Below are 68,214 nucleotides of genomic sequence, written 5' to 3'. Positions count from 1 at the left end.
GGGGAGGACCCTGGTGCCGGACGGACCAGCTTTGATCACGGTTCCATCACAGAATTGTACTTTGAAGCCTAAGTGAAAGCCAGCTTTTAAAATTTTCAACTCAGCCCTGTGTTCCTTCAAAAGTCAAAGAAGCCAGAAATGGGGCTTCCCTGGTGGCGCAATGGTTAAGAATCTGCCTGCCAATGCAGGGGACACGGGTTCGAGCCCTGGTCCAGGAAGACCCCACATGCCGCTGAGCAACTAAGCCCGTGCACCACAAGTACTGAGCCTGAACTCTAGAGCCCGTGAGCCACAGCTACTGAGCCCGCACGCCTAGAGCCTGTGCTCCGCAACGAGAAGCCACCACAGTGAGAAGCCCGCGCACTGCAACGAAGAGTAGCCCCCGCTCGCTGCAGCTAGAGAAAGCTGGCATGCAGCAACGAAGACCCAACGCACGCAGCCAAAAATTTTAAAAATAAATAAATTTAAAACAAAACAAAACAAAACTAATCTTCCCCAAGCACAAAAGGTGTCCCTGGCCATCCCACGTCCAGGGATAGGATGGGGCGTCCAAGGAGGCCCCAGGGATGGAGGGAAGAAAGCGGAACAGTCCACCTGGCTAGGACGCCAGTCAGAGCCAACCACCAGCAAGGAAACAGCCTGACCCCAGCCCAGCAGGACTCCAGAGGGAGCCTCGACACAATCTGCCCTCCACCTGGCAGCCCCGCTGGCCTCAGTGCTCCTGTTCACAGCCAGGCAGCTTCAAGTGCAGAGCATTAGAAATCGTGGCCTTTAGTTGCAGTTTCACACCATGAAAAAGCAGCCCCAGCATGAGAAGGACAAGCACGACATTAATGAATGGTTTAGGACGACCAGAGTCACCCTCCAGGCAGAGCCTGCAAGTGCCTCTGGGTGCACGCCCTGCACCTTCACTACTCGGCCCAAGCCTTGGGCTCAGGGTGCCCACTGTGGGAGGGGTGGCCCCTGCCTTGCTCCTGGGGAAGGCGAGGGCCAGCAAGGCCACCACCCGCCCAGCTTCCTGTGGCGGGGGGAGGGGGAGCTGGACCCCGGCTGTGGTCCAGTTTGGGTTAAGATATGAGATAAAAGAACGTGGTGATTGGAAATTCCCTGGCAGTCCAATGATTAGGACTCGGGGCTTTCACTGCCTGGGGCCTGAGTTTGATCCCTGGTCGGGGAACTCCCAGAACACGGCCAAAAGAAAAAAATGTATATTTATTTCACCTCATTCCTGTATCTGACTTATAAGGATGCTCCATGGGACAGGCGTTTAAAGAGAAAACAGACTATCTTAAATTCTAAACACAGTTTAAAGTGTTGAGAAATTGTTTATAAATGAGGCGACACATCTGAGAGCTCCAACATTTCACACTTAAATTTCACCTAATGAAGTTTATTTTTTAATTTGAAACTTTAGTAAGTCTGGTATTAATGTTAAAAACCCAAGTAACTGCAAACAGCCTTTTGGCTACTGCAGCACAACGCCCAGCCGGCCTCGAGGGGTCTGGGGGCCCTAAAGCCGCCACTCCAGCTCGTTCCACAGATGTCCCCCCAAAACCCACTGCCTGCCCACACTTCCTGCCCACCCAGAAGTGCCCAGCGGGAAGGGGGCGGGGCCAACCTGCACAGCGTGAAGCGCACGGTGTCTTCATTGTGCGAGGCCACCATCACTGCAGCCCTGGCGTTGTGCTTCAGCTCCTCCAGGACGTAGTTGAGGCACCTGGGGAGGGTGACGTGTGAGGCAGGCCTGCACAGCCCCTGCAGGGGCAGAGGCAGAAGCAGGTGCAAAACAGTGGACGATCCTGGTGTGGAATTAAAAAGCAAACAGGCCTCGTTCCATTTGGGGAGGGCTGCCAGGGTACAGCTCTCATCTTTGTCAACATAGGCAGTTCAGTAGACGTTTATATTAAAAAAAAAAAAACCTTAATGGTTTTGGAAAAAGTAAAACAAAGGCAGAGGAGGTATTGGTTCTGACCCCAGGGTTGCTCCCATGTTGGACAGGGTCACGTCGGGTCAGCTCCAGCCCCTTCCCGGTTTCTCCCCCCCCCACCCCACCCCCAGGAAGCTCTGAGGCTCCGGAAGCCAAAGAGGGCAGCGCACCTGTGGTACATGGCGTTGGTGGCCTCGTACGTGGGGTTGATAGGGTCCTCATACCCAATCTCCAGGGCGCGGGCACGTTCCTGGGCCATGTATGCGCCACGCACCAGCTTGGCCCCGAAGCACCAGCCCTCTCGGCGAGCCAGCTCCACATCCAGGGTGACATTGTCGTAGGCGTCCTGTGGGCCGGAGCCGAAAGTTGAGGATGACCAGGATGGGGCCCCCTCCAGCCTGTGTCCCAGAGGGCCTTCCTGGGGCCCGGGCACCCCCCAGTGTGTAGTCAGCAGGGACACCGGGGCCAGCAGCTGTGGTGACGGGGGCTGTCAGCGCCTGCCTGGACCCACACCCACCCACTTCCCCTTGTCCCCGCAGCGCCTACACCCACCCCACCCTGAGTCCTCCAAACACCTGGCTGGTCCCCGAGCGGCCGCCAGAGTTTGTGCTCAAGGGTCCCCGAGGCACACGCACGAGTTTGGGGAGTGGCCCAGAGCCTTCATCATACCCTTAGAGGGAACCAAGCTAAAAAGGGCGGGAGGAAACAGTCACTCGAAATCTGGCGATTAAGGCACATTACGTGGACTCCAAAAGCTCCTTCATCGTCCTCCTGCCCCTTCAACACCCTGTCTGGGGTCTGAGGCCCAGGGGACGGGTCCGCTGGCAGCTGGTCCTGGGGGCCTGTCTCCCCGCGGCAGACGCTGGGCGCACCTTGAGGTAGCACTGGTACGTGTTGAAGATGAGTGGCCTCTCCACGTTGAACCTGCGCTGCATCTCCAGCGTCAGGCGGCTGATGGCCGGCTGGAAGTAGGTCTGCTCGGCGTCCACCATCAGCCGCACGCCCACCTCACTGGCTTTCTGAGGGGCACAGCGGGGAGAGAGGGTCTGTCTGGGGCTCAGGTGACACAGGTGCCCCCCCACCCCGGCACATCCCAGGGTCCTCGACCTTGGCCAGGACGTCCATCCTCTGCAGCATCCTCGTCATCTGCCGTTCCTCCTCCTCAGTGAACCGCGACAGCAGAGGCTCCAGCTGTCCTGTCTGAGGGGGCAGTGCAGTCAGGCCACGGCAGGGCTCCAGACCTGGGCTCTCGAGGCCAGCGCTCCCCCCTCCTGTGGGCACCCTCTCACCCCTGGTGCAGGGCCTACCGATACCCAGTGCCTGGTGCCCAGGACCAGTGGGCCTCATCCCCGCGCCCCCTTCTCCACCCGCCACCCTGTTTGTGCATTAAGGTCAGTGTCCTGTCCAGGGTCCCGCCGGCCACACAGCGTCCCGTAACCGCGCTACCCGCCAGCACACCCTTCCTCACGGGGCTGGCTGCCCCAGGTCAGGCCTGCACCCAAGGAGTCGGCTCCCACGGCCTCCAGAGGATCCTCACGATGGGTCCCCTTTCTGTTCCTGCGCAAAGTTCAGGAAGTGACCCTTGACCCACCCAATCACCTGGAAAGACTCAGCCCCTAGCAGGCAGAGGACATGGAGGAAGAACTGTGCCTACAGGCAGACTTGGCTGGCCACACAGCACAGACTGACATGCAACAGGGGGACGGAGGCATCAGCCCCAGATGGTGGCACTCAGGGAGCTGGGCAGGTCAGCAGTGGGCACCCACCCTGCAGGCCCGTGAAGCACAGGGGGCCCTCTGCTTGCCCTGCTTGTTCACTAACACTACCCAAGGCACTCCCGGCGAGGCCTCGAGCACACCCCTCCTGGGCCCTCTGTCGCCAGGCTGGAGCTTGTGAAAGGCAGCGTCTTGGGTGTTTCCCAAGGCACCTCTGCTGCTTCCTCCCATCCCAGCTCAGGGGTGCGCTCAAGCACGGCCACAAATGCCCGGTCACCCTCCCAGGGGCAGGTGGAGTCTCATTCTTCTCCCTCGAACACAGGCCAGTCTAGCAACTCCCTTTTAACAAACAGCACTGGGCAGAAGGGACGGCATGGGTCTCCTGAGGCTCGACTAGAATAGGTGACAGCTTCCGCCTGGCTTGTGGGGAGACTCATGCTGGGGACCCAGCGCCACTCTGAGGAAGCCCTGGCAGTGTGAGCGGGGACCCTCCATGACGACCCTGTGAGAACCGTGAGGTGGGGGGCACAGACGCGCACAGCGTCACCTGCATGTTGGGGACCACCAGGTGCTTGGAGAGCTCGGTCCTGCTGTCAATGAGGCTGCCCCAGTCCAGCAGGTCCAGGGTGCTGTGGAAGAAGGCGCGTCAGCATGCGGACACGCAGCCTCACCACGGCCCCAAACCAGCCCCCTCCCTGCAGGAGCACCCCCAGACCCAACCCCACAGAACCTGCTTCAGTGTTCAGTTTTGAAAGACTGGTAAAATGTAAACACGGTCCTCTGTTTAAAAAACAGAAACCAAAACATGAATATTCTTACATCAGGGCCGAGACCACTCAGGCCACATCAGGCTCGGGTAAGAGCTGAACATGGGAGACCAGGCAGGAGGGGACGGCACACTGCTGCCAGCCCCCAGCTCCTCACAATGAGGCTTGGGACCCTCCAGGATGTCAGCTGCCCTCACCCTTCACCCATCTGCCAGATGGGTCCTGGGACTGCTGGGTGTGGCACCCTCACTCCACGACCCAAATAATTCTGTAAGAAGCCCTAGGGTTCGAGGGGGCCCATGCCCTGGAAGAGGGCGACCAGGATTGGGAGACGCCATTGGGGCTCAGCCAGAACCTTGGCTGAACCAGGGCGGCCCGAAATCTCAGCCCAGGGGCTACTCTTACCCAGACACGCCAAGGGTCTCCACAGTGAACCAGTTCTCAATCTCCATCCGGGACGCGATGCCCATCTTCACCACGCTTTCCTTCAGAAGCGAGAGGGTGTTGGTCCCACTGCCATCTCCCAGCCCTGCTCACAAACATCTCCTGCCCCTGCCCACTGGCCTGTGATGCTAGGCTGACTTTCTTAATGTCAGTACTGAGACTGGCTACACTTCTGCCTTGGGTTTCTGCTCCAGAGATGGTCTCTCCCCGCTGCCCACCCCTCCACATCTCCCCATCCCTGCGGGTCCACAGAGCTCGGCTACTGGCAGGGCCAGCCCCCCTCCAACCCTCCCACCCAACACATCCTCCATCTCTGCTCAGATTCCCTCCCCACTGACCCAGCAGCTGGGGGCTGGGCAGCAGGCCCTGGGAACCCACCTCAGACACCGCCTGGCCAATTCCTCCTGGGCAGGGCTCCTCCCCGGCCCACCTTCTCACACCCACCAGGGAGGGGCGGCCCCACCTGCAGTGCAGCCACCTCCAGCTTCGTGTCCATGGCAGCCAGCCCGGCCTTGCCCTGCTCTGCGGCCATTTGGTGGAAGAACCGTCTCCACTTGGTCAGCACATCTGAGAACTGCAGCTGCGGACGTGGGCCTGAGCTGCCATCCCAGGCGCACACCCAGCCCCCTCCCAGGACCCCCGTGTAGCCTGAGCCACCCCATCCCGCCCGTGTGCCTGGCTCCCAGGGCCAAGGCACCAGCGCACGAGCTTTCACTTAACGCTCACGGCAGCCCCAAGTTCTTACAAACTCCCTGTGGGTGGAAGGTTTTGACACTTACCAGAAACTGGGGTCTCCCCAGTGCGGTGAGCTTAATGGCTGAGAAGCCATCCTCGCTGGCGCCACCTGTGAGAAGCCACAGGAAGAGCCATCAGTGCTGGGGGTGTGTGGGGGGGGGGACCCTGAGCCTGTGCCCGGAATCTGTGCCACTCAAGAGTTAGGACACTTCTTGGGACGTCCCTGGTGGCGCAGTGGTTAAGAATCTGCCTGCCAGTGCGAGGGATGCGGGTTCAAGCCCTGGTCTGGGAAGATCCCACATGCTGCGGAGCAACTAAGCCCACATGCCACAACTACTGAGCCTGCACTCTAGAGCCCGCGAGCCACAACTACTGAGCCCACGTGCTGCAACTACTGAAGCCTGCGCACCTAGAGCCCGTGCTCCGCAACAAAAGAAGCCACCGCAATGAGAAGCCTGCGCACAGCAACGACGAGCAGCCCCCGCTCGCTGCAACTAGAGAAAGCCCGCACGCAGCCAAAAAGAAAAAAAGAAAAAAAGAGTTAGGACACTTCTCATAGACATATAACAGACTTCAGGAGGCTGGCGGTGGCCATTCTTCCTATTAGTTACCTACAACACATGGTACTGGGTCTACCTTGCACCTGGGCCCTGAGACCCCCAGAGCATGAACAATCCAGCCACCCAGTGAGACGGTGCAGTGGCACCAGCGCATCTTTCCTCCCTCGCCCACCAGGCCCGAGCAGGCCCACGGTGGCCATGCTTCCCGGGCAGGCTGCCTGGCCCTCAGAAGCAGCTCTGGTGGCTGCCTGGCAATCTCAGGCCAAGTGGGGTGGCAACAGGAGGGGAGAGCCCACCGAGGACCCAGACGCCTGGGCCGGCTGACCACCCATGGCAGAAGGACAACGACCCTACGCAGCCCACAAACACCCTGCACTTGGCTGCTCCGGATGCCTGACCATGCAGTGGGAACCGGTGACTCAGCAGGGTTTGAGTTTGCCACGTGGGTCCAGGAATGCAGTGGGCAAAGGTGCTGGTGAGACCTGCCCACTCAATCCCTGCCCGTTTCCTCTCCAATGCCCTCGGCACCCGGGGCTGCCCCTGGGGGTTCACCGAACACAGAAACGCCCAGCAGAGCACAAACTGGAGGCAGAAGGCACTCAACCACCTCCCCCATTCTCTCCTCTGGCTTCTGGAAGCCCACGACACACATCTTTGCTTCTGTGGAGCCCTCCCCATCTGTCTGCCCCCAGGCAGAGTGGGCAGGGAACCAAGAAGACGCCCCTGGCACTGGACACTGGGCAGCCGGGTGTCTGCCTGACCACCCGGGGTGCCCAGCGCTGCTCCTAGGAGGTTGCCTCTGGGCGTTGCTCACTCCCACTCCTTAAAGTGTTCAGAAGGTGTGGGACCCACTAACAGGAGGGCTGCTGGGGACCTGATGGACGCTGAGGCCTCTGTGACCTCCCGGCTTAACTCACCTCCCTAGCAGGTGTTCCCACCCAGAGGCCATACGGGGAAGAATTCTCTGTTAAAGAGGACGTGGCACCAGCTCCCGGAATGGTGTGGCCCTCGGCAGAGCCAGGGGTCATGTGACAAGAGTCAAGCCCCTGCCTGGGACTGGGGGCCACTTGGCCCACTGACAGGTCTACATCTGGACACCTGGTACCCGGGAGGGGGGAGGTGCCCTCCTGCGGGCAGCCAGGCTCCTCAGGAAGGAGCTGGACTCAGGTGTGAGCCCACGTCAACCTCACGACCAAGGCCACAGAGATGGGGATGGAGCCCTGAGCAAACACTCCGGGCCCAGCCTTGTGTTCCCACACCAGCATCTCCTCGACCGGAGGTCAGCCCAGGCAGAGCCTGGCGGGCGGCAGGCCAGCGACAAGCAGGGCCCCACCTGAAGCCTCGATGCAGCGCAGGAATGTCTCCATGTGGCTGTCACACTTGGCCTCGCTGGCGTAGAAGTAGGTGCGGGCGCTGATGACGCCATCCCTGCGGTCTCCGAATGCCCGGTGGGCCTGGAACTGCTTCTCCCTCTTACTGGTGCCTGGAGAGGTGGGTGTCCGGCCTGAGCCACCTCCCCACCCCCCAAGCCCCCATCCCGCCACCAGCGCCGCACTCCAGCTCCAGCCCCACCCCACCCCGAGCACCCGGCCCCCTGCCTGTGCTGCTCCCCAAACCCGCCCGCCCTGGTGCCCACTCTTCCTTCTCCTTGGGTCACCCTAGTTACGTGGCAAACCCAGGGCAGGGAGGCAAAGCCCAGACCCACCGAGGGCCGAGTGCACCGGCCCCCAAGGCCGGCCGTAAGGATGTGTCAGCCACTCAGAACGATGGCCTGGGTGCCCAGGGACACGGGGAGGAGCCGGGGGTGTGTGCGGGTGGGGAGCGGGCTCGTTCCTGAATGGTTGCCTCCCACTCACCATGGCCGTCCCTCTCTGATGCTGAGGTACAGGACCTGCAGGAGGGAAGAAGAAGAGGGTTGCGGTCACGCCACCTCAGGTACAAGTGACAAACGCGTCCCATTGAGGAGGCACAGGTGGGAGGAAGTAGAGGCTGAGCCCTGACCCTGGCCCAGGAGGGCTGAAGAGGAAGGCAGGGTCACCTGGCCAGGTAAGCGTGACTCACCCCACCCCACCCGCCCCTGGCCTCCGGGGTCACCTTCTCTGAGCCTGGCAGACAGGACCCAGCCTACAAGCCCTGCTCCGGAGGAACCTGGGTCTCCCCCTGGGTGAGGCCCCCTCCCTACACTGGGTGAGGAGGAAGTAAAGCGATACACAGCCCAGGGCATGGGTAGGTCCTTGAGGCCCGCTAGCCATGGGGTATTCCTTCCTGTGAGGAAAAGGAGGGGCGCAGGCCACTCAGGGCTGAGGATGGCGGAGAGAGGGAAACCACCAGCTTCCTGATCCCCAGAGTCAAGGAGCAGGGCCCCTTGCTCTGCCCTCTGCCCACAGCCAGCCTCACCTCCACCCGCGCTCCTCAGGATTATTTTCAAACCAGCAACCACAATTTATTTTTTTAATGCAAACCCTCCCCTGGCCTCCCCTGGCCATCATACCTGAATATACCCAGTCCTCATGAGGACAGGACAGAGAGGGCACCTGTAAGGCCAGACCCAGGCTGCCCCGCAGCTGTGGCCCACTGAGGTGGAGGCACGATATGGCACCCGCCATCTGCACCAAGGCAGGGGCCTCATCCCAAGGTTGGCAGCTGCGGGAGGCTCGGGCCTGCTCTGTCACCACACAGCCCATAACCCGCAGATATCCACCTTCTAGGCAGACTGCCCTCCACTGAGGGGACACCACTACCCAGAGGCCCCCAGGGGCCCGGGGCTGTGTGACGGTCCCAATTAGCATTTCCACAGCTGGCCTTCTACCCTCCAAGCCCCAGCCCGGCTCCAAAGGCACAGGGGAGCCAGCCGGCCACACAGCCACGTGGTCAGGGGGCAGCGGCCTATCCCAGAGCAGACAGTACTTAGCATGGGCAGGGCTGCACTCTTGACCAGGCCCGGCGAGTGGATCACGAGGAGACAAAGATGGCAGTTACCAGGCTGGGGGGAAGGGGAGTGTCGTGTCACCATGAAGAGAAGGAAGAGCATGCTCTGTACACACACACACATGTGCAGACACATGTGCACACATGCACACACGTGCAGACACATGCGTGCACATATAAGTGCACGGCCCAAGATGTGGAGGAGGGAATGGAGTGCCCCCGGGGGCAGGGGGCAGGAGAGGACTGCAGGAGTGACCCAGGGGCTTGCAGGGGTGGCAGGAAGACCCCAACCATCCCCTCAGCCACCTCCAAGCTCAGCTCTGCATCAGGTAATTTGTTGGCTGGACACCTTTTAGAAAAATGTGAAAAGTGAGGGGAGACCACGCCGGCTGCCCTCACACCAGTTCTCCCCTGGTGAAACGCAGGAGGCAAGAGAAGAACGCAGAAAAGCCTGTGGGCCCCCAGGCCCTGGCTCCAGGCAGCACCCAAGACACTGCGCACACCAGTCCCGAGGAGCGGCCTCCACCCTGGGGACCAAGGCCCAGGCCTCGCCCCCGGCCAGCCCTGGGTTTGCACAGCCAGGACACACACACCTGCTGGCTACACTGTCCCCAGCCATCCTCATCACAACCTCATCACAGCCAATCGTCAAGAGGAACCCAGCCCTGCGCCCTCTCCCCAGGGCCCTCAGCCTGCTGGGGGACCCTGTGAGGCTCCTCTTCTAGAGTTAGGTTCCTGGCCTCTGCCTTCTAACAAGTGTTCTGGGAAACGCCATCCCACCCCCTCCCTGAATGGCTATTCTCCCTCCTGCGCCTCCGGCCTCCTACCTCCTGCTTCCTAACCTGGGGAAGACCCCCGGACCCCCTCCTCCCAGGGCCACGTCCTCAGGGCACCTGCTGGGCCTCTTGCATGTTCAGACATCCCCATTTTTACTGTGCCTCTTATGGTTATGCCTGGGGCAGGGCCCCACCACCTGCGCTCGCTCCCCGCCCCAGCCCACTCCACTCCTGTGGCGTTAACTTGGGGCAGTGGCCTCTACATCATTCCCCAGAGCAGGGTCTAAGGGCCTGTGACCCCTCTGTTCCCCACACAGGGGCTCCTGATGGAGAATGCGTGGCATCTCGATGGCGTGGATGTTCGATCAGTGCCTATGAGCCTGGTTCTGCACCCTCAGCCGGGCTCCACCGAGCACACAGGGCTGCCTGGCAGCAGCCCTGCCGCTGGCATCGGACGGCGGCCACCATGTTAGGACAGGAAGGGACTGCCGTTCACGTCCCAAAGCCCACAAAGCAGGGCTTCTGCAGGACAAGGGGCACTAACAGCAGGGTGGCCCAGGGTCACAGGCTCCAGTGTCCATGGTAGGGCGAAGCCGGCCCTCCTCCCAGTGCTCCCCTGCAGGGCAGGGAGGAAGCCAGGCGATCGCCCTGGGAAAGAAGTCTTTTCATACCAGAGAGAGAAAATCCCATTGTGAAACCACTAGCCCTCACCCAGACCCAGCGGGGATACAGCCCACTAGTTATTCAACAGCCTCAGCCCACAGCCCCCCTAGGAACACCGGGGTGCTGAGCTGGAGAGCCCCGCCTTCAAGACAGCAAATCGCGAGGCAGGGGCTTGGCTCCCCAGGCCAATCCACCAGCAGCTCGGCTCAGACATTCCGTTCCCAGGGCAGGAGCCTCATGTGACGCCTTCCCCTCCCCACCCCTTCCCTCCCCAGGCCAGAGCAAACACCAGAGCTTGAGACAGGGCAGGTTACTCAGCAAGCCTGTCCCAAGCCTCATATGGTCGGGCGTGGCTGCTGTCAGGACTCAGTGGCCCAGATGCCAGTGAGGGGTGGAGGGGTGCAGGCACCAGCCCAGGAACTGGGCGTTTTGCAAAGAAAGGGCTGGTTCTGCCTGGATCTCCCATGAGGCTCCTACTTCAGGAAGCAGAGGGTGAAATGATCCTCGAGTTCTGTCCTATGGCCCAGGAGGGTGGGTCGGGGGATGCCCATCTGTCCCCATACTCACTGCCCAGAGAACGGGCCCTGCAGCCAGTTGGTGACCTCGGCAGGAGCCGCTGGGCTGGCCTGCCACACGTGTGCTCCTGGCAGCACATTCCCTTCTTCTCGGACCCCCAGGCAGTCTCCACACCCACCAGGTGGGGCCCACCTGCTAATCAGGAAATCATCTCAGGGGCCAAGCAAGAGTGGGACAGTGGGACCTGCCCAGTAGGTCAGAATCCCCAGAAGAGATGCTGCAGGAGAGCAGGAAGCCAGAGCACCTCCAACATCAGTGTCAGCAATCATATTTTGTAAACTGCCGGGTAGCACCCAGCAGCCACCATTGAGTCACAGCCACTCAATTCTGCCCCTGTAGGGTGAGAGCACTTTGAATTTCATATAATTTTCACGTGTCACAAAACATTACTTTTGCTTTGTTTCAACCATTTAAAAATACAACAATGATTCTTAGCTTGCAGACTGTACAAAACCAGGCTGATCGGGCTGGGGACCAAAGTTTGCTGACCCCATCCTCGCCCCTCCTCCAGCCTCGGCACACAAGGCCTCGGTGGAAGCCCAGAGCTGTCATCCTCACGGGGCAAGAACACAACCCCAGGCAGACCCAGGAGGGCTGCCGTAAGTCAGGTGGACAGAGCTCTCCCAGCCAGGCCCAGCCCAGCCCCGGGGTGCTGGGGTTGCCAGCAGGTGCCACGCGGGCCTTACTCCATCTCCTTGCGTTCGGCCTCCTCGGGGGTCAGGTCCTCCTCCACACCGTAGTCCAGGATAGAGCCTACGCCGAAGGCCCTGTTGTGCTGGATCAGGGGCCGGATGGACTCCTGGTCCTCACCAGCCACAAACTGCCCGTAGAAGGTCATCTTCATCAGTCTGTCGAACAACCTTTGCCCCAGAAGTCTCCTGGCAAGACGGAGCAACTGAAAGGTAAAGGGCAGAGGCTATCCTGGGCCACCTGGCCTCCCATGTCCCCAGCAGGACACTCCTGCTTCCCCGCCTGCCCGTCACAAAGCCTTGACGTGCTCTCCCCAGGGCTAAACTCGGCTCATGGCCTTGGTTTTACGGTGACACCACCCAAAGCAGATTGCTTCTCTGCTCACAGTGACTGTTCATGCCCCGCTCCTCATGCAGGGTGGCCGGTCCCAGGCGCTGCTCTTGCCTCCCTGCCCTGCACGCTCATGGGTGACCCCAGTGGTACATGGCAGTCGCCTGACTACCGCGTGGTGGATAAAGAAGTGAACGGCAGGTCTCTCTGGGAACAGCAGTGGGCGTGTTCATAACATTCTCTGTATCCACACCTCTGCAGGTTATGCTGGAGAAGAGGGGGATTTGGTGTGAGTTTCTAGAAGGTGAGAACCCACATTTTTCAATGTTTTGTTCACTGCTTATTCCAAGTCCCTAAAACAGTGCCTGGCAAGGGGCCGGGCCTCCAGTGGGTGCTGAACAGATGAACACACAAAACTCCGAGTGAGTATGAGCTCCTCTGGAGAAAGCATAGGCTAAAAGTGGGCCAGGTAACCACCCACAAAGGTCTGGGAGATGACCATCCACCCAGGACCGGCGGGGACTCAGCACACTCATCCAGGCCGCAGCAGGCCGGCAGCCTGAGAGTACGTGCCCCAGGGGAAGACAGCCTCCCAAACGACTCAGCTTTCTCCTCCAACCATATCTCGCCACAGCCCAAATTTCTGCCATCATTATTCAAATGTCCCAAGCAACTGCCTCCTGCCCGACACAATTCTAGGGTGAACAAAACAGATGACGGGCTCCCATCCTAGATGCAGGGAGACCCAGAAGGAGGGAGGGGCAAGGTACCTCCATGGAATTCAGAATGGGGGTGAGGGAGTGCTGGCCAGGGCAAGGGCGGGAGGTGTTTGCTAACTTAGATCCAGAGTGCGGGGCTTGCCAGGCTAGGAGGTGACGCGGTGCTCCTGCACTGGGGACAGTGGCGGGAAGGAATGAGGTCAAGGAGGGGCAGGGGGATGACCACTGGGAGGACACCTGTCTGGGAATTCCTGTGTGTCTACTACCCCAGGCTCCAGCTACAAGGCAGGAACAGTCTAAGGTTTCTCAAACCCAATGAGTAACAGAACCCCACTTTTTTGTGGGGAACATCTCTTGGGATCAGGGTCTCAGGGAGCAATCTCTAGTCTAAGCAAAAGCATGAGTCAGTCACACACCTTCATCCACAAACCAGTCCCAAACAGCCCAAGCCTCTCAAACGCCAACACACCTGAACTGTGGCTGGCACCCAGACGGAGATGCTTAAGGAGCCGTGCGGCAACACGAGGGTGAAGGTTTCCAGGCCATCACCTCTGTCTCGCTGCAGCCTCTGTGCCGTGTCTGATTTTATTGCATCTCATTATTTTTATAAAGAAGAATAGAAATGGAAAGTGAAAGTGCCAACCCGGGAGACGGGCAGGCCTCCTCCACCTCACAAGAGCCCTGGCCAGAAGTCACGATTCTGTGGGTCAGAGCACCCTCGCAGGAGGAAAAGCCAGGTCTTGGACATATCAAAGTTCACCCCAGAGGCAGGCCAGGCAGAAACAGGGACCTGAAAACCATCATTCAGCTCTGGAAAACCCCGGACATCATACAAGTCAATTCTGAGGACTGTCAGAAACACAGTGTGTGTGGAAGTGGGCCAACTGTCTACTCTAGGGCCGGCAAACTTTCCTGCCCAGGAACACATGGTAAATAATTTAGGCTGTGCGGGCCACCCAGTCTCTGTCATAACTACCCAACTAGCATGAAAACAGCTCTAGCCAATGCTCATAGAAGGAGCAGGAGCAACGCTGATGCTGAGATGTGGTCCAGGGGTCATGGGCTGGTGACCTCCCGCTCCCCTCCTGTTACCCTGTTGTCAGAGGGAACAACAGTGAAGGCCACCCAGGTAACCTGAGCTGGTCACCGACCGTCTCACCCTGGCAAAGGGGAGGCCAGCCTGTCACAGAGGGCTATGGAAGTACATGGCACAGGGCTGGCAGTTTTAAGCCAACTCCAGAGCAAAACAGCCCCTTTAAAACCATCCTGGCATCAGGCATGCCCTGGGGTGGCACTAACGGAGACGAGGGTAGCCCCACCTCTTCTCCAGGTAGGAATATCCTTCGTGGATTTAGAAACTTGCACCAGTAACACAAACACTGTAAAAGACTCAAAGACATGTCTGCAGAGAGAGGACGGGTAAAGCCAGTTCTCTCCCCTCCCTGACTACCCCCTTCCCCCACACTCTCCTGCACTGGCTCACACCCAAGCACAAAGGCTTTCATCATGGAAGACCTGAATTTTCTAAACCCTTCTCAAAAAGGTCTGCCTTTGGGCAAGTGCGGGCCCCCACTGGGTCCTGAGCCAATGCCACAGCTCAAACTGGGCTCCTTGCAGGCTGATACTCCCTGGGGCATGAGCTGCACAGACCTGCACTGGCTCAGCAGGAGGAATTTTTGCTGCAGGCCAGAGCACAAGAAGGACCAGGTTCTAGTGAGCGGCCCACAACTCTGCAGTCTGGCCTCTGCCCCATCTCCTTCACCACCAGGCACCAAGGCCACTGTCACCAGTGGGACCACCAGCAATTACGACAGGGGGAACAGGTCCCACAGAAGGCAGGCAGAGCACACCGCACAGTTACTGGGCTCCTTAAGGATGTCCCCAGGGCACAGGTAGAACACGAGGGGAGCGTGGGAGAAGCCTCCTTGCTCCTCCAGGCACCCACAGCACAGTCCCAGTGCACTGGCACTTGCCCCAGGCAGGCACCCAAGGGACGGTGGAGCTGACATGTCCCTCCCACTGTTGCCCACAGTACCCAAGGACCCACAGCTCTGCTGGCTTCTCTGCTGGCTTCTCTGCTGGTTTTGAACCTAGCCCCTTCAGAGCCACCCAACTCTAACTCTGCCCTCATCACCCACCCACCTTGGGTGGCCTCACCTTCACCTATGCCCAAGGTGTGGCTTGGTGCTCCTCCCGGGTCCAGTCTCCCTAGCCTCTGCCCGGAGCTAAGGTGCCCTCAGCACAGTCTCACTGAGAAGTCAACACCACCTGCATGAAGTGCCTTCGGGACCCTCAGCACCAACTGGACCCTTGCTTTTAAACTGTTCCCAGGAATCACCTTGACCAAGAGCGGCTAAGACACTTCTGCTTTTTACTTCCCCAAAGCCCTCACACTTTTCAATGTAACTGTGTTAAAGTTTCAAAAGTCGGATATTTGAGCAGCGAGCGTCCCATTCTCCCTCAACATTGTTCAGACTGATCATGTCTGGGGATCCCCTGTGTCACAGCGTCCAAGAACTCTGGGGTCCCAGGCTATGAGCCGCTCAGTACGGCCAGGCTTCCCTTTGGGCAACATTGACGACACTCAATTTTAAATTTCGGGTGAACACTGTATTACTGCAAGCAGCATACAGCTTAAAATTTAAATTAATCTTTGTTTTTAGCTGCCAGTAACTGACACGTAGTAAAATTCACGGGTCCGAAAGGGCGTGCAGGAAACACCTTCCTTCCTGACTTCCCGGCCACAGGCGATGTTCCAGAGGCCCCGCTTTCTACTTTGAAACTTCATAACTGCTCCCAGGACCGGCGAAGGCCCGCGGGGCTCTGGCCGCACCCCACCCCCAGCGTCCCCGAGCCCCCGCACACCTGCTCGTGGCGCGCCAGCAGCGCGGGCGAGGCGCAAAGGCGCAGCACCAGTAGGCTGCGCGCCAGCTCCCAGCTGCGCCGGCTCCGGTACGCCTCCTGCGTGTTGCCGAAGTCCACGGCGGGCACTGGCGGCCGCGCGGCCTCGGCCGCCCCGCGCCCCCGCACGGCTTCCAGGCCCGCGGCGTGCTGCTCGCGGGTCGCCGGCGCTGTAGACAGCGGGGCGCGGCGGGAGAGGGCGGAGCGCAGCAAGGGAAAGGTTCGCCTAAGGCTCATGGCTGTTGTGCATGGGCCCCTGGGCTGATTAAGTACGCGCCGCCAGCCCCGCCCCGCGCTCGGCCCCGCCTTTCCCCGAGAGGCCCCGCCCCGCGCTTGGCCCCGCCCCCGATCGCGCCCCACCACACGCCGAGCTCGAGCCTTGCCCTCTCCCCCGGAGGCTCCGCCCCGCGCGTTCCTGAAAGGTGTGGGTCCCCTGGCAGGCCCCGCCCACCGAGCGGCGCCACGTGCGCCTGAACCCCGCCTTCTCAGCTAGTGGCCGCTCCCCCCCCCCCCCCCGCCCCGAGGAGGCCCCGCCTACTTGGCTGACCACCCTATCTCCCCTTGCTCCGCTGGAGGCCCCACCCTCCCCGCCCCCCGCTCACCTGTACACCTGGGCGCCTCCCTGGGCGTTGAGCTGCAGGAACTCACAGCTGAGGCCGGGTTTGCGGAGAATCCGGGAAGGCCGAGCGCGATGCTGCTTCTCTTGTGTAAAGGGGCTTTGGGAAGCCCTCCGTCCTCTCCCCTGGCCTAAGGCTCGAGCGTGGGAAGGAGTCTCCTTAGGGGCTTGCCAACTCCGTTCTCTCCCGTCTTTCCGGTCCCACTGCCCACGCAACGGGCAGGCGTGGACCACCAGGCTCCCCTGGGAAGCCCTGCAGCCCCCATGGTTCCAACACGCCCTGCTTCTCCCCTACAGGTCCTGCCCTCTGTACCACCTTTGGGGCTGACAGCAAAGCCCCTGCTTTGCCACCTTCCACCGGCCTCCCTTCACTCCTAAGGGCCTTCAGGGCCTTCCCACCCTCTGTCCCTTTGCCTTGGATTCCCTTCCTTCCAACATCATGCTAGGCCTGCTGTCCCAGCCCCAGATTTCACCTCCTGGGAGGAACCTGTCTTGACCACCCTCCCCATCACTCCCCCTCCCCCCACCTGCATCTCCTCAGGATGTTCCTGCGCACCCACAGGTGCTGGGTCTGACTGTGTGTGGCAGCCTCACTCCATACCTTGCCCACCTGTTTCACCTGGTTCTCTGGGTGCTCCACGCATCTTGGTGCATTGGACACCCTGACCTGTTTGGCACTTGGGACTGAATAATTGTGCATTGCAGGATGTTTATCAGCATCCCAGGCTTCTACCTGCCAGATGTCAGTAGCACCCCTCCCCCAGACCTTGCTCATGTCTCCTGGGGGACACCATCGCCACGCCCTATATTGAGGGAGGCTTCTTGACATTGTCACGGGCCTCTTGCCCCCCTTCCCCCTGTTGGAGTTGAAGAGAAAAAGGGAGAGACACAGGGGGCAGTTGAGTCAAGGCCCAGGGGCAGGAACTTGGGGGTCCCTCCAGCAGCTCAGAAACTTAGCTCCCCAAGAGTAGGCCAGCCTTGACAAATGGCCATGGCCACCAGACTCCCCCATTTTCCTGTCATGGATAAACTTCCCTTCTCCCGAAAACCCTTCAGGGACTCCCCGCTGCCATCTGGAGAAGGCTGCTGGTTCAGCCTGGCTCATCGGCCCTCAGTGGCCAGGCCCCGCCTACACCCACCTTACCTCTCACCATGCTAGTCAATCTGCCGGCCCCTCCTCTGAGCTCCAGGTCATTCGCACACTGCTCGCTGCTCTCGGGCACCTGTCCCTCCCCTTGCACCCCAGCCCCCTCCCTCCTCCTCCTCCTCAGGGTCAGCTTGGCGGGCACATTCCCAGCTGGGCACCAGCTTGACCGCAGCTCCCTCTTCTTGCACTTGACTCCCAGCCACCTGCTGTGTCCCTCCCCAACTGCCTCTTGATGTGTCTTTATTGAATGAAGGAAGGAAGGAGCACATTTGATGTGGGAAGTTTGATGCCAAGCTCTAGACTGGTGACTGGGTTGGAGACGTCCTCCAGGCCCCGCCCTGAATCCTGAGTCGCCCTGGACCACACCCAGCCCTTGCCTAGCACCCTGGCTCCTGCTTTACAGGCAGACACCCCGTTGGTGCCATGTCTCTCCTCTGCTGGGCACACAAAGCTGGCCTGGGCTGTGTTCCCCCAAGAGCGTCTGCACCCAGTTACCAGGATTGGACCCTGGTTCCCAGCCCTCAGCGTCATGTGTCAGGACAAAGTGCAGCTGAGCAGTTCTGTGGGCACCTGATGACGCACACACCAATCGGTGTTGGTACTTAGTCCCAGCTGACACACAGGGCTGGAGCTGACCCTAACCTCAACCCTTCCCACCAGCAGCCAGTGCTGTGCTTGGCCCATCTTCAGGATAATCTTGTTGAGCTCATCTTCCCCTGCCAGTGATCTCCCTCTAATGCACTCGTATTAGGGGCCAGGGTGGGGGGTACCACAGCAGCCCTGGCTGTGCCACGGCTCACTGCACTGATAGTGAAGAATGCTGGTAATCATCCACATCACACACACTTTTGGCAAAATGATTGTGCATGTGAAATGCCAGGTCAGCTCGTGGGCTGACCTTCCCACGCACCCGTCCTCCAACATCTCCATCCCTGCTCTGACTCAGGGAATAGAGGGTGGAGTCTAAGCCAAAACACAGCTGACAAGGTCAAGGCAAGGTCCAGGCAAATCTCACAGACCAGGCAGCAGAGTCGTGGTCGGTGCTGGGCCCAGCCTGGTACCGCACCCCAGCCAGGGACAGTCCCCAGGGACATGTTCAGCCCTGCCTCCTGTGTGGGAGGTCGCACTGGGTTCCTTGCCTCACATCAGCACTGGATTCCTGTCCTCCAGCTCAGGAGACTGAGACAGATCTGAGAAGGCCAGACCTCTGGGGTCTTCGCCATGTGGCAGTCACCTGCTGGTCACACCTGGATGAGGGCCAGTCAGCAAGGGCTCCGAGGAGGAAGCAGCTGGGCGACAGACCCTAGTGGGCAGGTCTGTCACACTCAGTGGACTGTCCCATCTCAGGACAGTCACTGACCCACTTTTGCCACAGTCGTGTGGCCCGGCTCTTCCCAGAGAGCACACCCTCGGAGTTCCCCCTGCGCCTCGTCTCCTATGGACACCCGGTAAAATGTTTGTTTTCACCTCATTGGTGAGCATGACATTGGAACTCTGTCAAAGTTATTATTTTGCCATGGGCCTCTTACCCGTATTTCCTGAAATATTTGTTTGCCCGAATTGTGGCTCCCTGTCAGAACTCATTCTAATTTATTACAGTTTGCTGCTTGCTCTATACCCATTTTCACTGATATATTTGCTCTGTCTGCACACAGAGGAATTCATTCACATTTGTTTAATTTGGGGATTGTCTTCCTGTTATCAGCCTGCACCAAACACAGGCCAGTATTTGCCCCCCCCGGAGCGTAAATTCCCTCATGGGCACATCATCCCCTTATCCACTCCCTGCCAGTATTCACAGATTCTGCCCGAGCTCTGTTTAACTCTGTGATTTTAGTCACTGTTTTTCAGAGCTAGTAAAATATGATTGCATTCCCTGACATTAAGATTGTCTGCTCGATCCCAGAACACGCTGCTGTGTTAACGTGGATGCCGTCACTCTTCACCACACAGGCCGCTTTGTCTGGTGACTTTCAATACATGTGAGGAAAGGCATTCAGATTTCCCCCCCAATTCTTTCTCTGTAAAATCAAAGTGTCCTCTGTGTGCTGACAAGCGTGGCAGTTACAACCTTCCCCTTCAGGAGCTATGATTGCTGACCCGGTTTATGCAGGAGAAACTGAGGCCCAGAGGGGAGGAACAACCTGCCCAGGGCCCACTACAGGATTGGAAGCCTGGGTCACTGTCCCCAGAGCCTTCTTCCACCTTTTCTGGTTGTCAGGCATGCACTAGGTCTGCGGAGCACACGACCCCCGGTGACGCACATGGCCGGCACCGGGCTGGGGACCTGCAGGCCAAGGAGGCAGGAATGTGGGGACCCCGGCCTGGGCTCGGGCCTTGAAAAGGGGCCAAGTCCAAGGGACCCGCAGCCCCTGGTGACAGAAGGGAGGGCATGACAGCAGAGTTGAGGCTAAATAAGCCTGTGCATCTGAGGTCAGTGGAGTGGAATCCTGCCCATGAAGAGGGCAGTTGGCTGGGGGCTCCAGACGCCTTTAACAGGACGGAGCAGGCACGTGTCATGTGAAGGCCGAAATGACACAAGAACAGGAACGGCAGCCCGCAGCGACCCAGTTCAGGTTGTGTCCTGGGCACACCCACACCTGGAGTGCAGGGACTGCAGAGCTAGGCCGCAGACTGTGGCTCTGGGCCAGAGAGAGTTTGGGACCTCTTCCGTGGGGAGATGAGAACAACAGTAATCCCCCCCGGGGGTTACTGCCAACAATCAATGGGCACCGAAGGCGTTTAGCACAAGCCCTGGCACCCACCAAACTCCTGACAAACCAGAGCTCTGCTCTCGCCAGCTGCGTGGGGCACCTGGGAGGTACAGGGAAGCCTCAGGACTCCCACAGGCTGGAAGGGGGCCCCAGGGGACCTCAGGACTTGACAATGAGCAGGTTGCAGGCAAGGATCCTGTGTGGAAGCGGATATCCTGCTGGCATCTGTCCTGGGGACACGGACATGGCAGTCCCCTCACACAGAGCTTCCTGCATGATGGTTGTTCCCTCGGGGGGCGGCGGCAGGTCACCAGGGCCCTGGACCTTGTGGATGGCCAACAGGTCCTGGGCCGAGTCTCAGAAGCAAGGCCATCCTGGGAAGCTGTGACTTTGGTCCTCCTGCCCGCAGCCCTCCCTGGGTGACCCACACACACCCAGTGAGTCTGGGTGGGATGTGAGAGACATGCCACCCATGGTCCTTTGCAGTCAACTAGAAGCCAGGACTCTTGGTGACACTGGGCCAGCCATACCCTCTCTGCTCCAGCCTGGTGATGGTGGCACCCCAGCCCAGGTGGAAACCTCCCCGGGGAGCAGGAGCCAGCTGCCCCATGTGGCTCCTTTGGGGCATCCACCTGGCTTCTCCCTAAGGCCATGGGGCAGGATGCAGGGTGATGCCTGTGGTCTCTGCACGTGCCATGGGCCCAGCAGGGCCTCCCGGGAGAGTGCAGTGGGACAGACACAGTCACTCGTTCCTTTACACACCTGTCTACTTTGAGCTTTTTATCCCAACAAGCAGGTGTGACTTCTGTAAAAAAAATATTTTTAAAGTGTGTAAATAATAGCCATAGAAAGAAAAGGCAAAGCAGGGGCTCTGGCTGAAGTCCTGGATGTTCGTGAGGAGCTGGCTCAAGTCAGGGTTATACGACCGGCCTTTCATGCCTTTGGACACAGGTGGAAATGGCCCTGGCCCTGCCAGGTGCCTCGCACACGTGGGACTTGCACAGCTCCCTGTCCCTGGCGGTCTCTCTCCCAAGGTGGGAGGCCCTGGTACGCAGGGATGAGCTTGTCCAGAGTCCCCAGGGCTTGGCCTGGCTGCGTGTGCCAACTCGGCCACCAGCAACGGCCTCAGCGCTGGCCGTGCTTCCTGGGCACCCACGCAATGACTGGTTGGCTTCCTGGAGGAGGTGACAGCTGAGTTGGAACAAGGAGGACCCTGGATTGGTAAGGGAGAGCTGGGGGTCTTCAGGGGGTCACAGTGAGACTTGGCCCAAGATGCGGAGGCTTGCAGTCCTCCTCTACCAGCTGGATGCACCCTGAGCATCCTCCAGCCCGCGGGGGTCCTGGGGGCGGCTTGCAGCCTTTGCTTCTGACTTCTGACCCTTCACCACGGGTGCCCCCATGCCCCTTTGTCTGCCTTCAGCAGTACTGGGATGAGCCCCCGCCGCCAGCTCCCATCAGTCCCAGCTCCCAAATTAGTGCCAAACCACAGCCTCTCCTGGGGGTCTCGGCATGGGGGGAGGTCGGGGGCTCCCTGCCCTGCCCGTCCCCCAACAGTAGCTACATCAGAACTTGCACCGGGGTCCCCAAGATGGGTTCCCTTCGGTAGGGGTCGGGGACAGATGGGGGCTTCACAAAGCATGACTGAGGGCCCCAGTTCCTCCTGCTGCCCCAGCACCTCTCGGGGACTTCAGGCCTCCTGCAGAGCCATCTCCTTGGGCTGCATGGAGGCATTTTGGCCCAAGGTCTTGCTGGGGGTTGCGTGGCGGCAGGGGCAGGGCCGGCCTGGCACACTGGGTCCTGGGTGAGGTCTTGGGCTGGGATTTCTCACAGAGCCCCCTGATAAAGAAGGTTTGGGACATCCTTAAATGTCACCACAGGGGTTGAAGGGCTGGGAGCACCTTGGGGCATCCACATGATGATAAATGAGTGTCTTCTGTGTGTTGGCCACAGTGACACATGTCCCTAGTACACGGGGGTGAGGAAGGCCTGCACAGGTGAGGCTGCGTGCCCACAAAGGCCGCAGAAGGGGGTGGGAGTGGGACAAGAACAGGTGAGTCGAGGAGGCCAGGACTCAGTGACTTTTGTCTTTTACAGTAATGTTTTTGTATCAACTGCTCTTTTATAAAGAGTTGCCATCATTCTTTTTCAAAAGTTATAACGTCGTAAAATAAGCTTACAGCTTACTTTGTAACGTGTAATAATCAGGGCCAGTCAGAGACAGAGACGAGGCCCCTAGGCTGACCCCTCACCAGTGCCCTTCACCCAGTCCAGGCTCACCGGGACTTTTTGGAGATTGGTTCAGCTGGCGTGGCTGGAGCTGGCCTAGGGCGTCTCTGGATCGCTGTTCAAGGCCCTCGGCTTCTCTCCAGATCCGCCCCAGTGCGTGGTCAGCAGTTCTGCTCCAGCTGGGCCAAGAGCCCGACCACCCCCAGGGGATGTCCAGGACCCAGGTGGACGGGCTCCCGGAGTGCTGTTCACCTGGCCGCCCCTTCCCCGGGTTCCCGTGGAAAGTGGAAAGGCGCAGGGGCCTGTGGAGCCGGAGTGGGTCTGGCGCCCCCAGCCCCGCCCCCAGCCCTGTCCCCTCTCCGCCCCCACCCCCATCCCTGCAGCTGCGAATAGTCCTTCAGCCCAACATTGATTTTCCTTCCTTGCTCCGGCCACACTTTGAAGTTGGTACGAGCTGTACCTCCAGGTGCTCAGCGATGCTGATCTTGGCCTCCCTGCCCCTCAGCAGAGCACGCTGTTCTGTGCATCCTGCCACCCTCCTGGAGAGGCAAGGCACGGACGACCCGGCCCCCTGGCCATCCACGTTAGACCCCGTATTGCAGACAGCAGCGCAGACAGGCCTCCCCCTCCTCCGATTAATGTTTAAACACACGTGTGGGGGAATGTGGTGCGGGGCAGGGGGCCAAGGGGGAGAAAAGCTGTGTCCTCTGTCCACTCAGATGCTGCCGCCTGCTGAGGCTGAAGGGGAAGCAGGAGGCCGTGGGCGTTGGGGGTTGCATGCCTTCTCTGGGGGCTGAGCCTGGGGAACGAGGGTGCCCACCCCAGGCGAGCCCCAGCAAGTTCCCTGAGGGCCAGGGGTGGGTCTGGAAGGACTAGGTTGGGCGCCCTGGGGCAGAGCAGACTGTGGGGCACAGTGGGAAGGCCCCACCTCCAGGCCATAAGGACAACAGACAGGTGGGCCTGGTGAGGACAGGGCCCAGAGGTGCAGGGTGGCTGGTGAGAAATGCAACACACAGGGCTTCCCTGGTGGCGCAGTGGTTAAAACTCTGCCTGCCGATGCAGGGAACACGGGTTCGAGCCCCAGTCCGGGAAGATCCCACATGTTGCGGAGCAACTAAGCCCATGTGCCACAGCTACTAAGCCTGTGCTCTAGAGCCCGCGAGCCACAACTACTGAGCCCGTGTGCCACAACTACTGAAGCCCGCGTGCCTAGAGCCTGTGCTCCGCAAAGAGAAGCCACCGCAATGAGAAGCCCATGCACCGCAACAAAGAGTAAGTAGCCCCTGCTCGCCGCAACCAGAGAAAAGCCTGTGCGCAGCAATGAAAACCCAATGCAGCCAAAAATACATAAATAAATAAATCAAAAAAAAAACACAAAGAAATGCAACACACACACACACACACACACACACACACACACACACACGCAAACGATACTAAAACAGAGCCCTGTGGGTCCCCCGAGTCCCAGTGCAGCCCCGCTTCTGCCTTAGCCGCCCTGCCAGGTTCCTGGAGCCTCTCTCTGGACCACCTGGACTTACCCTTAGCCTCTCAGAGACCTTCATGTGCTTTGAACACTGTCTGATATTTTGAAAAAGCTTGTTTCCTTTCTGATTATAGAGCTAGCCTGTGCTTTCTGTAGACATCTTGATAAACACATGGAAGATCAGCAGACAGAACAGCACTGTCTGAGACCCCAAACCCAGGGCTGGAAGCCAGGGCTGAAATTCAGGCGTGTCTCTCTCCAATCTCTTCTTTGCAGGTGTGACACGTGTGCACACGTGCACCTGTACCCGAGGCACACTGGCCCCACCCCACACATATGTTCATGTGTGCACACCCGCCCTCTTTTCTGGAACTTCCTGTCCCACAGGGCTCGGGGCTCCTGTGCTCCTGGTGCTCTCAGAGTGTCCATGTCCTCACAGGGACCTGCCACGTGGCAGGGCTGCCTCAGGACGAGTTCTCTAGGCGCCCAACAGCCCTGCACCAGCTCACGGCAGCTCAGTGGGTGTAGAGGCCCCACAGAAGCCAAGAGACGCCTTCAGCTCTGTCCCCCCAGCAGCCTGTGAGGGATGTGGTCTGTTTGCAAACTGCGAGGGTGGGTGGACTCAGGAGCAGCAGCACTGGGGGCACGAGGCCTGTCACCCCCACCCCCCAAAGAGCAGAGCAGGTTCTCGGGGGCGCTGAGGGAAGAGGGGGTGGTGTAGGGGGAGGCCCTGGGGCACTGAGGGCTCTTAGCAAACAGAATCTGCCCTGAGCCCTTCACAGCCCCCGGTGATCACAGGTGAAGACCTGGCCTCAGCTCAGCCCTGGGCTGGGCACAGGGTCAGCACCAAAGTCACTGTTCATCCAGAACAGCCCACTGGCCTGTTTTAACCAAGTATCAAACTCCATTAGGATTGACGGAATTCATTACCTGTGTACAGAGCTCTGGGGCACACAGAGGAAGGTCCGCCATAAAGAGGGTCTGGGTGGTGAGCGCCCTCTGGGAGGGGCTGGGGGAGTCAGGCCACGTTCAGGGTGATGTTGGGGGCAGAAGGGATGGATCCCCTGCCCTTAGCTTCTCCTTAGATCTCTCACCAAGGGCCCAGATGGGGAGCCACAGTGCCAGGTGCTTGGGGTGGGGTTTCCTGTCCTCCTCCTGGTGGCAGGGCACCTGCCAAGCTGGCCCCTGCTGTCCTGAGACCTTGGGTTGCAGCCCAGCCTTTCTGAGCCCTTTCCTCTCAAGCCACTGTGGGGCAGTGGTGGCGGCCCCCAGGCTGTCCCACAGAGTCCCCCAGGACCTCCTGCTCCAGATGACGCTGGGCACAGGGATCGGCACAGGCTCCCAGCCCCCTCAGACCTCAGCAAGTCAACCCCGTGCCTGCCCCTGGCACTGCCTGGCCTGGTCTCTTGGGGTCCATGCCCTTGGGAGTGTTGGGGAGCTGAGGGGCTAGGCCCGCAGTGACAGAGCTGGCCAGCAGAGGGCAGCAAGAGGGCCATGGAGCCCCCTGTATAGAGCCCCCCCACCCCACCTCAAGGGGCCTTATCCCGCCTCTAGGACACCCAGACCCTGAACCGCATCTGCAGAGGGAGATCAGGCCTCACCCCTCCCCCACTCCAGGCCACCTCCCCTTCAGGCCTCTATCCTGCCACCTGCCCCCAGCACAGAGCTCTCTCCCACTGCTCTCACCAGCCCCCACGCACGGGCCACCCCCAGACACTGTCCTGGCCCATCCCAGAGCCCAGCACAGGGTTTGCCTCCTGTACCCCTGGGCCCCCAAGGACCGGGTGAGGCTCCAGAACATTCTGGGCGGCAGCCCAGGGGCCATAAAGCACGTTTGTGTTGCTTCTGCACCACACATCCTGGAAAACGCACCTCCCAGCAGCTCAGAGACCCCACGTGCAGCCAGCTGCTGAGGCCACAGGTAGGGAGCACCTCCAGGGAGCAAGACTGGGCCTCCAAGGCCTGGCCAAGCATCCTCAGGGGCCAACTTCTCCCAGTGGGGGTCCTGACAGAGATGGCTGTACCCTGCACCAATGTGAGGCTCCCTGGACCCAGCATCTTTTTATTTATTTATTTATTTATTTATTTATTTATTTATTTATTTATGACTGTGTTGGGTCTTCATTTCTGTGCGAAGGCTTTCTCTAGTTGCAGCAAGCGGGGGCCACTCTTCATCACAGTGCGCGGGCCTCTCACTATCGCGGCCTCTCTTGTTGCGGAGCACAGGCTCCAGACGCGCAGGCTCAGCAATGTGGCTCACGGGCCCAGTCGCTTCGCGGCACGTGGGATCTTCCCAGACCAGGGCTCGAACCCGTGTCCCCTGCATTGGCAGGCAGACTCTCAACCACTGCGCCACCAGGGAAGCCCTGGACCCAGCATCTTGAAGGCTGCAGAGCCTTGCTGCCTCAGTGGGTGGTCAGTCTCTTCGTGTCCTCCAGTGACAGGGAGCTCACCCCTTCAAGGCTGCTGGTTCCAGAACCTCCACAGCTCCTTCCCATAAGTTCAGGTTTGGTGGTATCAACCCCCTCGGCCCCATGGGTGGTGTTCTGAATTTGCCATCAAGCCCTCCTCCTCCCACTGCTGGATCCGGCCTCTGGCCTGGGACCCTCCCTTCACTGTCCACCTTCTTTCTCAGGTGAATGCATTGGTGTCTTGGCTGTAACTACAGTCCACAATGGTCCTCCCACCAGCCCAGCCACTCCCAGGACCCACCCCTGGGCCCAGGCTCCCACTGTAGGCTCCACACAACTGACCCTCCTCAAACAAGCCCCGACCCCATGCCCCCAGCCACCACATGGCACCACTGGCCCTAGGGACATCGCCCCCCCATTCTTCTTCACTCACCCCAACTTCCGTCTCCCTCTCCCTCCTTCCCCAGCCCACTTGCTTGGCCCCCATCCTGGACGGAAGCTCCTAACTGCCCTCCTGCCCCCAGCCATGCCTGAGAAACCTCCCACGGCTGTTCCATGCACTCAGAATCAGTCCGGGCTGCCCTCCACCCCCACCCCTCCCCAGCCACACTGGCAAGAATCCCACCCCACCCCCAGCAGCTGTGACCTGGCTGGGCCTGGCCCATTCCCACTGTGAAGACTGGGGCCTGGCTGGCTCAGGTTGTCAGCACAGACTTGTACCTGCCACAGAGGCTGATCTGGACCAGGCAGAACTGAGGCTAGCCAGGTCGCTGTGGCCTGCCCTGGGCATGGAAATGGGACAATGAGGGTGGAGCCGAGGGTGGCTGCTGAACAGCTGAGGTGAGAAGTGCACTGTGGGCTTCCAGGAAGGTAAAGCAGGCACACGGGGCAGCATGGCCGAGGGAACCTCTAGGAGCAGAGTGAGCCTTGATCAAGCAGCCCCTGAAACTTACATCGCTGCAAATCTTCTCAGTTACACAAGCCCATGAGTTCCCTTCACCATCCAGCCCAGTTTGCAGTGGGTTTTCTGTTCTTTGAAGCCAAAGGCTCACTGTGGGTGTATCACCACTGTCTACCCCACCTCGCCCCCACTGCAGCCCAGAGTTTCTCCCCACAGTCTTCCCAGTATGTGTGGCCGGCTTGCCTGGGGATGATTGGGTCCCCACAGCCCCTCTTCAGGCCCTCCGCCTCCAGAGGAAGCCGGCAAGGAGCAGGCTGGGTGGCACCTACTGCAGAGCAGTCACGCTGGCCCACAGTGAGCCCCAGAGACAGAGACACCCGGTGGCCCGCAAGGGCCCAGGGCCAGCCAACCAGGATGCCCATCTGGAGGGGCAGACAGGTGGAGGGTGTGCTCCCTGGAGGTCACTGTGCCAAGAAGGAGAGTGCCCCCAACCAGGACACTCTGGTCTGGACTCTGGGGGGCTATCTCCCCAACCCACCCCATCACCCCTAGGCCTGCAGCCTCTCCAAACCCCACACCATGTCCACACACAGGGTCTCCTGCCCCAGCGCTGCCCACTGCCCCACACGGTTCCACACCCTCACCCTCTGGGGCCTGCAGCCCCCCGGTGCCCGCAGCCCCACGGTGCCCTTTGTCCAGCCTCCCAAGCCCACACTGAAAGTCGCAGCCTCCTACCTGACACAGAGGCACCAGGAAGATGGGCTAGGTCTGACGTGCCCTATGTGCAGAGCCGGGTGTGAGGCCATGGCCTTGGCCGGGCGAGAAGCTGGTGAGACCTACGAGCTCCCTCGGGGAAAGGGCCCAGACTCCAAAGCTCGCCTCCTTCTTCAGAGTGTCAGGACAGACACCTGCCAAGGACACCAGCTCGGATGCTGAGTGAGTGACAGCCTGAACCAGCGAATGAGCCTTGAGCTGCCCCTCGTGGTGGCTCAACCTGGAGCCCTGGGCCTGGTGACCGCAGGCCCTGTGTCAGCCAGGGGCTGGCCCAATTCTGGGCACCGTTTTCAAGGGGCAGCCCCAGGGGCTGAGGGCTGGCCGGGTGGGCGTCTTAGGCCCACTCCACCGAGGACAGACTTGAACCTGCCTCACCTTCCTCCTCCCGAAGCACATTGTCTTCGAGGATGGGGCATTTTGTAACAAAAGGGTTTGATGATCAATGGGAGCAACTTCCCCCTTACAAAAAATTGAATAGATTATCACAGCATTGTTAATTGTCTATACTCAATATAAAATAAAAAGTTAAAAAAAAAATTGAGGGACTTCCCTGGTGGCACAGTGGTTAAGAATCTGCCTGCCAGTGCAGGGGACACGGATTCAAGCCCTGGTCTGGGAAGATCCCACATGCCACGGAGCAACTAAACCCATGCACCACAACTACTGAGCCTGCATTCTAGAGTCTGCGAGCCACAACTACTGAACCCACGTGATGCAACTACTGAAGCCCACACACCTAGAGCCCGTGCTCCGCAAGAAAAGAAGCCACCGCAGTGAGAAGCCCATGCACTGCAATGAAGAGTAGCCCCCGCTCGACGCAACCAGAGAAAAACCCACGCTCAGCAACGAAGACCCAACGCAGCCCAAAATAAATAAATAAATTAATTAATTTTAAAAAAGCATTGAATAGAGCCACTGGCCTAGGCCACAGCATCTAGCCCCTTCCCATTCGGAACAGAGGCCTCCTACCTGGCCCAGGTCTCTGTTGGGGTAACCCTGCCGTTGCCCCATCTGACTATGTGTCCCCCTATACCACCAGTGCCAGCCTGGGATCTCCCATCCTGTCACTGGGTTTCCTCGATGTCTTCACCTCCAGTGTCCCCGGGAGTGGCTCCCACTGTGCTCTGCTCCATAGCACCCACTGATTCATGCTGCCAAGGGGGCACTGGGGTCTCCAGCAGCCTTGTGCCCTTTCTCATCAAGGTGTAGGGCAGGGGCCACTACTCCCAGCCTCTGAGGGAGGAAAAGAAGCATGTGGGGGCCTGAGGCTGTGTCCGGGGAGAGTCTGGCCACACAAAGGCCGGAGGGGGTGTGGCAGGCCCTGGGTGGCCTGGCCTGCGCTCCGTCTCCCCCCGTCCAAACTTCACTTTGCTGCCCCTCATCTCTGCAGGGGAGCTGATGTGGATGAAATGGGAGCGTGAGACACGTCTGGGGAGAGGACGTCCCTAGTGGGGTCGGAGAGGGTCGACGGGGATGGGGGGAGCAGGTGGCAGCCCGCAGCCCTTGTTCTGAGCATCAGGAGGAGCTGGGGTTTGTCTGGGCTGGAGCCCCACAGCGGTGGGCAGTGGCCGCGGCGGAACATGCCATTTGTTGCCCCTGACAACGTGGTCTTGGAGGGGGTGGTGGTTTGAGGAACATACTCATCTAGGCTCCCTGAGCTGGAGGGTCATCTTTGGAATGGGGGGTCCGGGGCTGTTCCAGACAAGGTGCCCCTGGAGAGAATGAGCTCTGAGCCGGCCACCTGCTCCCCCCGGGCCCCCTTCCTCCCACTGTGTGTTGGTCTGTGCTGGTCCAGCCCTCGTCCCCTCCCTTCACCCTCAGTCCTGCCTGGTTCCCTGGAGCCCTCACTCTCCTGTCTCTGGGCTCAGAAACCCAAAGCTGAACTTGGGGGAGACAAAACTGAGCCAGACCCCACCAGGAGAGAGGCAGCCTGGCTCGGGGCAGAGGTGGCTGTGAGCGGGTGTTGTCTCCAGATGCGATGGGAGGAAACAGCACCAACTGCCCTAACTTGCCCTGAGGCTTGAGCACAGGGCGCCAGGAGCTGTGGGAACGTGGAGGGGACGAAAACGCAGACGTACATTGTGGGTCTCAGGACGGGCCCCAGGCTCCTGGGGACAGAGGGCTTGCAGCTTCCCAGGCAGGCCCGCCCAGGTTTCGGGTGGAGGGAACATGGCGTTTCCCACAAGCCCCCCTCAGCCCGTGGTTTGGCTCCTCGTTAACACCTGAGGACTGAGGTGGTGGGTACTCCAGCATCCCTCCTTTGCCTCAGAGGACATGCGGGTGACTCGTTGAACATGCTGGGTTTGAATTTCCAGTTCGGTTCTCCCAGTGTCATAAAATATTGACCCAATCTCGACATTTACAAGGAAAGGGCATGCTGCCGGGAGGCACGACAGGCTGTTGTGGGGTGGGTCTTGGGGAAGTAACCGCAGGGCTCTGACACTCGTGTCCGTCTCTCTCTCTCTTCAATCTGGCTCAGATATTTTTAAAAGGGAAATAAAATCTCTGCTTCACGATGGTGGTTTCTGCACTGCTTCCAGGTCTCTGGGGTCAGAGTCCCCCTCGTGCACCCTGGGTGCAGTTCCCTGCATCTGGGGGCTCAAGGAACAGGGTGTCAGCACTGAGGGGAGGAGCTCGGGGGAGACGGGGCTGGCGGCTGGAAGCCAGGAGTGGACGGTGGCGGCACCGGAAGCAGGCAGGGCGTACACCTGGTGGCCCCAGCGCCCAGTGTCGGAGGCCTGGCGCCCATGGCCCTGTGGGTGGGGGGAGAGGCTGCAGGGGGCCGGTCTGCCCCCTCAGGCTCCTGGCTTCCTGCCTACCCTTAGATTCCCGCAGGTCTGTCTTGCCTCAGGGCCTTCGCACTGATGGTTCTTTCTGCCCATGCCTGGCTCTTTCTGGTCTCCTCTTCTGAGAGGCCCTTTGGTAGCACCTGAGTTCGGCCACATTTCCTCACTGCCTGCACCTGCCCTAGCACCTGGCATGCACCTGTCCTAGCAAGTGTGCCCTATAGACTGGGGTGCAGGGGAAGGAGGAGGCTCCCTCACCCCTGGGGTCCTCTGGGGTTGCTTCTCAGGCTGGATGTGTGCTGGACTCTCGCTCCAGCCTTGCACTTGATTTGCCCATGCTCCATCCTCCCAGACTGGCCGCGTGGCTCGGGCGTGCCAGGCAGGTGCTGGCTCAGAGGCCTTGGCTATTGGGCAGGGGACACAGCCTCAAGACCTCGGTCTGGCCACAGGCATGGGCACAGTCCAGCTCCCCGACGCCCTGTCCCCACAAATAAAAGATTCCCTTCCTCCTTCCAGCCTTGCACAGCCGCCGCCGCCTGCTCAGGCCCGGCCCTTTGTGCCCACACGTTGCCATGGAGACGGCGATTCAAAGACCTGGCACTTCAAGGCTTCCCTCCTCTCTTGGCGGGCTGGGCGGGGGTAGCTGCGACGGTTGGTGGCAGGTGCCGCCTCCTCTCTCCGTCCAACTAAACGCCAGGCTCAGCCAGGACTGGCGCCCACTCCCTCTCACCCAGGGACAGGTGCACTTTTACTGGGATCTTATTTGAAGCTGTATATAATGAGGGAAACTGAGGCCTGGTGGCCCCTGGCTCCTTGGTCTCTCTGGAGCCCAGCGTGGTGCTGAGTACACGAGGGCTGCAGCGTACTACACGGCGGCCACAAGACTCTGCATGTGCCTTCTCCATTCCCCGGCCAAAATCACCATCTGTGCAGTGGGCTGTTCTCAGCCTGAGTGCCCGCAGGGTGTCTGAGCCTCTGGGACCCAGGCCCAGGCAGATGCTGCCCCTCCCTCCGTACCCACAGCACCTGACGGCCCCGGGACTGACAGGCAGGGTGTGCTGCAGGGGGCTCGTGATCCAGTACTACTCCATCCTCTCCTTGTCTCCACGTCCGCTGTCTGGTGTCTGTCTCTGACTCACCCCAGTGGGGGTGTCGCGGGGTTTTTGAGGCTCTTGTGCTTTCTCTACGCCCTGTGCACCACTCACACTTTTTATCTCCCCATAATCTACCCTTTAATCATCTCCTCAGACTCATGCAACTAAAAAAGTCTACAGCAGAATTTTCTGGTTGCAGCCACTGCCCTCCCACCCCCATGGTGTGGCAGAGGAGAGATGACCATTTGGGGTGTCACCCACTCACTGTGGCACGTGGGGGCATCTGGAACAACTTTGAGCCTCAGTTTCCTCTCCTGCCTAATGGAAGCAGCCACCTGCTCTTTAACACATGTCCCCAAATGTCTGGGGGACTGGGCTCTTTGGGGGCCTCATTTCTTTGGGGGAGACGCTGCCCCTTTGTTCCAATCCAGGAACTCTGGTGAGGGCGGCTCATCCGGACCTCACTCCCCTGCCCATGTTTCAGAGCAGGCCGGGCCAGTGAGGGACTTCCTGGGAGTTTCCTGATGGAGGGACGGAAGCCAGGGAGAGGCAGCAGGCCCGGCTGCACCCCAGGCTGGCTCCATGAGGCCCAGGCTTTGCACCTGCCTTCCCTGGCCTGGACCCCTTTTCACTCGAGCAGCTTGGCCCAGGGCAGCCCTCACCCTCACGGGCTGTGCCCATGGAGCCATGGTCCTGGCTTCTGGAGCAGGCAAGTGGTGTGAACACAAAGAAAGAGTATACAGGCCAGGGCCCTGTGACAGGGCACAGCGGGCGCCGGGCAGCTTCACTAGGTATTGCCCCAGCACAGCATCTAGGTGACCCTCTATGTTTTACATTAAACTCCTGGGAGCGGGTACTCCCTTCTGGAAAGATGTTGGCGATGGTCTGGTGTCCCTTTTCAGTAGAGAGGTCCCCATGACCAGTCAGCGTCCTCACACCCCATGAGAAGCTATGAGACACAAGTTTGTGGGGTCTAGTGACATATCTGGACCCAATCTTAGCAGAGGAGGGGCCACGGCCACCCCGAGGTGCTGCCCCTTAGTGTCCTGGGTCCCCAAATGGGAGGTTTCAGTGGCTGTGTGTGCCTTGGGGCTGGGTCAGGGCTCCAGGCTCCCAGATGAGTCCCGGGTGAGCCCTTGGGCTGTGTAAGGAGAAGGAGGGGCAGAGGCTGGGACTGATGGAGCCTCTGGCGTGGTGGGTGCTAGGGCCTGGCACACAGAGGTCAGTAACAGAGCTGGGCCCTCCACCCCATCCCCAACCCCTCATCGCTCCTGGAGATGAGCACATGGACATCACTTAATTTGGACTAATCTGGGCTCCCCAGCCCAGTAGAGGAAAATCCTGCCACAGGCAGAGCCCTGCTTGGCCCCTCGTTGGGTGGGCACAGTTAGCTGAGGACCGCTGCCCAGGTGCCACGTCCCCGGAGCTTAGCGGGAGCTAACTGGTCCCTGTTCTATCACAGGAGCCCCAGCCTGGCAATGAGGTCACTCAGCTAGGGAGGGATAGGGCAACGGGGGGTGGGGTTGAACCCCGCCCGTCTGACCCTCAGGCCTGGGCATCACCCACCACACTCTGTTTTCTGAAGAAGAAACTGAAGGGGACCACAGCCTCACGGGAGAGGGCCAGCTGGGCCCCAGCCCATGGCCCCCACACCCTGGGAGCTCAGATGGGGCCACCCCCTCGTCCCACCTGGAAAGGTGGCCGGGCCAGGTCCTAAGTGCAGGGATACTCTGCAGAGTAAGAGCCTGCCTAACTCAGAACCCACTGCCATGGCCAACCGTGCAGGGTTCATGGATTACACCCACCAGGCCTCGCACGGCCAGGAAGAGGGGTTCAGAGGGTGTCCCAGGCAGCGGCAGGTATCAGTGAGGGGAGAGCAGGGAAGGGCAGCACAGGACTGGGCCCGACGGGGTGAAATGGGCGCGCACGGCCTGGGTTGTCACTGGAGGGAGGGTGTCCTCCTGCTCCATTCTGTATATCCCAGACTTTTGCTGACAAACCCATCTCTTCTTCTCCTTTTTTTTAAAAAATAAACTTTAAAATTTTAGAAGTTTTATATTTACAGAAAAATTGAGAGGATAACATAGGGAGCTCACATCCCAGTTTCCCCTATTGTTAACATTTTACTTAGTATGTGTAATTGATGAACCAATATTGATACATTATTATTATCAACTAAAGCACATACTTTGCTCCTCTTTCCTTGGTTTTTACCTGATGTCATTTTTCTGTTGTAGGATCTGCCTTTTAGTCATTGAAACTTCTCAAGAACAAAGGGACACAGAGGTGTGGTTTGTCACCTGGGACCCAGCCCACCAGGCATCCGGGGGGCTTCCCAGGAGTCAGGCCTGGACAAGGTGGAGACAGTGACCCACCACACATCTGGCTGTGGCCCTTCCCCACTCCTTACTTCCTGTACACCACAGAGAGCCTCCTGGACTTCAGTCTCCTTATCTGTGACATGGGCCACGTCCACACCATGCTCCATACCCGACAAGCACGTGGAAGAGCCTTTTCCCCAACTGTGGCCAGATGCTCTCGGGGCTGGACTCCCCCTCTCAGGAGCGTGGGTCCCCCAGACGGGGTCTCCCTGTCCTAGGACCTGGGTGGGGCAGGGGCGGCATAGCCTGCACCCTGAGGGGCACACAGGAGGCGTTCCTGACCTGGCAGGCAGAGTGCCTGCTGGAGGTGCCTCCCCCCAGTTCTCACCCCCGAAGTCTCACTCCTCCGCACCCGGCCCTGCTGCCATCCTCCCACCTCCAGTCAGCCTCAGCTGAAAAGATGACCTTTTCCCCAGAAAGCTCTGCCAGGACAAGACAAGCTGGTGAGTTATGGGGCAGGGGAGACCCAGGCTCTGCTTCAGTGAAAGCAGCTTCCGCCTCACTCTGGTCCCTGAAGCTCAGCCCCGGGGGTTACCCAGAGCCCAGGCTGGTCAAGCATCCCCTCCTTGGTCCAGCGGGGTGGGGGGGGCGGGCAAAACTAGGCAAGTGGGTCCCTAAGGAGTGGACAGTCAGCCTTGGTCGCCCTGGCCCAGCACTCAGGGACCAGCTATCTGCCTCTTCCAGGCAACCCTCCTGGGTTACCCACCTCTTCTCCAAATGACTGTTGTCTTTGCACCTCCCAGATGGACACCTGCAAACTCAGGGACCCCCAACCCACTTTGGGACCCTGGCAGGGTTGCTCCTCTCACATCCCACCACTCCTGCCTTCCCTATTCTTGTTAATTCTACCTCCTAAGAAGTAGGTCTTACCCCATTTCACCAACAGGGAAACTGAGGCTGGGAGGGGAAGGGACTGCCCAGGGACATGTGGCCAGTCTATGAGAGGCCAAGGATCTGCTAGCGACCTGTGACAAGTGGGGATAGCTGGGGTGTGATAAAGCAATGTGGGTGAAGCTGACTGGACCCATGAGGAGGGGCAGTGGAGCCTCTGGTGAGGGGCTGCAGTGGGAGCCGGGGAGCAGGGCCCCTGTGCACCCGTTAATCTGGCACTGCTGCCTAGAAGCAGGACAGCTGAACGACAGACTAATTAAAGCAGGTCTTGCTAGCACAGCGTCAGTGAAAACGAGGGTGGGGGAGGCCCTTCCGGGCGCCTGGTGGCAGCTCTGCACAGGTGGGCACCAGGAGAATCCCTGCCTGCTACCTTGTCAGTGGTGGCAGCCAGGAGGGGATGGGGTCATTTGTTTTCTTTTTAAATAATGCTTTATTCCTATTTTGAGTGGATCCCCAACCTGTAATGTAGGTAAAAGGGGCACAAGAGTGTGTCTCACTCTCACCCCATCTCCAGCCATCTGACAATGCAGCCCTACCTGCAGGTGCCCTCCCTCACGCCCCATCCCTTCCTACAGGTGTCCCCCCACCCCCCATCCCTACCTGCAGGTGTCCCCCCACCCCCCATCCCTACCTTCAGGTGTCCCCCTACCCCCCATCCCTACCTGTGGGCCCCCCCAGCCCCCATCACTACCTGCAGGTGTCCCCTCTCTCGCAGAGTGAGTCCCCCAACCTTAATGAAATCTGTTGCCCTGTCAGGGGGTGGGGGTATTGCATCTTACAGCAATTTAAATTTGCATCTTTCTTATTTTGAGTGAAGTTGAGCCTGTTTTGATGGGTTCATTTCATATCTTGGTCATTTTTCTCTTGGTTTGTTGGTCTTTTTCTCACTGATTCGTAAGAATTTGTTATATGTAACAAGAAGTGGCCTTTTGTGAAATGTCTCCGATACTCCCACAGTATGTTGTTTATCTTTTTATTTTGTGCCCCCCCTCACTGCCATGCACTGCCTTTTATTTTTATGAGGTTGAATATATCCATCTTGTACTTTATGGCTTCTGGTTTTTGTATAATTCTTAGAATGATTCAAGTTTACAGTTTTTTTTTTTTTTTTTCTAGTAGTTTTATGGTTTTTTACTTTTTAAAGCTTTAGTCCATTTGGAACTTATTTTAGTATCAGGAGTGAGGTAGGGAATCCAAAAATTTCCCCCAAAACGTCTGTTTAGCTGTCCTAAGATGATGTATTTGTTATGTATTTTGAATTATTTGTTGAATAATCCATTTTTCCTCCTGGATTTCACCTTCTCCCTTCTCATATTCGCATTGGAGTCTCTTTCTGGGTTTTCTTTCCCATCATCTGATTGTCCATGGGCCGTGTTAATTATTGTGGTTCTAGAATATATTTTAGGATCCCACATGGCCCGTCTCCCTCGGTATGCTTATTTTAAAATTTTGCCTGGGTTTCTTTGCTTGCTCAGAATTACTTTGGCAAGGCCTCTTGATTTAGTCAGAGAACCACCACTCAGAACTCCAGCGAGGCCCGGGACGCGCCCCAGGGCCCAGCGCCCGGACCACCTCCTCTGACCTGCGCCCGCGGCCCCGCCCCATCCCGGCCCCGCCCCCGCCCCCCCGCGGCAGAGTGCGCAGGCGCGGCGCTGTCCAGCGTGCTGAACAGTGGTTCTGCCCCCTGGCCTTGGAAAGGGAGTGTGCCAAGGGAGTGGCCCAAGCGGAGGACATTCTTTCTGGGTGTCCTCACTTGTCTATGGGAAAGGAAGTGGTTGGTCCTGGCCAAGCCGGGATGCTCTGCAGGCCCAGGTGTGGGCCCTTCTGCTCACATGCAGAGCCAGCCCACCCTGTAGGACAGGCTGCAGAGACCCAGTGGCCAGAGCAGGTGGACAGCACTGGGCAGGGATGTCCGGGAGAGGAGCTAGGCCCGGGGCAGGTGGCTATGGCCACTCTGCTGACCAGTCATTCCAGAGGATGCCTGCAGGCAGGTGGGAAGCAGCAGCCAGTGGGCCCTCAGGCCGAACTTACACATGCTTAGCCCAGACCCTGGAGCCCGGAGCCTGGGCATTGATTGGAGACTCCCAGAAACCCAGCTCTCAGGCCGGTCAAGACTGGTGGCCGGGAGCCCAAGATCCAGCACACAGGCAGCCGATGGCTCTGCTACCAGGTCTCCCTTCACCAGATCTCAGCTGCACCCTCAGGGCCCAGGCTCAGTTCCCAGAATGCCTGACCTGGGAGAGCCTCCCCTGGGAGGAACTAGCCACCTGACTGGGAAGGGCTGCAGCTGGATGGGCTGATGGGGTGGGGGCCCTGAGCCGGGGCTGGACTTGGGTGGCAGACCCTGAATGTCCTGACGCAGGCTGGGAGAATTGCCTCTGTGGCTGGCAGCAAACCTCGGCCAGCCTGGCCTGTCAGCAGGAATCCTGGCTAAAAATACCCCAGTCTCAGAGGCCTGCCTGCTGCTGCAGCCGCCTCAGAGCCCCCTCCTCATGCCAGGCATTGCAAACGTGCCCTTCAACCCCTGTGAAAGAGGCTGGTGATAGGGCCCGTTGAACAGATGAGAAAACTCAGAACCTGCACCTGGTGAGTCCCAGCCCAGGACACTAGTCTCCAGGACTGGCCACAGAGACCTCTGTCTCACTTGAAGGGCAGGTTTGGCACCTGTCCTGCTCTCTGCTTGGGACCCTGGACAGGGGTCAGGGTGAGGCTCAGTCCAGGATAAGCTGGGGCATGGGGCATGGCTCTCTGTCCCATGGCTCTTGGGGTACAGAGTCACTTGCTGGGGGGGGGCAGAGCCTCAAGACCTTGGACTGAGCCACCCCAGTAGAATGTGGGGCACCAGGTGAGTGCCAAGCCATCTCTGTCCCAATTGCCTGCCCCACTGTATCAGTCCCTGTGGGCTTCTGGGGGACCACTTGGCATGGGCACACCCTTTGTTTTGGGTTCATTAGCTGAGTGACCCCAGGACAAGGCTGTCTTCCCTGGGGCTAAATTTCCCCATCTGTACCCTGTGAGGGTGAGAGGAGTCGAGTCCAGAGAGATATAAGCGTATCTGGAAGCAGTCTTCCAATGTGTTTGTTGAATGACTAAGTGACTGAGCAAGAGAGAAGATGAAGGCATTGAGGAGAGGATGGCCAGGGGGTTCTCCACAGTACACTTTGGGTGGGAGTTCTGAGCTCCAAGTTGGACAGGCCCTTCTCTGTCCTCAGCCTCTCCATCTGAAAAATGGAGCAAATCTTCATGCCCCGTGGATCATGGCAGACCAGAGAGGGTCTCAGGGGCCCAGGGAGCCCTGGGAAAAGCAAGACTGGGCACTAAGCCTGAGTTGGCCCAGCAGGAGCCTTTCACTGTGACTTCGGAATGGGTCTGCAATGCCCACCCTGCCCTCCACTCCAAACTACTCCAGCTGGCAGCCATGGCCACGCCTAGGCCTGCCTTTCCCACCCCACTGGGCGTTTGTGGGTCCTCTAACCAGGGGCCCCCCCTCTCCCGACCCGGTTTTGACCGCTCGCTGGGCTCCTGGTGTGAACAGTGGCTCCCAATTTAGCTGTCACTGCCGGGTGGGTGGCTCTGGAAGGATCCGCATTCCCTGCAGGGGTGGGGGAGGGGCATGAATCAAGTGCTGATGCCTTGGGCACAGCCTGGGGGCACTGCCTTCCAGACTTTTGGCCCTCAGGGACCAGGAACATCCTACTCAGCCTTAGCCCCGGTCTCAGCCGGTGCCCAGACAGAGGCAACCAACCTACACTCACTGAGACCGGACCCTGAGCCCACCCCCCAGTGACCACTAGGGAGCCCTGGGGACTCACTGCATCTTCTGGGAGTCAGCAGAAGGGGCAGATCCAGCCTTGGGTGCCACGTGCCAGTGCTGCGGGTCCCACTCAGCCTGAGTCCCCTACCCTCTCCAGGCTTAGGTTCCCATCCTGGAGACCGGCCACTAGAAGCGGGGATGGGATGTGCGGTGAGGGTCACCATTGTGTAATGCACACACTTCCTCGACCATGCCCGGCAGCCTCCCAGAGGTGGAAGGTGCATGTTTCCTGGCAAAAAGAGCATCCAGCATGGCAGAATCCAGGATGCCATCCTGTGGGAGGAGGCGTCTAGTTGGTGTGGAGATAGGAGGCATTTGGAGATGGGCAGGCCCAGTGGGATTCTTGGGGATGCTGCCAGGGATTGGGCTGTCAGCCCCTTCCCTGCACTGGCCCCCATTGCTGCTGTGTGTGGCTTTGATGAATAAGAGATGAAGTAGCAGATTAATTATGGCCTAATATGCACCAAAGTTGGGCAGAGGGACTCCTCAGGGGCACAGGGCTGATGACAGAAGGCCAAGATACCCTCTGCAGCCCTGAGGTTGGGGTGATGGGGGTTTCTGGGTGAAGTAGTGGCTGTGGGCAAAGGTCATCCTGGGAGGGGCTGCCAGGATGTGGGTCTACCCAAGTTCCCCTGACCTCCATTTTCTTGTCTGTAAAATGGGTAGTGGTGGTACTGTCTACACCATAGGACAGAATGCACTTAGCAGGCCTGGCACAGAGTTCTTTTGGGCCTTGGGCAGACAGCTGCCCTGTGCAGAGAGAGCAGATGGCAGGCCGGCGCCCCCCAGCTCCCTGGAACTGCGACCACATTCCCAGCCACCCACTCAGAGTGCTGGGAAAAGTCACATTGGAGCAGCACCTGGGTGGAAGCAGGTTTGCTGCATGCCCTTGGAGCTAACAGGTCCTTCCTTGCACTGCCCTGGGGTGGCCCAAAATGTGTGCAGCAGAGGCCATGCCCCTTATTCCCCCATCCCTCCCTGGGAGGGTGTCAAGGGACCACATGCCCATGGGTACCACATCAGCTGCCCAAGCAAAGCCACCACAGGCCTTTCTGTCCAAGATGGAAACGAGCCTCTGGGAGCGTCTGAGCAGGTTGACTCCTGTCCCTGTTACCCAGCACCAGCCACAGTGGAAGGGTCCCCTTGTCCAAGCTGGATTCTACCTCCAGTGGACCTGGAGGTTTGAGTGAGAATCCCACGTGCCCCCTCAAGGCCCTGTACAGGCCTCTCAGGGAATAGGATAGGTTGGGCAAAGGAGGGACGGTGGCCAGTTCATCCATCCCAGGAGGTGTTAATGTTGGCCTCATCCACATGCTGCCCCGAGCTCAGAGAGGGCAAGGGGCTGGACTGAGGTCACACAGCTGGGAGGGCCCTCTCATGCCTGACAGGCTGAACTTGGAGGCTGGTCCCCAGGGCGGAGGAGAGGGGTGAGGCAGCCCTGTACGTGGCTTCACTGGATGGGTGTAGTGGGTGAGCTGACAGAAGGCCATTGTGGTGGGTCTGAGGGGGGCAATTCAGGCAGAAGCCCAGGCCAGGCAGGGGTGACAGGATTGTTCAGCCCCAAGAGTAGAGCTGTCTGCAGTCTGCAGGCCAAACCCACTCCTGATCCCCAGAGCCATGTGTCCAGAAAGCCTGGAGAACTCAGGTCAGTGTGGCCCGAATGGCCTGTCATCTCTCCACCCTTGCTGGGTGACCCAGGGACTAGTCAGCAGTGTGCAACCAGGCTCTTCCCACGGTGTCTCTGGCTCCAGCCCCAAGCACTGACCCCTAGGGCTGGCTGTGCTCCTGGACCAGAGGCTGCAGCCCCATCCCTCATGCTTTCCTGGACCTGCCCACACCCTGATAAACGTGCCTTACCATACCCCTCCCCCACTCCCGCCACTGTCTCCAGCCCGAGGAGCCAGCTGTATCTTGCTGGAGGCCAACTGACCTGCCACCCAGCCCTGCTCAGCTCCTCCTCTGCCTGCCATGGGCCCCCTCAGTGCTGGCCCATACCTACCTCTCCCTCCCTCCAGCCAACACCCACAGCAGACATGCAGGAGTCATCCTACAGGCTGGACTTCCAGCGAGGAGGGCGCTGGCCAAGGTGCTGACTTGGGGGGGGCGGCGGGCAGAGGAAATCTTTCCCACAGCCTGCAGTGGCTGGCTTGCAGGTCTCAGCCCCACTCCCACCACACAGACCTGCGGGTGGGTGGTAGGCCCACCCCAGGCCAGAACAGCCAGAACATCCGGGCTTGGTGGATGAAACATGTGGGCCTGTGCCCCAGAACGGCTGCCCCCAACTGCTGCAGGAGCGGGCTTTGAACCTACAGGCAGGCGGGGCACAACTTTTAGCAGTGGTGGGCCAGCCCGGGGTCCTAGATCATTATAGCCACCCAGGAGCATGGGATCGTGGTCCACACTAGCCCTGACCCGAGAATGACGGCCAATGCCACATGGCTTGTCATCTGGTCTGAGGTGGCCCTGTGGGGAGAACTCTTCCTGATCTGGGAGCTCCTGCATGCAGGGACCCTGGGGGAAGAGCTGACATGGGGGACAAGCCTCAGCCTCCTGCTGGCTCTGTGAGCTTGACCTCATGTTCCCCATTTACACAATGGGGGACACACCTCCATGTGGCTGCGGGGAGGATTCACTCGTGGCACCCAGCAACGAGTACCCACTGGGGAGGCGGCTCTGGGTGCATGGCCGGGTGCAGGAGCAAGTGCACAGGAGCTGGGGGTCTTGGTTCCCCCTCAGCTCCCATGTGTCTGGGAATTGAATGTACTCCACAATGACCTGGTAAGCCAATCCTGGGACAAGGGTGACAGGGACGCAACAGGCAAAGGTGTGGTCAGGGCCACAGTACAGCAGCCAGAGGGGTCTGGGCAGTGTGGCCTGTACCCCATGTCAGAGAGCTGGCCTGGCACGGGCACCATCATTGGTCTCCAGCCCACGAGGCTGCCTGTGATTTTGTGCTCAGATGGGAGCACTGGGCTCAGAGAGGTCCCACTTGCCCTTGGTGAGGCCAGCAGGCCTTGATCCCCTTGCTCTACTGACATCTCCCAGCCACATCTGAGGTCATGAGGCCTGATGGGGAGGCAGAATGTGCCAGGCCTCCCAGTCACCAGGTCCCTCAGCTTCACATCACTGGAACACTGGCTGGGCTCCCAGGGAGACCACCAAACCCTCAGCCAGGATGCTCCAGTCACAGGGAGCCTGCCAGTCCAGGGCCTGCCCTGGGCACAGGGTCCTACAGACTGGAGCTAACTCTGCCAGCCAGTACCCATCCACGTGGCCCTCTTACCTGCCAGGCAGGCTCGGAGAGGCCCAGATCTGGCTGATCAGCTCCCAGCCCTCCACGTGCAGGGCAGCCTGCAGGGACGCTGGCCTGGCAGCTGGCTGAAGACTCAAGAGCTTATCTGTGAGGCCAGGTAGATCCCCGAGCAGCAGAGGGAGGTGGGATGCCTGTGCAGATGTGCCTGGGGTGTGAGTGTGTGTCACTGGGTTCTCTGGCCCTAGAGCCTGGCCTGGCTTTGAGAAGGGTGGGGTACTAAACAAGTGGGCTCAGAGAGGAACTCCTGGGCTGGAGACCCCATCCCATGGGAGGGAACAGGTGGGGGGAACCTGTGGAGGTAGGGGCAGGCCCGTGCCTGAGTCCCCTCCCTGGGTGGTGCAGAGAAGGCCACAAAGACAGGTGGGGACCTGGGAAGTCTCCTGAGCTTTGAGCCTGTTTTCTAACTGAAAGATGGAGCAATGCTACCCCAGCAAAGGGTTGCTGGGCAGAGGGGGTTGGCCTCCAGGGTTTACTGAGGCGAGGAAGGGCGTGGGCCAGGCAGAGGCGCACCCCGCATTCCCAGGCCTGCGGACCAAGCCCTGCCCGGCAGCTGGCCGATCGGGGACCCCCAAAAGCCTCCAGTCCGGGCCGCCACGCCCTCAGCCCGCGCTCCTAGCCGACTCGGGCCGGGCCGCCATTCCCGTTGCCGCCTGCAGGGGCCGCCGCCTCTTTAGAAACGCGCCGCCTTTGTCCTGGTCCCGCGGCCCCGCTGCACCGGGCGGGCTGAGCGCCTCCCGCGGCCCGGCCCGCGCCCCCGGCCCGCGCCCCTCCCGCCGGCCCGGCCCGGCCCGGCCCGGCGCGGCGAGCTCAGGTGGGCGCCCCGCCCGCCGCCAGGCCCCGCCCCGGCCCGCCCCCGCCCCGCCTGGCCCGGCCGGCGGGGACCCGGCGGAGCGCTCGCGCGTCAAACCACATGATCCCATAAAACATTCATCCGCTCCCGGCCGGCTGCCCTCGCCTCCGCGCCGCCGCCCGCCAGCCCAGCCGACCGGGCGGAGCGTGCAGCCTCGTCCCGCGGCCGGGCCGGGGCCGGGCCGGAGCTGCGGCGCCTGGATGCGGACCCGGCCGCGGGGAGACGGGCGCCGGCCCCGGAGCGACTTTCGGTCCCCGACGCGCCCCGCCCGACCCCTAAGATGAAGAGGGCGTCCGCCGGAGGTGAGTGCCGCGCCCGGGCCGGCCGGCGGGCGGGGACCGGGGCGCCCCTCCCTGAGCCGCGGGGCGCGCCCGGGCTGCCGAGGCTGCGGAGGGTTACCGCGCGGCCGCGAGGCCACCGCAGTGCTGCCCGGCCCCGGGAGGGCGGAGCCCGCGGCAGCAGGAAAAGTTGCCGCTTCCCTGGAAAGTTGGCGGCGGCGGCGGCGACGGGGCTAGTGTGGGGACTGCTGGCTGGAAGGGTGGGGTCCTGCCTCTGATCGCCCGGCCGCGAAGGGGTTAATGAGCAGGTCTGAAGAAACCCGGGTACCGAGCAGAGGTGGGGGGTGTCCAGCCGCCTCCATCCTCGACCCGCGGACTCAGCTCAGGACATCTGGTTTTTCTGGGGTTAGACCGCAGCAGGATGAATGGGGGCGTTGGCGACAGTAGAGGGCGTGGGGGGCGGGGCTGGCCCAGAGCTGTCCCCCCCAGGGGGCGGGCGAGGAGAGGCGCAGCCAAGCACCCCCTATCCGCAGTCTGAGGGCGCCTGAGGGCCCCTGCGGGCTCCGCTGAGGGGCACCAGAGGTGGTGGGGCTCCAAGCACCCCCTCCCTGGCAGCTCTCATGGGACCCTTCCCCCCTACCTGGTGTGAGGTGCTGGGGGTGACCTCCTGTAGAGGGAGTTGGACATGCCTTGCCTGGAGGGTGCTCCCCTCGTCCCCCCCCACCCCCCCTTGCCCCAGGGTGCCCTGCTTATTTCCAAGGTGCCGCAGGCTGCACACGTTTCTTTGCACGTGCACATGTCTACAAGGGCTGCACACTTGCACACCGCATGTGCACACGCATGCCAGGCTGCCCCGTGTGCACGCGTACACACACACGCTGTGGGTGCACATCCATGTCCTCGCCCCCGCCTGCTCGCCCACGGCCATGCATGCACATAGCGTGCCTGCTGTGGTCTCCACGCTTGGCGCACGCTAGGTCCCCTCCGAGGGACCCATTCTTGTGCCTACATGCACGTGTGTTAAGGGGGAGGCCCTGGGCAGCCGGAGCTCAGAAGGGTGAGAAACCAGCTATAGGATCCGACCCCCGTGTCCAGGATTGTCCCCTCCCAGCCCCCTGGGGCTGTGTGTGTGTGAACTCGGTATGCGTCTGCACGTGTGTCTCTGTTCGCATGACCGTGTGTGCCTGTGAGCATATCGGCATGTGTCTCTTTGCCTCCAGACGTGGGTGCCCCTGTGTGCCCAGGCAGCCCGTGGCCAGGTTCCACCCAAATCTGTAGCAGAGGCCCAGGGAATGTGTGTTGGGGGCCCAGTGCCCCAGCCCAGGGTGTGAGGCCAAAGGAGTGTCTGATTCCTCCCCCTCCCCCCAGGCTGGGGCAGTGGTGGCTGATGGGGGCTGGGACCCACCTAGGCAGGGAAGGCCCATTTCACACCTCCAGGTCAGCACCGTGACACACAGGCCAGACCCCCGGCATGCTCTGCAGTCTGCCACTAGGTCCAGCTCAGGGTAGGTATATGCCCACCCCACGGCTGACCCAGGGTGACCTCAGGAAAGCTCTGCCCCCGGTGCCTGGGGGTCTCCATGGCGAGAGCCTTCTTGATGAGAGGTTCTGTGGTGTGTCAGCTGCCTCAGGTGCTGTGTGGAGGTCTGAGGTAAGGGTATTGGTGACTTGCTCTCACTGTGGTGAGGAGGACCCCAGGCCAGGGCTCAGAGAGGCAGGGCCACGCCACCTGCTCTCCCCCGCACCCATCAGTGTCCTTGTCTGTAGAATAAGGACAAGTAGGTCATCCTTATAGGCTGTGTGGGGGTGAAACAGAGGGGTGGGTCCCATGATGAGGTGGGCAGTGGGGCTGGCCACTCCCCTTTTCTAAGCCTCAGTCTTTCTATCTCTAAAGTGGGTACCATCACCGCTCCCACTTCTGCTCCAGTTGAGGTGAGGAAGGAACCAGGTCCCTGCAAGGCAGAAGGCTGCTCACAGACCCTGATTCCTGGGTGTGGGGTGGCAGGAGAACAAGGGCCTGGATGTGGGTCCTGGCTTAGCCACCGACAGTGGTATGACCTTGGGTGTGCAGTTCACCCATGCCTCAGTCTCCTCACCTGTGACATGGTCAGTAATTGGGCCTCCCTCAGGGGTTGTTGGGGACACTTAAAGGGTGAGGCCCCCACGGAGTTCTGACTCCAGTGCTTCTGCCTTCAAAATACTGAAAACACTACCCCCCTGCCCCACTCAATGGTTCCCACAGAGGGAAGTCCCCCTGGAACCCTTGCACTGCCAGCTGGACCCTCCCTCCTAACCATTTGCAGATGGGAAATAAAGGCCCATGGAGGTCACTGGGGAGTTGGAGAAGGAGGTGGGCAGGTGGGGAGGCAGGGAGGGAGAGAGGTCCCTGCGGGAGGTGTGACGTGGCCACCGATGTGTCCCCCACACTGGGGCAGCATCTTTGCTCTGCCCCTTTCCAGCTGGGAACCTGCAGAACCCCTGACCCTTGGTTTCACTATGTGAGGACTAATGGTCAGCCGGGGGCCCTTAGATCAGAGCTGGTTTTCTCCCTGTGGTCATGGAAGAGAGCCTGGCCCAGGGGGTCTCAACAAGCAAGAGGGCTTGTAGGGGGTCCGTAGGAGATGTGCTCGGGCTCTGGAAGACAGGGGAGGCCGAGGGCTGCCCCAGGTCCGTGGTGGGGCCCAGGGTTTGTTTGCTTTTGTTCATTGTGAGTGACAGACGGTGAGGGGCCCGATGTGTGCAGCTGTCCCAACCCCCACTCTCTAGACTCCGACCTCACCCTCCCTCCGTTGCCCCCAGGACGGCCGGCATGCTGGGCCGGCCCCTCAGTGCTCCCTGCCCTGGCCTTGAATTCATGGCTTTGTGGCATGGAGGCCTGTGGCAGCTGGGGCAGCACCAGGAGGGGCCCAGCTGGTGGAGGCAGGAGGAACTCACCCCGCCAGGGCCGTGTTTCCTGCTCTCCTGGGACTGTAGCCAGAAAGTCTCCGTAGAGCCTCAGTCTGTGCATCCAGAGAGGGGTCAGGAGCATGAAGAACCAGTGAACTGAGCCAAAGGAATGGGACAATGGGGGTCTCAGTGAGCATGGGGAGTAGGTGTGAGTGGCACTCTGACCCCCGGGCCCCATCCTGGGGTTCTTGATGGCTCTTGGCCCTGCACAGTCAATGAGGTTCAGGCTGCCCTGTGCCCAGGGCTCTGACCTCTGACCCCTAGGCCAGGCTGCCTAACCTTCTGTGGCCCGCCTGCTCCTGCCCCTTCCAGCGGTCCATTCCCAGATGCCACGTTTGCTTTCAGGCACCTGTTCATTCACTCACTCACTCACTTATTCCTGGCCTGTCAGACTCCCTCTGAGCCAGGCAGGTGAAGGGATGTGGTCCTTGCCCACCTGAGTTTATAGGACTAAATGCTTTAAAGGACAGGTGGCCACGGAGCTGAAAATGGCAGCCCAACCAGAGCAGCATCCACACCCCTGCATCTCCTGGTGCCGTTGCTGGATCGTGTGGGCCCGGCCGGGTGTCTTGTGCTGCAGTTTCTTCTTTGGTCGCTATATTTTAAACATTTTGCACGTTGGGAACTGTTCTTGTGTATCATGGGTTTGCGGGTGTGTGTGGAATCCCTTCCCGAGGATACGCCATCATTTATTTATCCAAACCTGCCTCGGCCTCTCACACTGCCTGTGCTTGTGCAGCTGGACAACCAGAGAAGTGTCACTGGTGCAGCCCTGCTAGGTCCCCCGGGGGCGTGGTCAGGTGCCCCTCCCCCAGTAGGAGGCAGGACCTGATCCCAACCCTTCCCAACCTTTTAAGTGGAGGGGGCAGAGCCCTCGGGCCTCTCCCACCCCTGGGTTTGCATTTCTGCTACTCACAAGTGGAATCTGTTTCCTGGCCTTCATCAGGATTCCGGCTCTGCTGCTGGTCCAGCCCTAGTGCAGCCGGCGCTTTGGGGCTGTCTCTCTCCTGCCCCCTTCACTTAGCCTCCACCCCGGCCCCGCAGTGTCCTTACAGTCCTGTCTCCTAGTGGGCCCGCTGCCTCTCCCTGCCTGGGGATAGAGAATGGGCCATGGCGGCCCTGTCCTACAGCCTTGTTAGTGCCCCCCCCCACCCCGCCCCCACCGCCAACCCAGGGCAGGAGGTGGAGCTGAAGGGCAGGGCTGTCGGCAGCCCTCCCAGAGGGGGAGGGGCCCTGGGGAGGAGCCGTGCTTGTCTAGGGCTGGCCCAGGTGGGCCTGGCAGGTGGTGAGCCCCGGCCAGGCCCTGGCACGTGGAGCTGGGCTGATGGTGACACGGGGAGCCCAGTGGAGGAACCGGGGTGTCAGGAGCTGACTCAGCTTTGTTCAGGCGGCCTCCTGGTGCCCCAGGGGGATGCTCTTTGGCCTAACGCCATCACAGATCACGCTCCATGGAACTGAGGTTCCACGGAATGTTGGTGGGGATTGGACAAGTGTTTCGTGGTCAAGCAAATTTGGGAATGGCTGGGTAAGAGGTGCTGACAGAGCTCCTTTACCACCCCTGTGTAACACACTCAGGGTCTAGTATATCCAGTAACCTATTTTGGGAAACAGTGGCTGAGGTCCTTTGGAGGGCCTGGGTCCATCAAGGGCTCCAGGGTGGGTGGGCCATCCCACACAAATCCTGCAGCCAAGCACCTGGTGGGTGGAAGGACCATGCTCTCCTGGCAGCAAGGCAATGTGCAAATTTAACCTTTGGGTTTATGGCTCTATTTCTTTGCAGCAAATGTCACGGGAAATGTCAGGCTAAGGCTGAAGCTGATGGGTGAGGGGCCCATCGAGGAAGGGGGTGGAGTGCTGAGGGGCTCAGGCCAAGACGAGGCTCTAAGTCCCTCACCTCCTCCCGGGAGCCCTCTCAGATTGCCCCTCAACTGCTTGGGCCCAGCACCGTGTGCCCGGTCTGTCCCAGCCATTGTGACCTTGTTGAGATGTTGCCTTTATTTACCTCCTGCCAGAGCCCAGATGGGGTGGGCTCAGGGACCTGCCAGAATTCTCCCTGCCCTGAAGTCTGGGCAGCCATTGGATCAGCCTCTGCAGTACTGGCTTGCTGTGTGACCTTGGGCAGCACTGCCCTTTCCTGGTCACCAGAGACCTTGTCCGTAATCCACGGCTGTCGACCAGAGGTGGGATTCCCACTCGATGCCTTCATGGGTGGGAAAACCCTCTGAGTCTGAGGTGTGTGGGGTGCTGGGCTCTGGGGGTGGTGGGGGTGGGTGGCTGGCTCATGGCATCCTGTGGCAGCTCCAGGCACATAGTAGGTGCTCAGTATATAGGGAGGGGCAAAGAGTGGACATGGTAGGCGGGGGAGGGCTCAAGGCCGGCGGGGAATCCACAGCCCCCAGACTTACTGGCCTCCTGGCCTGCCTGGCAGGGCCAGCTCTGAAGCCTTAGCCTGGCCTGTCATGGAGTTCTGTCTGGCCCTTGGGTCCCAGTGGTTGGTTAGCAAACGTTTGCTGCCTCCCGGCTGTGTGCCAGGCCTGTGCAGCTGAGTGGGGGTCTCAGGCTCCTAGGTTGCCCCTGCCCAGCAGCTCCACACCACTTTCCCTACACGTGCTGCTCTGCTCCACTGGGTGTCCTGGGTCCCCCAGATTCAGCCTGTCTGGTGGTGATCGCCCTTATACCACCTGCCCCTCCACCCCCTACATCTGGGCCAAAGGTCCATGTCCTGGCCACCTCCCTCTACCCTTCCCCAAAGTCCAGTGTCAAGTCTGACCCCTCCCTGCCCGTCCCCTTTTATCCCTCATCAAAGTTCTGCTGTGGACTAGCCCCCCCTCCCAGGCCCATGGCCTCAGACGCCCACGTCTCCTTGCCCGCCATCTCATCCTCCTTTCAGGCTCTGAGATGCTTTCCTAAAACATGTTGCCGGCCAGCCCCTCCTGACTGAACTCTCCTGTGTCTGCCCCCCCATGAGGCCTGGACCAGGGGGTCTGGTTTGGGAACGTCTCTTCCACTCTGGCTCCCTGGCCCCAGGCCTGGCACACACACCTGTGTCTGCCTCCCCACGTCCATGTCCCTGAGTCTAGCTTGGGCCTGGCACCGGTGTGCAGGGAGCCACGAATGGTAGGGTGGCCTCAGGCAGTGCTCTGAGTCAGCTCCCAGGGTCTCAGGAGCTGGTGGTCCTAGCCCTCAGGGTTGGCCACTGGCCATCAGGCGCAGGCCAGTTGCCCAAGGTGGCTCAGGAGGGCGGTCCCCTCCAGGGCACAGGTCTGGAGAGAGAGCAGAGGTGCCAACCTTTGGAGGAGTTGCTCTAGCTGAGGGCCTATGGGGCTTGCATTGGGAGCCCAGGACTTCAGCCCAGAGCCAGCTGTGCACCTGGCAGGCCACTCACCCTCTGAGCCTCCATGTCACACAGGAGATTGCGAAGGGGGAGTCAGTGGTGAATGATGCCCACGGGACAGCCCCTGGTGGGGGCTTGACTGTCCCAGCTCCTGGGGCCCCTTCCCATTCAGGTGGAACCTCCTGCCCTGAGCTGGAACTTGCCGTGGAAATAGAGGCTGTGATGGGGCTTCGTGGGGCCCCCATGTCCCAGGGGCCTCCTCAGATTCCCAGGTCCTTCCCTGCCCTGGGGACATCATGGTGGCACTCAGGCAGGTGTGTGATGGGTGTGGGCCCCACTGTCCTCTCTGGAGCAGGAGCCTCTGCTGAGCGCAGAGGAGGAGCCCCTGTTGGGGCCTCCCTCCCCCCACCAGCCCTTCTGCATGAGGTCCTTGCCACCCATCCCAAGTGGGGGGGGTCCTGTGACCTATTAGTTAATGCCATGGGGACCCAAGTGAGAAATGGGGCTGGGGGGACACGGTGGGATGGGGGTGGGAGGTGCAGGCCCCAGGCAGGGCCAGTGACTGGGGGAGGGGAAGTTGGGGCCCTCATGGGGTGTCTGCCTTTCTCAGTGAGAGGCGGAGGCCCAGCGGGGGCCTGGGGCAGGTGGGTGCTGAGCTGGCTACGGTGCTGACTTGGAAGGAGGTTCAGGGTCTCCCTGCTTCACCACGTGGGTGTGAACCCTTGCCCCACAGCTCACTTTGCACCAGCCTTCTGGTGTGGCGAGAAGGAGGCCAGTGTTCCTGCCCGGTCCTTGGGCAAGACGGGAACCGGGCAGAGGGAGGGTGGGCCACCTGTCCCCCGTGTGGCCTCTGGCCCAGAAGCATCTACTGTTCCCAAAGATGTGGCTGGAAGCAGAATTCCAGAGAAAGACCAGTCCTGGCTGACCACCAGGACGCACTGGGCATCAGAGCGGTCTCAGGAGGGCTGTGGGTCCCAAGGTCACACAGGACACCCCGCACCCAGCTCTCTCACCTGCCTCCACAGCACACCCCAGCCAGGAACCTGCGAGTGGGCTCTGGTGTCCTGGGCCACCCTCACCCTTCCCAGAGCCCTGCCGTGATCCCTCCCACGCTTTCCACTGCCTCTTCCCTCCCTCTGCCCAGGCTGAGGCCTCCCTGCTCTCTCGGGACACGTCCAGCCCCCACTTGTCCTCAGAGAACACAGAGCTGGCCAGTCACACCCGTCCAGCCCGTTTCCAGGCTCCCCAGGGCCTCCCGGAGGATGAGGCCATGTAAGGCAGTGGCTGATGAACCTGGTGGGGACCATGCTCTTAGATCTCCTTGGGGGCTGAGGCCGTGACCCCCAGGGCCATCTGAGGAAGCAGCAGGACTGTCATGTTGCCCTGGCAGTGAGCAACCCCCATCCCACTGCGCGGTGGCTTTCCCCACATGACAGGGACTAATGGAGGGCGGAGGTGGGGCCTGGGGCTGTGGTTCCTGAGTATGGCCTAGCAAGTGACCCCCCTCCCTTGGGGAGGACCCTCCTCACCCCTGGTGGGGTTAGCCGTGCACCACAATGCACAATCCAGATGGGGGTACGGGGATCCCTGGACAGGTCCCCGAGGGCCACTGGCTTCCACCTCTGTTCCCCTGCAAGTGCTTTCTAGCATTACTTTCAGGCCAGCCCCATGCCAGGCAGCAGGGACCTCGAGATTCTTGAGACATATTCAGCCTTCCAGGTCCCTGGGAGACACCCCAAAGCCCACTAGGTACCCAGGGGAGAGAAGTGAGGGTGTGGGTGCTGGCAGGCTGGTGAGGAGCCTGAGGCCTGGGTCCCCCACTGGGCCCTCACCGAGGCCACCCTGGGCCTACGTCTTAAAGAGGCCCTGGAGCTGCTGGCTGAGGGGGTGGGGGCTCCTGGTGCAAGCAGAAGCCCAGAGACTCCAGGACAGCCCAGTGCGTGCGGCGGGGCCCCTGGGGTGGGCTCAGGAGGCCCTGGGCAGCAGGGTGGAGGGAGTTGGGGGTCAGATGAGGAGATTGTGGGACCAAGAGGGGTGCAGAGGGAGGGGTTCGGGGAGCTCAGGCTGGAAGGATGGGGTGGGGGCTGCAGAGGTGGATGGCGGCATGCCCCAGCAGGAGGCCAGCCCACTGCTCTGTGCTCCAGCCGTGTGACACGTGGCCCCTGCATTCCGGCCATGTCCAGGCTGTCTTTCATCTCCCTGCCTCAGCCCCAATTTCTGTCAGGCAGAGGCTGACACGGGGACAGGTGTGACAAGTGTCTGGCTTCCTTTTCGAAAATTGGCAAAAGAAAAACTCTCCCCATAAAGATATTCCATCTACACACCTCCTGGATGTCACCGAGAGGGCCCGTCACGGCTGAGACAGATGGTGGCCCTAATGGACTCCATTCTTCACCTGCTGCTGGAGTTGTGGCCCAGCCCCCAGGCTGGCCTGAGGCGGGTGGCGGTGGCGTGGGGGGGTGTCAGTGCCTCTACGGAGCCCTCCCGACTCCGTGGCTGCCTCCCCTGACCCCCAGATCACAGGAAGCCTGATACAGCAGGACCATCCTTGTCAGTACAAGGGGCTCTGGTGGGGCAGTATGTCCCTGGGGTGGGTGGTGGGAAATAGGGAGGTAGGGCTGCAGACCTTCACGCTTTGACCCCCGCAGCTCATTTCCTGCCGGGTGGCCAATGTGGACGCCGGTGGGTTCACTGTCCCCACGTTGCCCCGAGGCCCAGGTGGGGTCAGGCCCTGCCTGGCATGTCATGCGCACAGGGCCCCTCAGGCCTAGCTGAGGCCCCTTCCCTGCCAAGAACCCTTGGTGGGAGCCCAGGGACCGAGACCCCAGCCAAGCTCCATGCGCTCTGCTTGTTCGCCTGCTCCCTCAGTGGCACCATAGGGGCTAAGTCCAAGTTTCGGGGCGAGACTGTGGTTGGGGAGGGGAGTGGGATGGGTGTGGTGGGGCTCTAGGAAGAAGAGCCCTTCCGGGGGGGTGTCTGGGAGCAAGGAGGGGGTGCTGCCTGAGCTCAGGTCAGGCCAGGTCAGGTCATGTCAGGTGCCATCTTGCCCTTGCTAGCTGTGGCTTAACTTCCCCTCCGTTAGGGGAGACGTGGCCCCTTCCAGGGGCAACAAGAGGTGCTCCCATGGGGCGGGTGGGCCGGGCATTTCCTGTGCATCCACTGTGCGCACCAGACCTGCATGAGCTGTGTGGCCTCAACACCCTGCGAGGTGGGGCCTGTCGTCTGCATTTTTCAGCCAAGGGAATGGGTTTGTAGAGGTTGGGAGACCAGGCGGGGACCCCACAGCACGGGGCTCTTGAAAGGGACTCCCGCTGCCTGGGGTTGGCCTCACCCACCCTACCCTGGGCCAGCTGCCCCATCCAGTGTTGGCACATGAGACCAAACGGAACAAACTAAAAACTCTTCTGATTTTACCAGTTCGTGTGCATTGTAGAAAAATCTGGAAAAATATACCAGAGTTTTAAGAAATTTGTTGTACTAATCAGCTGAGGCTGTCATAGCAAAATGCTACAGACGGACGCTCAAACCACAGAAATGTATTTCGCACAGTTCTGGAGGCTGGAAGGTCTGAGATCAGGGAGCTGGCAGGGTCGGTTCTGGTGAGGGCTCTCTTCCTGGTTTGTAGATGGCCGCCTTCCTCACATTGCTCACAGGAAAACAGGCTCTCAGGTATCTCTTCTTACGAGGGCACTAATCCCATCATGGGGCCCCACCCTCACGACCTCATGTAAACCTAATCACCTCCCAAGGCCCCACCTCCAAATACCATCACATTGGGGGTTAGGGCTTCGGCATATGAATTTGGGGGGTGGGGCACAGACATTCAGCCTGGAACAGAAGTGAAGCTGCCCTTGACATCAGGCACTGCTGCCTCGCCCTGTGGGGACGTCAGTGCCCCATGGACTCTCCTGGGCCTGGACACCTTTGGGACAGCCATCTCCACAGCCTCACACTTCTTACATTCACGTGACGGACGTTTATGGAGCATCTCCTGTGCCATCACCAGCCCTGGACCTGCCCCGGTCCTGCCCCGAGGAGCCCATGGCCCGGGGGTGCAGAAACAAGCAAGGCAAACCTGCCAAGTTGACCATTGAGGTGTGGGGCAAAGGGGGCACCTGGCAGTGGACAGAGGTGGGGGTTTCACGGACCCTGGGAGTGATTTGTCAAGTTCTCAGACATAGCCTCCCCCTTTTACAGATGACAGACCTGGCTCTGAGAGGCGGAGGTTGCTCGCCGTGCCTGAGCTGAGCAGGGCGACGTGTCTGGGCTGGGGTGACCTGGCTCATGACAGGGGCGAGCCTGTGACCAGGGAACAGTAGGAGGGTGGGTGAGAGGCAGCTGGCTGCCTGCCCAGTGGGTTGCTGGATTTTTCTGATGCATCAACAGAAGAGGTGCAGAGGCCTGGGCCACGGGGTGCTGCTCTGAGCAGGTGGGGCCTGTGGGGGCTGTGGGCACCAGCCAAGGGCACCCCATTCCCTGCATGTCTGCTTCCTCCTCCACACCGGGCTCCCCTGGCCCCCTGGGGCCACGCGGTGTGGGGTCAACGTGAGGGAGGCCTTTGGGGTGCAACCCTTCTTTCCTTGGCTCAGTGGTTATTGAGCACCTGCTGTGTGCAGCCCCTCACAGGTCGTCTGCAGGTGAGCAGGCCAAGGGCCTTCCAAGGGCACTGGGTGGGGAGCAAGTCTGTCTGACCCAGGCCTGGGCTCGCGCTGGGGACCCTTTTATGTTGGGCTGGGTGAGAAGGGAATGAGGATGTGAATTCGTTAGGAAAATTTTTAGGGAAAAGGCAAATGCCTTTGTCAGGCTTGGTGAAGTAGAGCCATGCCGGCCTGGGTGGGGAGGCAGGGGAGGCCAGCTGGGCGCTGGGTATGTCCTCTGTGGGGTGAAAGGCTGGGCTGCCCAGGTCCTCAGGTTTACACAGCGGGGATGAGTGGAGTGTGGCCTGCAGATGGCCCCCTGCCTCCTGATGCCTGGCCGCGGCAGTCCCCAGCAATGCCTTGGGCCTTCAGGGACTCCTTACCAGCCTGCCCCTTCCTCTGCCAGGGGGCATCGGTGCCCTGGGTCCAGTGAGGCGGGGTGTGGGGTGGGAGAGGCCATGCTGGGCACCTGTCCTGGGGGCCGGTGCTGAGGAAATGAGGCCACCCTCCCAGCCCCGCCCCCAGGGCAGCCGACCCCCTTCTGCTGCCAGGAGCGCCTGGTGCATCAGCCTCAGGAAGTAGCCGAAATACACTGACCTGCTTTTCCAGGAGGCAGCGGCGTGCCTGATCCTCCCACCCTCACTGGTGAGAAGCCGCCAACAATTTCCATCCCAAATTGATTTCAAATAAGGAAGAGTTATCACACACAATCATATAGGAATAATTTATCACTCGTTAATAAAAGAGCAATTACTTATTCACGTCACCCCTGCCTGCGTGTCATGCATTTGGATGCAGAAACGCGATTGGGGCTCTCATAGAGGCCAAGGTCAGGGGAGCCCTCCCCAGGGGCTGCAGACTCCTACCCCAGAGGCCCTGGGTTTATCCGCTGGATCCCCTGCTCCTGAGGGTCCCCAGTCTGGGGTCAGGGGGTCGGATCTGTGACCTGGGAGCAGGCAGGGCTGAGGAGAGACAGTGGGAGGGGCTGCCAGGAGGTGGTGGGACTGTGAAAGGCCCAGGGCACACATGGATCTTCAGGTTGGAAGCTGTCCCTTCAAGAGTCTGGATTTCAGAGGCCCCTGGAGCCAGGAGCTTGGAGCGTCCCTGAAGGCTGGGGGCGTCCTTGGCCACCCTTGGCTGAGCAGCCGCTGAAGATCAGCCAGACGCTGGGCTGAGCACCAGGAGGCTTCGAGAGCTCTCAGTCCCGCTTTCTCCTCCTGCACCTTGGAGACGCCTGCTGCTAACCCACGTTCGTCTCCACCTTCTGGCAGATATGCTTTATTTTCTTCTTTTTATTTATCTCTGTTTCTGAGATTTCATTGCCAAGTATGCAGTCTTTTTAAAAAGATAACACTGTGGTCGGCCATATCTTGCTCAAAGTGAAAGCCTGCACCCAGCCCTCAGAGGCTGGTCTGGGGCATTGGTTTGTAGCCCTCCTCCAACCCACCTGCTGTTGCCATGTTCCCTGTTTTTCCAGGTGGTTATCTTCACGTTTCCATGTCTCCTACCCCAGCCCCCTCTTCTCCAGCACACTCCCCAGTGTGGCTGTCTCACTACCGACAGTTAAATTCATAACCAGTGTTTCCTAATCCAGGTCACATAAATGCTTGTCACTGCCTGACCACAGGGGGTGACCCTCTTGCTCTCGTCTGGCCTTTTGTTTTTCCTGGAGTTCACAGTTGACTTTGTCTTTTTTCTCTTGTCCCATATGCCACCCTCATGTGCTTATTCTTCTCTGGGTCAGGCATTCTACTGGGTGTCTCGTTTTCCCCAGGGGAAGTCTCCCTCTAGGCCTTTGTCATGCTGTCCCCTCCTGGGCTGGGCATGCTGTGGCCCCCTCGCAGCCGCCCCTGACTGCCTTTCATCACCCAGTGTTTCTTGGGGTTCGTGTTTATGTCCTGTTTTAGCTGAAGCGCATTCCCAGCTAACTATCCAAGGAAAGCACAGTGAAGAATCATTCTATGAGCCCTTGAATGTTAGCAAATCTATTCAAGCTGGATTGGCCCAGTCCAGAATTCCAGGTTGAAAATAGTTTCCCCCCAGAGTTTTGAAGCCGTTGCAGTTTTGTGGTCTTCTGGCGTCCAGTGTGCTATGGAGAAGTCTGCTGCCGTGTTCCTGTTCCTCTCTTGACCCCCAGAGACCTGAAATCACACTGTGAATGTCACGTGTTGTGCCAGGCACTCACCCAGGAGAGCCTTCAGCTCTGGGAGATTTTCGGGTATTATTTCTTTGATAACTTTTCCCCTCTATTTTCTGTTTTCTTTCTGGAATTACCTAAGACAGGTGTTGGATCTGTATTTGTCTTCTGAATGTCATCATTTTTTCCCTGTTTCTCTTTTTGGTTTTCTTTCTGGAAGACTTCCTTAACCTTGTTTTCCAACCTCTCTATTGATTTTTGGGATAATTTTAGCAATTCTATCTTTAACTTCCAGGGACTCTTCTTGTTTTCTGATGGCTCCTTGTTCATAGCACCCAGTTCTTGTTTTAAATCCTCTTCTATCCCTACGAGGACACTGATTAGATTTTCCCTAATTTCTATCTATTCGCTGCACTGTCTCTGCTTCCTCTGGAGGCATTGCTGCGATTGTCGGCATTGGCACCTTTTCCAGACACCTGGTTTTCTGGTAGCGTTTACTAGGGAAGCATGGAAGGTGGTGGGATGCTCTGCTGAAAGTGGGGTTTGTCAACTGGCAGGTGTGGGTGATCAGGCAGGAGCTGCTCTGGACGCCCCGGAGGCCATGGTGGAGATCCTTCCTCTGGACATTTCTCCGGGGGAGCAGCCTCGTCGCCCTGCTCCCTAACCCCTCAGCGAGTACTGCATCACTGTCGTCCTGGGTCTGGGGTGGGGTGAGCACAGGTCTCTAACACGGGTGGAGGGTGGGCACAGAGGGGCCCACCGAGTGTGCCAGCACTGCGGGAGGAGCAGCAGCAACTTGTGAGGCCATTCCATCTGTGCTGGGCTCCACGCCCGTCTCCGAGCCTCCTCCCTCCGCGGAGGCTGAGCTCGGTGGAGGCAGGGAGGTTGCCCTAGGTGTGTTCGCAGCATGGCCTGGCTGCCGTGCCCTCCTCCCACCCAGATGCAGCCTCTCATGGACAAAGCAGGGCTACCATGCCAGGCAGGAGGGGCCTCAAGACAAGTAGAGTGATCAGCATGGCTGCGGATGCCACCTGTGAGCTGTGGGCCTCTCCTGTCTGGGCTCCTCGCCTCAGACAGGGCTGCCCAAGGTCAGAGCGGCAGAGGCCCCACACCAGCCCCTGGGGAGGCAGGGTGTTGACCACAAAGCCAGAGCCTGGGTGGAGGTGCTCAGTGGGGTTCCAGGCTGGAAGCATCTTGGGGCCCCGGGGAGGTGGGTCCTGGCCTGTTGTCATCCTCATGTCACTGCTGTAGAGACAGCTTCCCCAGCCCCTTGGTGAGGGTGTACAGAGCTGGCATCTGAGCCCAGGGCTCCTGGACCCTGGGGTCCACCTCGGGCGGCCCATGGAGCAGAAAGCTTGGGCCAAGGATAAGCCTCTCTGGGGGTCAGAGAACACAGAGCATGTGTTGGAGGGAGGGGCTCAGCAGCTCACCTGCTACAGGGGCGCTGCTTCCCCTTTTTGTTATCTGGGTCACTTGGGGCTCAGGGCCTGCCCTGGTCACTTGATGTGGCAGGAGGGGGGTCTTGGACCCCGTGCCCTGGTCTTGCTGGTTCCCTGTGGTCACCGCACCTTGATAAGGCTCAGTGCCCTTGTCTGAGGAGTGGGGTTGATGGTCATCTCCTCGTGCTGTGGGATGTAGCAAAACCTCCAGGAGTGAGGGACATCTGTGACTTGGGCGTTCCAGGGAGGCAAGGGCCCCATCTCCCCCCACTCTCCCCTCCACTGGTGCTTGGTGCTGTGTGAGGCTGGGATGTCAAGGTGGATGGACAGGGCCTCCCTGGGAGACAAGCTCGACCAAGAAGGCCCTGAATGGCCTCAAGGCACTGCTGCTGGAATGCTCAGGGCTGTCTCGTGTCTGCCCAGCGCTGGCCACCCACTCACTCACCTCTGGGCTGGTGGGGGTCTCTCCTCCTCAGGACCCCACACCCTCCTCTTGGGCTCTGTGGCCAGGTCACACAGGGGTTGGCTCGCTGGCCCACTAGCATCACACTGTCCACTTGGCTGGGAGGAAGGGACACAGCAAGTCAGTTTTGACGCACTTCCCAAGATGTTAGGATTCAGGCCTTGGCCGACAACTCTTCCCATTTAGGAACAAATAACAAAGGTGGGACAACTCGGTCCAGGAAAGGAGAGAGGCACTGGCGTGCAGGCTGCCTTGCCAACAGGCTTCCCCGGACCATCCTGTGGACCCACGGCCCCTGGATGCAGTGACCTCAGCCGGTGGTGACTCAAATGGGAGCATCTCAGGCTGAGGGTCCTGGGCCCCACACTTGCCTCTGGCCAGGGGTGCTCAGCAGACCATGCTGGTCCTCCCCACGGTCTTTCTTGGCGAGTGCTGCCCCCCACCCTCACTCTCCCAGCTCAGTTTCAAAGCCCCCAAGCACCCTGCCCATGTTAACCCCTTCTCGGGGCCCAAGCCACCCTGGTCGGGAGCGTTTGCGAGAACTCGGCTCTCCTGGGACAGCGAAGGTGGGCTTCAGTCTAGCTGCTCCCTCCAGACGGGGCTAATCCACAGCGGCCCAGAGGCCGGACGGGCTGATCCCCAAGGGTGAGCGGTTGAGGGCCTCCAGAGACCTGCATTTGTCTTCCCATAGCCAAATAGATCCTGCTTGGGCAGAGGCCACTGCCTGCCTTGTCGGTGATGTTGACAAGTGCCAAGGGCTCGGGGACACCTGGGAATGTGCCCACCCGTCAACTCCCACCACAGAGGAGAACAGAACCCCTCGGCCTGGCTCCTGGCTCCTGGCTCCTGATTGGGGCTCCCATGTCTGCCAGCCTCTGCACAGCAGCCCCTCTGCTGTTTGGCTGGCTCGCCTCTGTGCCCTGATCACGCAGGCCCCAGCAGCACAAGTTCCAAGAGTGCGTTCCTATTGTGTGTGCCCATGGCGTGCACCCTCCCACCCCAAGCATGGGCTCCTGCACTGCATCTGCCCTGTTGGAGGCTGCCGTCAGGGCCTCGCAGGAATGGTCAGCTTCGTGTTGGCGGTAGATGCAGGGTCCCGGGAGGAGTGGGGGATGGATTGCGGGGAGGGCAGGACCCATGCTGGCCCTGCCAGGCTAGGCATCCAGTCCTGGACAGGAGCTGGCAGTGGACGGGGATCTGGGCAGGCGGGTGGGCATGGTGGTAGGTGTGTGGCGGTAGGTCCCAGGCCCTGGCACGGGGAGTGCCCCTTCTCTGAGCCTCCCTGGGGCAGGGGCATGTCGGCCACTGGCCAATTTCTCATTAGCATCCTCTGAGGACTCGAGCCTACACTGGCCCCCGGATTGAATTAGCCTCAGGACCCTGATGAGTTGGTCGTGGAGACAGAATTCTCCAGGTAATTAGGCAGCGGGCGTTTGTTGGTGGCCTGATGGAGTGGGGGGTTTGCTGGGGTGGGGGTGGGGGGACGGGGGTGTCCAGACTCTGGGGGGGAGGAAATGCTGGCTGAGTCTCTGCTGCAAGTGTGGGTGTGGCCTGCATAGGCAGGGTCCTGGGGCTGGACGAGGCTTCAGATGCTGGTGTCATCAGCCCTCCATGTGGGGCTCCTGGATGGGGGCCGAGGGAGGTGGGCTCTGGGTGAAGAGCATGGGGACTGGACAGGGCGAGGCTCCAGAGCCTCCAGGCTGGCAGCCTGGCCTTGGCCAAGGATGGATTCCTGAGGCCTGCTGGCTGGGCCCAGTGTCCTGCCCATCAGAGGGTGTTCTTGGACCCCCACCCTGGCAGTGAGCTCCAGGGCTCCTCCCTTGACGTCTGCCTGCTGTCTGGGGCCAGCTCAGGGCTCCGTGGCCCCTTCAATCCCCCACGTGACACCTGTGGTCAGCCCGCTCCTGGACCACAGGTGTGACAACCAGGACCACATCCCGACCACAGGGCGCCCCCTGGGGAACACGCTGGTGGGTGGGCTCTGCATCCAGGGCCTCCAGCTCCCAGGCAGGCCAGACCCTCCCCCGCCACTCTCTGTTTCCTTGCCTTGAAAGGTCCCAGAGCTGCCTCCCAGGTGCTGTGTCGGCTGGAAATTTTGGGTTCCAGGTGGGGCTGATGGGTGAGGTAAGGGTGGGGGAGCTTTAACTTTTTACTGCCCAGCAAGGCTTTTCAGCAACTGGATACCACATGGCTGAGAATCCTACCGGCTCCTGGGCTGTGAGCAAGAGACCCGCCCACCCCCCACCAAGCCTCATTTCCTCACCTGTAGAACGGCTAAATACACTAGCCCCTGGGAGAGCTCACCAGACAGAGGGACCTGGCCTGCTCACCCCGGGTCCACCCGTGCACAGTGCAGTCAGGAGGCCGGCTCTGCCCACAGTGGGCCTCAGTTTCCCCCACTGCACGCAGCTTGGCCTGGTGTTTGGAACTGCTCAGCCCTGTGTCCAATACCCTCCTGCCATGGTAGGTCACCTTGCCCATTATCCACCTGGCCAGCCCACCCTGCCCTGCCCCACAGCTGCGCCCTGAAAAGATCAATAAGGAGGGGGCCTTGAGGGGCACAGCCGGGCAGGGAGCTGGTAGCCACACCCCTGGAGACACAGGGCACTATTGAGGGTGGGCTGCCTCACGGGAGTGGCTGCCACCCTCCTCCCTGGCACCTGAGCTAGGGAAAGGGCCCAGGAAACGCCCTGGCCACGTGTGCTGCCACCGCACATGTCTATGACTGGAGGACGGACGGAAGGTGGGTGGTGAGTATGAGAAACAACTATGACCAAGGGGGGACAGATGGACGACGGGGGCGGGTGGTGAGCCTGTCGTGAGTTGGGGGCTGGCAGGGATGGGAGGGGTATGGGTGCAGCCGTGACGGGTGCCTTGACCCTCTGTGGTGTGTGGACGCCACTGGCTCCCACCCCCGCTCGGAGCTATTTCTGGCCTGGCTGTGCTGACTGTGGCCTCCTGTTCTGCCTTGTAACTGCGGTCTGTGACATGACCCTTCATGGGACGTTCTTGGTGTTCGAGAGGGTCCTGAGCAGACTGATGTCCTAGCTATGCTACGGCGGTCTGGCCCCTCCACAGACGGCTGACCCCAGCCTCCAGGGGGTGGGCAGCAGCTCAGAACCTCCCGGGAAACGTCCCCTCCCAGCCACCAAGAGCACAGGAGGGAGCTGCCCACGCTCTCCTGCCGTGGCCACATAGTGGCCTTTCTTCAGGCCTGGGCTGGATGTCCCTCCTGCCCCTTCTGGCAGCTCTGTGACTCCTTCTCTTGCCCACCTTTCCTCCTGGACCGGCTCTGAGTGGGAGCAGGCCATGGCTTAATTGCTCACTGCCTCGGTTTCCTAATCTGTAAAATGGGCTCACGACACCAAAAAGAAAATTGATTCTTATGCAGCTCCAACTCACGCCTCTTTATATCAGCTGGTGGACCCTTGTAACGACCCCCAAAGGGGGTGTTACAGCCACCCCATAGCCGCAGGGAGGCATAGAGGCCCGAGGGCACTGAGCCCGTGCTCTGGGCTTCCAAGGCTGCCAGCCCTGTGCCATCCCTTTGGCCTCGCTTGTGGGGGCAGAGGCATCCCCATGAGACCTCAGGGGAGCTGCACTCCTGCAACCTCAGCCCAGGCTGGGGGGCCCCGGGAGCGGCAGGGGCCAGGGAACACACTGAAGACCTCCCCGTGCCTGCAGCCTCCAGCACACCCTGTTTCTGAGCTGCTGACCTCAGCAGCCGCCTGCCCGCTGCCCACTGGCTCCTGCGGCTGCTGGTGACTCCCCAGAAGCCTCCGCCCCTCCTGGCTCCCCTCCCTTCTGCTCCTCTCTCCTGCTCCCTCCACCTTCCTCCCCGCCCCCTGCAGTGCCCAGGAGCTGGATCAGGGTGAGCAGTGCAGATGGCCTTCGAGGCCTCTGGGCCTCGTCAGCTGGCCCGGAGGAGAGACCCTGAGCAGAGTCTGGTCGCTGTGCCCCCATCCCCAAGGCCGGAGTGGCTGGTCCTCCACCAACCATAGCCCTCGTGCCCCTGCCCCAGCTCCAGAGCAGACCTGGGCTAAGGTGGGGGCTCCTAGCCGTGACCCAGGGGTCCCCTCCATGGGGAGGGCACTAGAGAAAACCCCTGACCCATCCATTCTGTGCTGAGGCCCGAGGAAAAAGGAGGGATGGCGGGGGAGGGGCTGGCTTGGGTTTGCGGGAAGCTAGCTGAGGGGGCCTGGTGGCCTGGTGTGGGACCAGGACCCTGGTGTGGCGTGGTGTGCCTCGCGATGATTTCTGTGTATGAGAGCTGGGCGGGACAGGGCTGTTTTCTCACCCTGTGTGCAGGAGGCAAGCTCCCACTGGACCCGGTGAAGCAGGGCGTGACTGGGAGGTAGGGCCAGGGGAATGGGTGGCTGGCTAGGGCCAGTGGGAAGGTTGGCGGGAGAGAAAGGAGAGGCAGGTGAGGCAGGGTGCAACCTGGGGGCCTCTGATGAGTGGGCAGGACCAGCGAGTGCAGATCTGCAGGCCAGAGAGGCCTCAGGCTCAGGGAACTGCAAAAGCCAGGGAGGATGGGTTGGGAGGTAGGGGATGTGGGATGAGAGGATGGGCTGGGAGGACAGGCTGGGGACGGGGCAGGGGGACGGATGGGGAGGACTTTTAGGGTTGGGAAGGATTAGGTGAGTGATAGGGTCCAGGGGGTGGGGCCAGGGGACACCCTCCCACTACCTGGTGGGGTCTCCAGGCCCCTGCTGTGAGAATGAAAACATGACACAAAGTTGGGTTTGATTATCTCATAGAAAGATACCCCCTCTGCTTGCTCAGCAGAGGGGTTGCCATGGAGACCAGCGGGCAGGCCCCAAGGGGGCCAGGCTGGAGCCAATTACTGTGGCTGAGGCGAGGAGCGAGCCCACCGCTGGCCGCTGTGCTGACAGCAGGGCTCGTGCTGAGGGACCGACTATCAGAAGTTGGTTTCCGAAAAGCAGTTGCCTCGGCGAGAGGGGAGCCATGTCTTCGTGCCTGTTGCCCGCTTCCTGGCAGGGCCGAGCCACATGGCTGCTCTGCCACTTTCCCCCATGCGTGGCTCAACACTGGTGCCTATCTCAGGGCATTCATAGAGTGGGCACGGCCCCAAGCTCATGGCTTATAGCCTTCTGGGGGCCCCGCTTAGCGACAGCTGGAGGCTGGAGGAGCCGGCCAGTTCCAGTGGTCAGCTGACCCCAACCCAGCCAAGCTCACAGACCATGGCTGCAGGCCTGGGAGCCAATGGTCAGGGTGCAGTGGTAACAGTGCAGTCAGTGATGTGGTGGGTATGGTCATGATGGACGGCCGCTGGCAGCCAAGTTGGTGGTGTGGCCCAGCCCGTGGTGGTGAGGTCCAGAGTCTGGCCTGATGAGTACCTGGGGCCCCACCTCACCCTGCCCCAGATTGTCCTCTGCCACAAGGTCTTGGGAGCAGGAAGTACTGTTTTCATAGCACAGTCACATCCCGTGGCAACAGTGAGATGCCGTGGGAGCTGGCTTAATCAGGCCCGACTTTCCAAAGGAGGCCCATAAGGAGAGAGCCAGGAGAGGATGCCAGCAGTTTAAATAGAACAGCTGAGATGCCCCCTCATGGCCTCCTGTGTGCAGCCAGCCCAGGGAGGGGCACCCAGGGCTTGGGCAGGGGGTGGTCCTGGGGCTGCCATGTCCCCAGCAGCCAACAAATGGCCCAGCCCCAGTGGCCACCAGAGCACAGGAGACAGAGGAGGCCCCTAGGCTGTGCAGACGGTGCTCCCAGTACCTGGGGACCAGAGTCTGGGAGGGCGTATTCCTTGCGACTGCTGGACATGCCCGGCTTGCTGGGCCTCTGGGCTTGGGGCAAGCGTCTGCACTGGCCCTGGCAGAGAGGACCTAGTGGGGGTTTGGGGCCCAAGGTCATGGTTCTGGGTGGGGGCAGCTGGCCTGTGGTCCCCTCCTTTCTCCCTCCTGGCTCCAGCCCCAGCACTTAGCCGGCCTTATGTCTGCAGAATCCTGCTCTCAGCTGACTGCCAAGGAAGGTGTTCGCTGTCAACGCAGGTGTTAGCTGTCAACTAAGGTGTTAGCTGATAACTCAAGTGTTAGCTGATAAGCCATAACCCTCCCAGGGGGATTCACATTTTAATAGACTTACTCCTGAAGGCGGAAAGAACCTTCAGCATTCAAAGCGGTGGCTCTAATGGTGGGATGATAGGCAGGGAGCTTAGTATTGGGCATGTGGCCCTGCTGGTGAGCCCAGCCTGGATACAGCACCCCAGGAGGAGTCTGCTACCCGGTCTAGGTCTTTGGTGAGGCCCTGAGATGGGGGAGGGAAGAGGGGAGCTGCAGCCCCCTGGGCTGGGGCGGAACCTGCTGGGAGCGTGTCTTGGCAGGAGCGTTGGGGGCAGCTGGACTGTGCAGAGATTGACTGGCCGGGAAGGAGTAAGCTCCTCGCCCAGGGAGGAGACCAAGCAGAGAATGAGGCCGAGGGGAGGAGGCTGCAGGAGGTGTTCTGAGCCAGGCCAGGAAGCACTAAGCGGCGGTGAGGAGGGCATGTGCAGGAGGGAGCAGCCTGCCCGAGGGGCTCACGGGGCAGGGCTGCAGTGCCCCCCAAGCCCTGGACCTGCCTGCCCTGCTACGCCTGCCCTCAGGGCCTAGGCTCCTGATCCTGTGATGGCAGAGTTGCTCTGGAGCCTGGGGCTGCTGTGGCAGTTTCCTGTGTCCTGTTGGTGGGACCCAGACCCCTGCAGGAGGGCCACTGGGGCTGTGGCTCCCGGCTTCACCAAGGCCCCTGCAATTTCTTCGTTAAAGCACAGCTCCCCGAGGTGGGGAGGTTCCCTCAGAATCCAGGCAGGCCTTGGCCCCAGGGGCTCTGGGGGCCTGGGCAGGGCACCAGGTCTGAGTCACAGCCCCACCCTTCCTGCAGCCCGAGGACGCTCTGGGAGGGCTGCTGCGGAAGCTGCCAGGAGGCAGGCCTGGCCATGATCCTTGGCCCAGGGCTCCTCTGCATGAGCGGGGCTGGCCTGGTGCTCCAGTGTTTGCCAGGGCCTCTCTCCCTGCCTGGCCTGTGGGCTGATGGGACAGGGACAGGCTGGGTCAGTGCTGGGACGGACAGGGACAGCGGGCAGGTCCACGGGGGCTCTGTGTTCACTGGCGTCCGAGAAGGTATCTGCAGGTGTGCATGTCCATCCCAGGAGGCCTTCACTTGGGCCTTGGGGGTGACCTGCTAACCCCAAGTGGCAGGGGTGCGGGCGTGTTAGCTCGTGTGTTTGAGTGCCAGGCAGGGTGACGTGGGCATCTGCAGGCGACGTTTCCCGGTGTGGAGCTTTCGACCTCTTGGAGGGCTGTTGTGCAGCAGCTTCCACCTGGCGGGTGGGGCAAGGATCACAGCACCTGAGTTCCCAGGGGCGGCAGCATATCCTGGGCCCAGCCCCAGCCCCTCCTGCACAACCCCAGCCTTGCAGGAGCCCCTGCCCACTAACTGCCCTCTGCTCTGCCCACAGGGAGCCAGCTGCTGGCCTGGGTGCTGTGGCTGCAGGCGTGGAGTGTGGCGGCGCCGTGCCCAGGTGCCTGTGTGTGCTACAACGAGCCCAAGGTAACCACAAGCTGCCCGCAGCAGGGTCTCCAGGCCGTGCCTGCTGACATCCCGGCTGCCAGCCAGCGCGTCTTCCTGCACGGCAACCGCATCACATACGTGCCAGCCGCCAGCTTCCATGCCTGCCGCAACCTCACCATCCTGTGGCTGCATTCGAACGCGCTGGCCCACATCGACGCTGCCGCCTTCGCTGGCCTGGCGCTCCTGGAGCAGCTGGACCTCAGCGACAACGCGCAGCTGCATGCCGTGGACCCCGCCACATTCCAGGGCCTGAGCCGCCTGCACACACTGCACCTGGACCGCTGCGGCCTGCAGGAGCTGGGTCCCGGCCTGTTCCGCGGCCTGGCTGCCCTGCAGTACCTCTACCTGCAGGACAACGGGCTACAGGCGCTGCCCGACGACGCCTTCCGCGACCTGGGCAACCTCACGCACCTCTTCCTGCACGGCAACCGCATTCCCAGCGTGCCCGAGCGCGCTTTCCGCGGCCTGCACAGCCTCGACCGCCTCCTGCTGCACCAGAACCGTGTGGCCCGCGTGCACCCACACGCCTTCCGGGACCTCGGCCGTCTCATGACACTCTACCTGTTTGCCAACAACCTCTCTGCACTGCCCGCGGAGGCCCTGGCACCACTGCGGGCCCTGCAATACCTGCGGCTCAACGACAACCCCTGGGTGTGCGACTGCCGGGCGCGCCCGCTCTGGGCCTGGCTGCAGCAATTCCGCGGCTCCTCATCCGAGCTGCCCTGCAGCCTGCCCCCGCGCCTGGCCGGCCGCGACCTCAAGCGCTTGGCCACCGCCGACCTGGAGGGCTGCGCTGTGGCAGCCAGACCGTCCCGTCCCTTCTGGACCGGCGGGCCTACCGATGAGGAGCTGCTGGGGCTGCCCAAGTGCTGTCAGCCGGACGCTGCGGACAAGGCCTCGGTGCTGGAGGCCGGGAGTCCGGCCTCGGCTGGCAATGCACTCAAGGGACGTGTGCCGTCTGGCGACAGCCCGCCGGGCAACGGCTCTGGCCCACGACACATCAACGACTCCCCATTCGGGACCCTGCCTGGCTCGGCCGAACCCCCGCTGACCGCAGTGCAGCCTGAGGGCTCCCAGCCACCAGAGCCCCCCACCACGGGCCCTCGCCGGCGGCCAGGTTGTTCCCGCAAGAACCGCACACGCAGCCAGTGCCGTCTGGGCCAGGCGGGTGGCGGGGGTGCGGGGGCTGGAGGGGCTGGTGGGGCTGGCGGGGTGGAGGGCTCGGATGCCCTGCCTGGCCTCGCCTGTAGCCTCGCCCCCCTGGGCCTCATCCCCCTGGGCCTCGCGCTGGTGCTGTGGACGGTACTCGGGCCCTGTTGACCAGCCACTGAGCGCAAGGCCTCTCTCAGCAGCCAGGTGTGTGTACATACGGGGTCCCTTCCCGCTGCCAGCCAGCCCCGGGTGGCAGGCCCTCCCTGACGGCGCCTCCCGCCTGCCCGCCCGCCCGTCCCATCTCCACCCCGTCATGTTTACAGGGCGTGGTCGGGGCGTTTGTTCCAGAACGCCACCTCCCGCCCGGATCGCGGTATATAGAGATATGCGTTTTATTTTACTTGTGTAAAAATATTGGACGATGTGGAATAAAGAGCTCTTTTCCTAAGCTGTGGCTTCTCAGGCTGGGGGTTGCTGTGAGCCGTGAGAGGCAGGCGGGCCCTGGAGGTGCAGCTCTGCCCCCGTCATGGCACATGGAGTTCCAGGAAGGGAAGGCAGCTGCCTGGTGGTATGGTCTGAGCTGCAGGCAGCTCGACCCTTTTCAGCCCAGCACTTGTGGTGGCCATGAAGACTGACCTCAGTGTGCCTTGGCCCCCTCCCTCCCGGCTGGGCTGACAGCGGTGTCTGAGAGAGGTGTGTGTCCAGCACAGACCATGCCCAGCCAGACAAGGCTGCCTCTGTGGGGACATCTGCTCTGCGGTCACACAGAGTCCCTAGAGGTCCCAGCCTTCCAGCCCAGCTTCGGCTGCACCCCGTTCCCATGTGGGTTGAGGTGGTCCCAGGAGGAGCCTGAGGTCCAGGAGGACCCTGTGCGGGTGGGCTAGGGTGGTCCTGATGGAGTGCTGGGAGGTGAGGCTGACCCCCCCCCCCTTCCAAGGCCTGGCAGGGGCCGTGTGCCACCCTCATTCCACTGCCTGTGGTCTCATGCCAGTGCTGTGGCCATGCCGGCTCCGGCGTGTGCCCAGGGTGCCGCATACCTACACCATACCGCACACACGTGCACGCACAGGCGGGGCAGGGATCACGTGTGTACACATATGCACGCGCATGCGTGCTCACAC

General features: G+C 60.7%; 2 protein-coding genes across 3 annotated transcripts in view; one reads left to right on the top strand and one right to left on the bottom strand.

Moving 5' to 3' along the window:
* LOC118906936 (proline dehydrogenase 1, mitochondrial) overlaps positions 1 to 15,991 on the bottom strand; it is an 18,805-nt gene extending 2,814 nt beyond the window's left edge. The window contains exons 1-12 of the mRNA XM_036874913.1: positions 15,696 to 15,991; positions 11,778 to 11,986; positions 8,005 to 8,039; positions 7,482 to 7,631; positions 5,633 to 5,697; positions 5,317 to 5,433; positions 4,815 to 4,894; positions 4,190 to 4,271; positions 3,035 to 3,127; positions 2,800 to 2,946; positions 2,098 to 2,273; positions 1,619 to 1,717 (exon numbers count right to left, since the gene is read on the bottom strand). Coding sequence (XP_036730808.1) covers positions 1,619 to 1,717; positions 2,098 to 2,273; positions 2,800 to 2,946; positions 3,035 to 3,127; positions 4,190 to 4,271; positions 4,815 to 4,894; positions 5,317 to 5,433; positions 5,633 to 5,697; positions 7,482 to 7,631; positions 8,005 to 8,039; positions 11,778 to 11,986; positions 15,696 to 15,968 — 1,526 coding nt within the window. The 5' untranslated portion in view covers positions 15,969 to 15,991. The remainder of the gene's footprint in view (positions 1 to 1,618; positions 1,718 to 2,097; positions 2,274 to 2,799; positions 2,947 to 3,034; positions 3,128 to 4,189; positions 4,272 to 4,814; positions 4,895 to 5,316; positions 5,434 to 5,632; positions 5,698 to 7,481; positions 7,632 to 8,004; positions 8,040 to 11,777; positions 11,987 to 15,695) is intronic.
* Positions 15,992 to 43,274: 27,283 nt separating this feature from the next.
* On the top strand, positions 43,275 to 67,515 carry RTN4R (reticulon 4 receptor). 2 transcript variants are annotated; one of them, XM_036823192.1, is made up of 2 exons: positions 43,275 to 43,437; positions 65,829 to 67,515. In XM_036823192.1, exons 1-2 carry the CDS (start codon positions 43,416 to 43,418, stop codon positions 67,259 to 67,261), a joined length of 1,455 nt encoding a protein of 484 aa, XP_036679087.1. In that variant the 5' UTR covers positions 43,275 to 43,415; the 3' UTR covers positions 67,262 to 67,515. The 2 variants fall into 2 exon arrangements, with proteins under 2 accessions (XP_036679087.1, XP_036679086.1); XM_036823191.1 differs by lacking the exon at positions 43,275 to 43,437 and adding an exon at positions 65,261 to 65,490.
* The last annotated feature ends 699 nt before the right edge of the window (positions 67,516 to 68,214 follow it).

This window comes from Balaenoptera musculus, chromosome 14, assembly GCF_009873245.2.
Source record: "Balaenoptera musculus isolate JJ_BM4_2016_0621 chromosome 14, mBalMus1.pri.v3, whole genome shotgun sequence".
Classification (NCBI taxonomy): Eukaryota; Metazoa; Chordata; class Mammalia; order Artiodactyla; family Balaenopteridae; genus Balaenoptera; species Balaenoptera musculus.
The sequence above is the reverse complement of the archived record's forward strand: the minus strand, read 5'-3'. Positions and strand labels throughout refer to the sequence as shown.

Coding starts and splice junctions, on each gene's coding strand:
- RTN4R (XM_036823191.1), top strand. CDS start 65,307: ATGATCCTTGGCCCAGGGCTCCTCTGCATGAGCGGGGCTGGCCTGGTG. Junction 65,491..65,828: donor GTTCACTGGCGTCCGAGAAG/GTATCTGCAGGT, acceptor CTCTGCCCACAG/GGAGCCAGCTGCTGGCCTGG.